This window comes from Anarrhichthys ocellatus, unplaced genomic scaffold (assembly GCF_004355925.1).
Source record: "Anarrhichthys ocellatus isolate YVR2014 unplaced genomic scaffold, GSC_Weel_1.0 scaffold53, whole genome shotgun sequence".
NCBI lineage: Eukaryota > Metazoa > Chordata > Actinopteri > Perciformes > Anarhichadidae > Anarrhichthys > Anarrhichthys ocellatus.
In genome coordinates this window covers 434,471-496,144 of record NW_022280083.1, presented here as the reverse complement: position 1 = coordinate 496,144, position 61,674 = coordinate 434,471, and the positions used below count along the sequence as shown (strand labels likewise).

General features: G+C 40.4%; 1 protein-coding gene across 1 annotated transcript; it reads right to left on the bottom strand.

The window, feature by feature from the left end:
- Positions 1-1,066: 1,066 nt before the first annotated feature.
- smarca2 (SWI/SNF related BAF chromatin remodeling complex subunit ATPase 2) lies at positions 1,067-41,313 on the bottom strand. The gene is made up of 34 exons (XM_031870514.1): positions 41,212-41,313; positions 39,078-39,335; positions 38,193-38,322; positions 37,382-37,744; positions 35,787-35,888; positions 34,280-34,532; positions 31,996-32,122; positions 31,044-31,217; positions 30,723-30,896; positions 29,984-30,154; positions 29,066-29,116; positions 27,616-27,746; positions 26,604-26,661; positions 26,306-26,403; positions 25,722-25,869; positions 22,177-22,340; positions 20,946-21,012; positions 20,723-20,833; positions 18,640-18,882; positions 16,677-16,790; positions 15,617-15,721; positions 15,246-15,332; positions 15,067-15,113; positions 12,968-13,134; positions 11,497-11,660; positions 11,141-11,368; positions 10,698-10,775; positions 9,773-9,991; positions 8,991-9,217; positions 7,033-7,138; positions 6,583-6,684; positions 5,071-5,197; positions 4,413-4,546; positions 1,067-1,706 (listed from the first exon to the last, which is right to left on the bottom strand). Exons 2-34 carry the CDS (start codon positions 39,303-39,305, stop codon positions 1,677-1,679), a joined length of 4,728 nt encoding a protein of 1,575 aa, XP_031726374.1. The 5' UTR covers positions 39,306-39,335; positions 41,212-41,313; the 3' UTR covers positions 1,067-1,676.
- Between the last annotated feature and the right edge of the window lie 20,361 nt (positions 41,314-61,674).

Genomic DNA, 61,674 nt, shown 5'->3' with positions numbered 1-61,674 from the left:
GAGAGAGAGAGAGAGAGAGAGAGAGAGAGAGAGAGAGAGAGAGAGAGACTTAAGAAAACGTTTACACTCTCAAAAATCTCAGAATTTAATGTTCGCTAAGCCCCGCCCCTCGTAGTTACTTTTGCTACGCCTGTCAAGCTTCCTACTCTCGTAGTTTTTAATGAAAATGGTGGCAGGTTACTGTCCAAATTACATCATGGGTATTCTTTATTTCAGACTAAAGCAGGCTTCTCATCTCTAGCTTGCAACCGTCAATTTAGCTGCAATCACTCCTGAAGCAGCTAGCTAATTGAGCTAACGTTAGCTTCATGAGGTGGCGGAAAAATGTGTTTCCAGCAGACTCCTTTTAAATCGAGAGTTTTAAATAAGACGACTAGATTACGTAATGTTGACATCGTCACCAGTGATGACGATCCATTTAGAAAACATGGAAATAATAGATTAATGACAGATATATGATGTTTAAATTACAATGAAAACGATTCAAACTGTTTATTCTGTTCTAATCTAACCCTGTTTGGCTGCTTAGTTTACATACTAAACGATAAGTTTTCACATTCAACGTAACAAGAGAAAAGGTGTCGAGAATGAGGACTCATCAATGAGTTTGACAAATGTAACACAATATTCAGTATCTTGAGGTTGGCTGTTAGTCACTTCCCTAAATCCAATAGAGAGCCGCCAACGTTGACCTGAATTCTGATATCATCAAAGCAGCTTCCACTGACTGGAGGGAATGTTTCAGTCCTGAACTGAGCTTTTTATTCATGTATCCGATAATCCCCCCAAAAATAATGTGACCCAGTCAGTTAATGATGTGGTTTGGGGGTCAGGATTTACTGCAGTAAACTTGTCAGCCGGACGTGCTAATGACTGCAGCTTTAGCTTGATTACAGTAAGTAAGTGAAGCTCTTCTTGGCCTTGAAAGTAACTTTCAAATACTACAGTATGTGTTGTTATTGATAAAAATAATAGTGTATTTGTGTGGGACTGTTTAAGCTGGACAAACAAACATTTGCTGTTAACATTAGAGCAGATAAACACGCTGTTCACTTAATGTTTGCTCTTTTATTTTTGGTTTTGTAAAGACACCAAACTCTAGGCTACGATTGGACAATCGCTGGTTGGGGGGCGGGGTTTAGCAAACGATCAATTTCTCTAACATTTGGCACTGCAACAAAGTGAAACGGTGAATCCACAAATTTAAAACTTTATTGATTGCTTTTTATTCTTTTTGATCACCAGTGGTTCTCCAAATTATAGATATCAGTTTGTTTTTATTACACTTTTTATTTTTATTTTTGATATTAATATTTCATGTTCTAAAAGTGCAAGCAAGTACAAATCAAGCAAAAGCGCGGATAGCATGACCAAATCTTTTTTGCCTTCCATTTTTTTTTTCATACACAATTTAAATCAGCTTTTAAAGCACAGAGTTAAAAAATATACTAAAAAAATTGTCTTAAAAACGGGAATATAAGCAGATTGGTATTGCTGTAGCTTATCGATTATTAGTAATACATTTCTAAACTGGGAGGAGAAGGTGCGACAAAACACACTACAGATAAACGAAGAGGACAAAATGAACAAAAATACGGAATATGGACCTGAACAAACGGTGATGGACGATACTGTCCTTTCTGTTTATGAGTGCTATAAACGATGTCCTCTCGTCCTCAGTCATCGTCGCTCTTGTCAGACTGATCCTGCGGAAAGAAAGAGATGAAAGGCATTAAGAGGCCGACAAAGAGGAGACAGGAGGACGCCGCGTGATTAAAGGTGTATTATCTGTCGAGAGGCGGCAGGGGGAAAAACAACTGAATATATCAGCACCCTGAAAGGAGAAAGAAAAGATCTCCAGGAGAAAAGAAGGTGAAGCTCCTTCTTTACATCCTCTCTTCCTCACTCTCTGTCTCTGGGCTGAGGAAGAGGAGCTGTGGAAAAATCTGTTTTTAAATCTTTCAGTCGCCGAGGAGACTTTTGCGAAGGTCTTAATTTTGTCTGAGCTGTTTACGTTAACCTCAAACACCCCGCAGTTTAGTATCACCGGTGGCATTAATACACAAACAAATTCTAATTGGAGGGGAGACAATGTCTGATCCCAGTAGATTTAATATCAAGATAGAATATCAAAATGTGTTTATCATGTTCTGTAACTGGATTTATACTTCTGTGTGAGCGAGGATTCAGACTGAAAACATTACTGTCACCTGCCTACCACCGGATGATATTTCATATTATAATCCTATATTTTACAGCTGTTCCACTGATGTTTCTTTATATGTATAAGTCTTGCGGTTCCTGTTGCTATTTAACGTGATAACTACGTCAGAGATGACCACGCTTGGCCGTTTTGCTGCCTTGTCGCTCGTGGTGTGAACACAGCGTGAGAATCAAGACTTTCACTGTCAACGGCTGCTTCACTGTCATTGCTGTGCACATGACATTAAAGAACAGGGGAAAAAAACTATGAATACAAGGTGGTTTTGTTCAAACATCTACCAATGCAACACTTGGTAAGATATCTTGAAATAAGATGTAATATTCAGACCTTTCAAGATAAAAAGAGAAGTTGAATGTAGCTGGCTACCAGAGCTTCTCCCATCACTGAATCTACAGGTCGCACCAACAAACTTAAATAGAAAGTGCCGAGTGAATGAAGGAAAGCGTAATAATATGATGGTTTGCTTTAATCAGATGAACCTGTGTGATGTGTGGGGAGAGGCTGAAGAGGCTCTATTAGGTGTTAATTATATCATAATGAGGACTAAGTGGTGGTAGCCATGGCTTTAATCATTACCGGTTTCATTGTGCTGGCAGCAAATTAGACGGATGTCGGTCGGTTTGAAGAGCAGAGTAATCACAAAGGAAGGTGCGTAGTACAGTTAAATAGAGTCGTGACTGAGAGACGTCTTCATTATAGAATATTTAATCACGTGCGACACAAAAGCTCTATTCATTTAACTGTATCGTAGATTCCCTGGATGGATTTGCATGTCGTATGTTCTTTTCCAATTCATGAAAAGGTGTTTTTGTAAAGATTAGTGCTGGGCAAGTTAACGCGTTAATTTCGCGTTAACGCATTCATTAATTAACGCCGAATATTATTTTATCGCGCATTAACGCATTTTTTTAATTTATTATTATAATATATATATTTTTTTTTTTATTGAAAGACAAGAGACAATACATGGACATAACAACAAGAGGATGACAAGAACAGTGGGATAAAAGCCAGCAAACATCCCATCATCAGACACTTACATTTTAGTGCACCTATATGCTGAAATTCACGGTAAACGCATTTAAACGGCACAGATCGGGAGCGAGCGAAGGACTTTGAAAGTTAGCGGAAACATTAACGTAAAACAACATCCGGTTTCTTCAGACGAACATCCGGTTTTCAGAATAAGATGCCAACAAAGTATGAATTATATTCACTTTAAGTATAAAACATGCTACCTGCATCTCGTGAACCAAATGTTGTTGCCCTTTTGTTCATATAGCAGTACTTTTACAATAAAAGTGCGCAATACACTACTTTTGAATTCATTATGGAGCTTTGCCATAACAATGCGACTAGTAAAGATAAATGAATAGTGGGCAAAGGGGCCAAGAGATGAAACTACGCTCATCTGGTGTGATGAAATCCTCGACACAGCGTCGACTAACATAACAGCTACAGGAGCTCAGAGAGCAGAGATACGGCACGGGGCATTATTCAATGACGTACATTCGTCCGAAACTGTAAACTCTATCAAATGAGAAGAAGAAGAAGATTAGGACCGATATAAAACAGCAGATGGAGCCGTTTTCCACCACGAAATACCGATTTTTATAAATTTGGTAAGAAATGTCAATATCAACACCACTATTGATGTGTTTAAAAATGAGTTGTACATGGATCTCAACTCACATGCTTTAAACCTAAATTCATCACTCACTGCTCACTGATGTTTGTTTCTCTCCACGAACTATCTGAATGATCAACATCTGCTCTTGTAAAGAGAGTCTTTGGTAGGAAGCCCAATTCCTGTGTTTCTTTAAATGACCCAAAGTACTTCTGCTTTCTGATTTTTCTTCTGCAGACAGTTTACCTGCAATCAACTGGTTGCTCCCGGCTTCCCAGGTGTGAGACAGCTACTGATTAGACAGCTTGAAGGAAATCAGCACGACTTTGGATGAAACATTGTTAAACAGCCCTCAGCGTGCTATTTCTATTTCTCATGTTTCTCAATAAGGGTTTTCACAGCTGTGGTGGCTAAAATCATCAAACTTACTTGATGATTGTAATTTTATTTGAATGTTTTTCTCTCATTTGCACATTCAGAACGCTGCTGAGTTTGAAATCATCCGTTTTGCTGAGTAAAAGTTCCCTGAGGTTTCTTTCTGTACTAAGTCGGACGACGTACGTTGTCATCCAGGTCGTCGTCGCTGTCGTCGTCGCTGACCACCGGCTTGGCCTTCCCTCGGCTTTGCCTCTTCTTGCCTTTGTCGTGGCTGCGGGCCTCCTTACTCAGCTTGATCTTCACCCGCACGGCCTTGGCTGAATGAATGGAGCAGAAGAAGAAAGCAGCAGTCATTTAAAGTCCTCCACACAACTGGTTTCTATCGTTGCTCGCTCTGTCGGAAAACACAAATGTATCTTAAGCTTCTCCCGACATCTCGGGCATTCAGACGAGGTGACGTTCTACATCGTTTTAAAGTCAATACTATTCTGAATAGGACTTGACCTCGAGCTCTGGGGAATCGTGATCTTTAGGTTGTAAAGTGAAGTCAATGAGCCGCTGTCTTCCCGCTGGACATGTGCTTGTTTATTCAAAGTGTATTCATATAGAACTGTGATATATATACGAAGGACATACGCACATACAGACAAAGACTCCTTTCTTCAGATATTAGTATTATATTCTTCTCCTGTGCTGCAGCTTTAAGTCAACAGCAGTCCACGCTGCTCCCAGTGGAAGTTCATCTCAAACCAGAACAGCGTTCTCCGGGTTCATGGTGTTGAATTTAAATGATTGCATGCGTGTGTATTCATATTCACTTCCTAGAAGCGGTGTGTCCTACCCTCGGCCTCTGATTCATCCTCGTCATCGTCGTCCTCATCGCTGTCGTCTTCGCTCTCTTCATCCTTGGCAATCTTCTGCCTGGCACTTTTGAACACAGACTGAAGGACGATGGAGTCCTCGTATATCTGTGGGGGAGACAAAGAAAAAGAAATCAGAGACGGGATAACAGAAACAGCTCCTCGAAACAGCGTGAACGACATGTTTTACTGGGAATGTGGACAAAGACGGACGTGGAATGGTTTAATAAAAGAGACGAGATTACACATTAATGGAGAGATAAGTGGTGGGGGGGGGTGATACCAGTCATTGTTAATTGATACCTACAATACTCTTGCAGGTATCAAGAAAACCTTAACCCGAACCCTTTGTCTACAGGGAGATGCAATTCAAAATGTATGAATAAAATTTCGACCATTTCCTTAAAAAACAACTAATAAAACTGTTCCCCATCCAGAGAAACATGGCTCTTTTATCCGCTAGTGAATTAAAGACAAAGCCAAGCCGCCCCCCAAAATAACAAAAGAATAGAACAGAGTTTGTGGAGGACAAACCCTGAGCAACGGAGCTTTGATTTTGGGACTTAAATCACTTGAAAGGAGGACTTCAACAAACATGTTTTCAATAAACTAGTTCATTGTTTCGTCTACAAAATGGAAAAGAAAAATAGTGAGCATCAAAAAGGGCCAATTATCACCATCATAAGTTCCCAGAATCCTCAGTCCTTCATCTGTCTTAATGTTGCAGTCCGTCCTCGATGAATAACGATTACTCGATCATCAAAATGATTGAAAATGAATTATCTGTCAATTGACCTAGAAAATAATTGCTCCATTTCAGAGGTATTCAATTAAAGTTTAACAAGGCCCAGTAGGTCCAGAGCATCACAATAATGTCCAACGTGTTCTGTGATTTAGTCCCGTGTGTATCGAAGTAGCCAACCGCTGTATGAACATCTGTATGTAGTCAACAGCTGACCGTCAAATGAAATAAAGAATTCAATTGAATAATATCTCAACAATATTTATTGTCAGATTTCAAATTGAACTGGATGAATTATAAATAATGTAATAATAAAGAAACGTTTTTCTCTTATTTCAACTAAAGTGAGGCATGGATTTAAGAATACATTAGACGACAGAAAGCTTTTGAAAAATCAAGTCTTAATTTTAGAAAATTGAACTGAACTGAAAACTGTCTTTGCCCTGCAGCTTTAAATTCAGTTCATTCAGCTGTGAAGTGGTCAATCAAAAAGGCCACGATGTCTGTCATATTATCATCTTCTTCTAAAAGGAGAAATGTGTGTGCACGAGACGCAAGATATTAACTGTGAAGCACTGCAGCCGACGGCCATCCGGGACTCATTGAACCGCAGCACCACTTGAAAACCAGTCGGCTTCTGGTTCTCCGTTACACAAACACAGGGTCCAACACGTGGTCTAACTGTTACCCCACACGGTACAAAGAGAGAAATCAATCAGAGAAACTCCAGTTCCACCCGGGGGACACTGACCTGTGATCCCTCCAGGTTGAAGGTCTGAGCGTTGTGACAGAGCAGCATCACGTCCCTCTCCAGGTCTCCGACTCCTCTGTACTTATGGTTCCTCACACGATCCTGTTGACAAGAAGAAGAAACACTCCGGCTTGATTCAAACTCGTCTCTCTCGGCTCTGTGAGCTCTCAACTGTTGTGATATTCTTACGTTTAAAAGACTGTTATGCATTTATTATGTAAATTGTCATGAAGTTAATTTGGGATGCAAATACTTATTACTTATCTGTTGTTCATTTAAAATGTATATTTTTCAAAGTTGATATGAATATTTCTTGTTTGTTTACTAGTTCAAAATCAAAAACGTTTGTCTTAGTTTCATAGAAAACAAAGAAGAGAAGCACCGATGTTCAGCTGCTGCTCTTTGAGCCCACGACTCATCGTATTAACAGCTGGGTGAAGGTGAACACACCTTGATCTTTTTAAAGTCCACAGGTTTTCTGATCAGCTCGTAATATTCCGGGAGCTCCTTCCTGGACGGTAACTGGACGAAGACCTCGCTTAGTTGTCTTGCTGACCTGAGAACACAAAAATCATTTCACATCGTTACTGAACCTCGTTCACAAGCAGATCTCGACTCAAGAAGTTTCCCTTTAACCCTCCAGAGAGATCTGTGTCCAGTTTACTTCAATAGTAACAATTTAAATATTCACATTGAAGGCTTATACATGTAAAAAATATAATGTGACACAAATGCACATGCTGTTTCAAGCACGGGGTGAATATCACAGAGACACACATACTTAGGATTTTTGCAGATGGGCAAAAAAAATGCAGACTCAACAGGACAGACCACACAAACACACTCACGCTCTAAGTGACTGAAATAATGTGAGGATGTTTATCAAATTGTGACTTCACGTCTGCTCACTTTCATCCTGCAGACCAGAGAGACACAATCTCAACTTTCCATTAGGAAATAAAAGCCTGGCCTGTTTTCTACACAAGACGGAGGCACTATTCTGTAGAGATGTACCACAACAAGAACTACAGAGTGTCTATCTCACGTTTCTACAGCATAAATATGTTAAATAACACAAACCGAAGCCTCTAAAGTTAGTTCATATGCTGATTCAGGTGCACATGAGACGCAGTCTAGCCCCATTAAAACAACAGGCAGCAACAGGTGGCGATAGCGCCTCCTCCTGGCTGGTCTCTACACTGTCTCCTGCTGTCTGGAGATGAATCCGGTTGAACTGAACGTATTCACACTGACAGAGAAGGCAGATATGTTGGGGTTAATCACGGTCGACAGTCGCCCACTCAGACAGATGACGGTAGTCTGGAAAAACAAGTTTCTGGGATTGATCATAACTTTGTGAAGAAGTAACGTCACACTGACAGACGCGGTGCAGTAGACATGAAAGTGCCGTGTGGGTTAGCTAATGAAATCCAACAGAAATGACTTGTTAGATTATGATTTAAATTATGAAACTCGATTTGTTGCAACGTTATCTGAGGAAATACATAATTTAATACAAATGTGGAACACGTGATACCGAAGGTGGAATTTCAGACAGTAAACATACGTAGTACGAAGCCGCTCACACGGTAAACATGACGTTTTAATGGAGATTTATGGAAGTGCTTCAAAGGCTTTTGGCTTTTACTTTCATGTTTTTATTCCAAAAGTGTCTGATAACAGCGAAACAAAGAGCCGTCTGTTAAGACTACACTTAAGTTTTATAGTTTCTTTTCTTTTTTTTAACATTTAAGGAATTTTACAGGTTGTCGTCATAAGATTTCTCAGCAAAAGTGCTTTAAAAAAAAGTATATTTCAGTGCTGTATGCAGGATTACGTGTGAGGTGCAACTAGTCTTCGTCTCCAAACACCTTCCTCCGGCCTGCAGCGGTTGTGCCTCCTCATCTTCACTGGCCATGTTAAAGCACAGCAGCACTATTGTTAGTCCTCCATCAGTGTCTACACAGGATGCGTGTTGAGCCACAGTACTGCAGCGCTCTCAGAAACACGTCGGACACCATCGCAGCCTGATGCACAGTCAGCGTAATTAGTCAGCGAGGACGTAGATCTGACACCTAACAGGACGTGGAGGGTGCAGATATTTGTCTCGAGCATCAGATGTTTACGCCGCTGGTTTAGGCGGACGCAGTGATTGAGATTTAAATGTTTGTGTTCAGTCAGAGTGTGTCAAATACTCCGCCGTGGACACATTTCAGTGCATTCAATGTAGCAGGAGATCCGGTGTCTGTAGTTTGTGGTGTTGTTGAACTACGTTGAGTTCTACCTGGAGGTGTTTCTAGTTTCTACACTGCTGTACTTGATATATATATATCGAGTGGACATATTGTTTGTACCTCTGAATCACAGCAAACACATCCGTTATTTTGTGTGTAAATGGATGTGCCTACCCGTCTCTGTAGTTGATGACTGTATCGATGATGCTGTTCATTTGCTTGGTGAGTTTGGAGGGGTTGGGCGAGTGTTTCTCAGCCGGTGGACGCCCACGTTTCTTCTTGGCCTTGGAGGAGCTTCCGTCCTCTCTGCTCGAAGAGTCCTTGTCCTGGCGTCTCTTGCGTTTGCGCTTTTTCAGCCGGATCTCCTCCTCCATCTCTTCCAGGTTTCCATCCTCAACTGCCTGGGAGACGAAAAAGAGCGAAGACAGAGTTAATGCCGAGTCACTTCAAGCTTTTGTAGATGTGCTTCATAGCATTTTATTCAGCAGAAGCCTCCAGGTCTCTACACATTTCTCTTCTTTTAAAATAGAGCCTCTCTGAACTACAGCGAAAGCTTCCAACACACTGTTGCCTCCGTCTCAGAGTTGTTTGTTCTGTTCTGAGCCACAGTCAATGAAATGGATCTGCCTGAGAAGTCTCTGTGGGGGAGAGTGTCACTGTGTATTTGGTGTGAGTGACTGTGAGCCGTTAGCTTCAGGCTAAACTCAACCTTTGCATTAAATCCAGTTACGGTTGAGGTAACGTCCCATTGCTAAAAACTACAGTGGTCAGCTGTTCACTAAGTTATTGAACCTTTTAAAAGAAATGTGAAACTATGTATTTGTGACTTATTTTTGTAAACATTCACCTCTTCTCTAGGAACAAATGGGATTGAGGCTGAGAGCCACAGAAAAGGTCGGTTGGATAAAAACATTAAATGCCATAGATCGATATTATATAAGACACTCAGTCTTTACCCGCAGCCACTGTTTTTCAGTCAGCGCGTCACTGTAGTCGACGTCCCGGCGACAGCGCGATCCTCGGCCGAACATCTTCTCCGACTCCTCTTCATATGTGAGCCGCTCGACCTCGGCTTCGTCTCTGATGATCCAAGAAGGCAACTCCTCGTCCTCCATGAGACGAGGCTTACGCTTTGGGTTCCTGGCTTCCTCGCGGCGGCGGTCCATGTCCATGCGCTACAGAAGAGGAAAGGACACATTCGGTCAAAACGGCAGATGGTGACACGAGTCCTCGCTCATTGTTTTGTTGGACCACAGAAATGGAGCTCATGAGATGGATTTGCACTGAATTCAATCGGTTCACTTCAGTCTTTCAGGTTTTGAGTTACAAATAAACATCAGATTTCCCCCGACATCTCCACCACATCACTACATGGATGTACCGGCCATGTTGTGATATAAATATATTCCCCACTGTCCTGTGTTTAAATTCATTAATTTACCAGAGGCTCATGAATATACTGTATATGTAACTATGGAGCTAGCCAATACGTGCAAATACGACACCACCAGGAACAAGCTTTTGTCAAGAAATGTAGTTTTCTGATTTTTAAATCAGCTGGTGTTCAGCAAACTAGTCGTCGCTCCGAAAGGCAGAACTGCCGGGTTTAGTGTCGTGTAGACCTGTGTGTGCTGACATTGTGACTGTGAAACCCTGTTTTAATGGAAATTAAGTCAATTACTATGCAAGAAGAAGCGTCTGGGGGACAGTTGCTGCCAGATCTGAAGGTGCTTTGAACAAATGACGACATTTAAACTGACTAATGGTCTCGACGTGACTTATTTTGGGGGGTAGACGGAGGAGAACAAGATTCTCCTCTGAATTACAAAGTTTCACTCTGCAATTTAAAATGTCGATTAGAAAAATATGTGCTTTTCTTACCATGAAGAGCTCAAATTCATCTTCATTGCGGGCTATCATCTGGTTGAGGGTTTCGTCGTCGGGTATCTCGTCTTCTTCCTGGAGTAACATTTGGAAAAACATCAAAAAGCAGAGTTTTTAACCGTTTCAGCAAAACAGTTCAAAAGTAATTGCTCACGAACGGCTTACAGATTTCATCAAATACTAATGAAAAAGATGAGATTGCATTACAAAAACATGCAATATTAAAAGTGAAGGTTGGCTGATCATATCTAAAGAGCCGTCTCTGCAATAACTCAATCAAAATCTGCATGCATAATTTAACTCGAGGGAGAAAAATCCATTTAGGGCTTCATACATTTTTTATATAAACATATCTGTTCAAGCACAAATACCTCGACTTTCTCCTAAAATGAATAATAAATCTTAATAAACTAAACACAAGTGACGGACTCACACCGCACCTCATTCTGCTCCTCAGTCTCCAGAATGGCCTGCAGGAAGGCGTGGCGCTCGTGGCCCGAGGACTTCTGGTCGAACATGCCCGCCTGGATGACCTTCTGATCCACGTTGAGTTTGTATTTGGCGGCTGCCAAGATCTTCTCCTCCACGCTGTTGACGGTGCAGAGACGGAGCACACGCACCTCGTTCTGCTGACCGATGCGGTGAGCCCGGTCCTGAGCCTGGAGGTCCTGGAGTCAGCAAAAAGGAAAGAGAGAGAGAGATCATTTCAGTTGCCTTAAAGTAAAAGAGGAAACACAAAACAACAAGACTGACACACTTTCCAGGTTATAATAATAAAATCTACTGGCGGACGTACCTGGTGTGGGTTCCAGTCACTGTCAAAGATGACGACCGTGTCGGCAGCCTGCAGGTTGAGGCCGAGGCCGCCGGCTCTGGTGCTGAGCAGGAAGATGAAGTACTGAGATCCCTCGTCATTAAACTTCTTCAGGAGCATTGCTCGGTCGTCAGACTTGGTGGATCCTGAAATACCAAAGCGCGAATCATTTTGAATATGAAGTTACCTTTGAAAAGAGTTGCTTGAAATTCTTCTTTTGATGTAAGGCTATTTGAAAAGTGGAAATTTCTCCGGTATACTGTGCCTCGTCTCTGATCGATGTAACTGTTTCAGAGGTTCTCTGAAAAGGCCATGTAGTAACTCTAATTAAGCAGGTTTCAAAATGTGTTGAACGCATCCAACAACCAGTTTACCATTCGGATGAAGGTCCCAGTGAAACGGAAGTTGGAGCAGCTTCAGCCTCTGTACTGTGACACATTTCACAGTGAAACGGAATATTTGAGCGTAGCTAAAGGGATTTAAATCAAATTCTTCGTATTTGACTGGACCCCTAAAAAGTAGGCGAGCTTATGGTGTGTCATGAATTGGCTGATTATCCACCTCTTCATTTGGCATCGTCTGAAGACAGAAGTTCAGCTGCATGTACCGTCTGTGCTGCAGTGACCAGGTGGAAACCTCCGGTTATGAAGCCAATGAGCGTCTTAAAACCTGCATTCTCTCTGCTGTCCACCAGGGGGCGACTACTCTGGTTGTATAGAAGTCTATGAGAAAATGACTACTTCTGTCTTGATTTATTACCTCAGTAAACATTGTAAACATGAGTTTATGGTCTCAATTTCTAGTTTCAAGTCTTCTTCAATACAGCATGATGTTCATTTAGTAAGTTATGGTCCATTTAGAGTCAAACAGACCATAAAGCAGGGTATGCTCTAGGGGCGGGGCTACCTTGTGATTGACAGGTCGCTACCAAAGCCGTATACAGCGTCTCTACGTCACTCCTCCGCAGTCCAAATATGGTCAACCTCTGTTCACTGGTTGCAAAATTCCAAGATGGTGACGTCCGACATGCCAAACGTAGAGAGCACCGCGTGCCGTTTACTTTTTAAACCCGGACCAACTCATGATGTTTTATGATTATCAACACATGAGACGTATTTCTGTAAGTAGTAGTCACGTAAAATAGATTTTCTAAATGTTTCCTCGCCTGAATGTTAACGTTGTTTTTTCGGCCATTTTACATTTACGAATTTACTAGTAGGAGAAAAAAAACTGGCTTAAACTAACATTAAAGACAGGTGTGTCATTTGAATTGTGTGTTTTCATGCAAATAACCACGACAGATGACGACAACAAAGTGAGGACAACATTGAGAGTCGACACTGACTTCAGAGCGGTTGAAATGATTATTTTTTTTCCCGCTTTATTAAGATGTAACCACCTGTAGGTTTGATGATGATAGAATGCTTAAACATAACAAGAGGTGCGAGCTTACCGTCGAGACGTAGGTATTGAAAGTTGCGGTAGCCGAAGTAGTCCTCCATGATTGTCATGAGAGTGGTCATCTGGCAGAACAGCAGGACTCTGTGGTTGGTGGCCTGCAGCTTCGGCAGGATGCGATCCAGGAGCTCAAACTTCCCCGAGGCTCGATACAGGTCCAGTCTGGGTGGAGGTAATGCGGCAAAAGATGTTAACGTAGATCACCATTATCTCTATATTGATTATTAAAGTCTCCAGTCAGGCTAGCAGCTCTGTGAGGCTTCACTATGGCACAACAGTGCTTTACATCAGCATGCTAGCGAGTACTTTAAGTATATTTTGATGTTTAAGTAACACTTGAATGCGGGGCTTTAACTTGTAACAGAGTACTTCTACACCGTGGTATTTCTTCTTCTATTTAAGGAAAAGATCTGAGTGCTGCTGCCTTTAATTAAAGGCCTTTAATTAAGGCAGAGTGCTGCTGCCTTTAAGTAAATCAAATAGTGATCCATATCTTACACTGCACTTTAGTTTTACTCTTGTTTTTTGTACCGGTCGTATCCTGTTTCAGGTTGTTTTAATTTGCTATTCTTTTGGCTCTTTAATGACTGAATTTAATCATAGTTGAACGTCCTTTTGTGGTGCGTTTCTTTTGCACTTTGTTTCGATGATTTTGGCCGTGTTGCTGAAATGTGCAACATAAAAGAAACATAACCTTAACTTCTTCCAGCACGTATTCTAAATGGTTTCTCTTGTGAAGCATGTTCTTTACAAATCAACAAAAATCCAGACAAACGAAATACAGTTTTAGGTTTGACACAAGAGCTTGACACAGAAGTGTATAACGCAGCATTACGTCGCTCCTGTGTAGTGTGTGTGCTCTCACATATAAACCCACACACACACACACACACACACACACACACACACACACACACACACGAGCGACGTAATGCTGCATTACACACTTCTGTGAGTCCTGTAACGAGCGTGTAGGAACAAAGAAATCTTCCCGCCTGCAACAGCAAAACATGGGAGAGTTCAAATGCAAAAAAAAAAAACCTTCCAACTATTTTTCTCTCATTCATCATAAAATGCTTTGAGGTGACGCAAGATATGGTATTGATTCGAATTAATGCGAACGGTTCTGTGCTGAGATGTCTTGTACTTGTCACCACATGTGCTAAATATATATAGATATATATACTATATATATCTATATATATGCCCTATGTGGTAGGGCGTAAAGAGAAAATAAAATAATTACAGTAAAGCCGTAAACGAAGCAGCTGCCATAAATAATTCTCGTATTTTGCCGAATACCGGTAAGAATTAAAGCGATTTATTAATTATCCGACACACCGACTTTTCACAATTGAACTTCAATGTGTTCTCGTATTGAGTGTTACTGAACCTATTCAACAAGCTTCACACATCAGAGTCAGGGGGGAAAAACCTTGACAAAGACGCTGCAACACAACGTCAATCCGTCTGTTCGTGACTGTGTTCAAAACCACATGAAAAGATGTGAAGAGCACGGCTGGCTTTCTACAGACGATCTCATCTCGACGACGTGCAGAACAATGTACAAAAGTGAAAACATAAATGGAAGCCTCAACATTTTCTGTCAAAAGTTGCCTCTTATCGATAACACAATCATAAGGTACTATAAGGCCGTGATTACCTGATCTGACCACTTCTATTGAGCAGTATTTAAACATGTAATACTTACACACTATATAACACAGTATGATGAAGTTGTAAGCAGATATTTATGTTGATTAATGTATTTATCCGCAACTAGATCCTTCTGTGGGCACCTGTCAGTAAAGGCTGTTTACAAACACACAACATACTAAAACATTGTAATAATATGAAATATTTCTTTAAGTAATTGTTGAAAATGACTGTACAATAATAAACACTTAAAATGTACTTTGCCAGTGTTTTATAAACTAATTCTTAGACGTTATAAGGTGCTCATGAATGCTAAATAGTAAATACACATAATAGTGCATAATACTTCTTCAAAGGCAGGATTCTGTCACTTCCAACGGGATAGAAATACACTAAAATGAGGTGTGTGATGGGGGTGTTTATTTTTGTCAGACTTACCCGCTGATGACGCCGTTTGGAAAGCCCAAGTGCTCAGCAAAAGATTCCTACGACAGAAAACATTCACTGGTTTAACACAGACATGCACAAGAGGAGAGCAGCGTCATATTTTCCCGTGTTCAGTATCCAGAAGCTTTTCATGAGCCGGTGTCGGTGCTCTCGGTGTGGGCAGCGCTCACCTCAATGTGCTGGAACATGTACGGATGGTTGCAGATCTTCTTCAGCTGCATGATGGTGTTCATCAGGGTCTTTGATCCTCCTTTGCCCTGCAGACGTTGAATGGCAGATTAGAACAACCATACTTGTCTTTATGTGACACAAACGCCTCTTAAAAATGTTGAAAACATCACACATAGGTTATTGCGTTGTGTTACCGGCCGGTATTTCTTTGCCAGATTACAGCGAATGTGCGTCGGCATGAACACAACTGAGGAAACTGTACATATCAGTTCTCTGTTATCTCTACAGCTCGGTGAGTCACATCACGTCACTCACTGATCACACAAAGCAGAGACGTACAGTGAAGCCACGAGGGTCTCGTTGCGTTTACCTTCTTGTCTTTCTCCGAGCCGTCGGTGAGGAGGATGCCTCTCTGCATGTGGCGGTACAAAACCTTCTGTATGGCAGACATGTCGCACTTTACCACATACTCCACCTGTGAGAATGACGATAAAGAAGACGCGTAAGTGAAAGAGCCTCTGCAGGGGCGAGGCTGTTAGAGCTGACTACACTTCGGCTCGTTTTAAAAGCAGTTTCTGAAAACAGGCTGTGTGCATCTCTACATGGATTGAGGGTTTTGATTTAAAAATTGCACCTAGACTCACTTTAGAATGAAAAAAAGACGTGTACATCTCACTTTCCACAATGTGGGACCTATAAAACATGTCGATTTTGGTTCCCGGAGCTTCTCAAGATGCTCCCAGCCTCCTACGAGAGGATGGGAGTCTCTCATTAATCTATCATCCTCTTCTGTTTACATGCTTTCAGGAAACTCGATCATCTTATCCTTAAGATGCTTCTGGGAATCAGCGACAGCCACATCGTTCTCATCCACTCAGTTCAGATGATGATCTTCTCTGCATCACTGTGATGGGACCACCCACTTACCATAAATGCTTTTATTGCAGTTAATTCGCTGCTTCGTTAAATAAATGTACACCAGGGCCACAGAGAATATTGGATCCTTAAGAGGAAAGATGCACATTATTTGTCAGGCTTCAAGTTGCTCGCTCCAGCAGTTACGAGGCTGCGGCCTCTAATAACTGATGGAAGTAGTAAATTACGGATAATTTCAAGGGTGTCTGTGCAACCAAGGTTTCATTTAAAAGAATGAACAGCCTCTAAATAAGAATGAAAAAGGTTGTACTTGACCATGAGATAAGAGCCCTGTTTCTATAAAAAAAAAAACACACTCTGCAGAACTTATTAACTATACCACAGGAATTATTTTTAACTTAAAGAAACGTGCTCTGTTTTAATAATATTTGCCAATATTTACTTGGAATATACTAATTTAATGAAAACAGATGAGTCAAACAGGGTGGTGCCGTAGTGTAGTGAGACGCAGCAAATACAACCGTGCGTCATCAAAATCAAGGTAGACGTCTCACCTTCTCTGGCAGCTGAGACTCCACCTCCTTCTTCAGTCTGCGCAGCAGGAAGGGGCGGAGCACTTTATGTAAACGCCGGATAATCAGGATGGTCTCCTCCTCATTTAGGTCGACCTAAACAAGCCATAGAGCATGTGTGAGATAACACGTCACCAAGTGTCGTGTTATGCATACTGGTCAGCAGGATGAAGCACCGCAGCAGCTCTCTGTGACCGGATGATGCGTCCTTAAAACTGCAGCACAAGCTGATACAACAACACACACATAGACCGGATACGTTACACATGAACAGTTCAGGTGACTGAGTCCGAATCCTCCTGCTTGCCAGAGAGTGGATTTTTTTGGAGGGGTATGGAGCTTTTGTTGTCAAATTAAAAAAGGTACCCTGTGGAAAACGTGTCCACTGGTAGCGATACAGAAAAGAGGGAATGTTTTTTTCCCGCATTAGCATTCAAGACTGCTGCACTAGTAACCATCCACTTCTCCCAAAAAGTAGCCGATAAGTTGATTGATTGCAGGAGACATATCCTATTTTTTTCACCCAATAAAAATGAATTCTCGTCACAAAAGGTCTCAAATACAACCGATAAAAAGTTTAACGACTGTGAGCTGGACCCATCTCGGCTCTGCAGAAACTTTTATAGCTTTAATAAAACCACGATTAGTCTACGACGATGCCCAGTATCGGTGGTTTTACGAGTCGTTTTTAAAAGTCAGCTTTGGAAATGTTTCCCAAGGATGAAATGCATTGAACATGTTTGTAAAAGTGTGTTGATATTATAAGTGGATTAACAGGTTTTGCATGTGCCGCCTCCCCATTGTTGTGTAAGTAGTGTGTTGCCACTGCTCTGCATGGATGTCCGTGGTGCGGCGAGCTGCGTGGAGGTGGTCAACAACTTAAATGAGATGAAATTTAGCCCAAGCTGTGCTGACCTTTGTGGGGGCAGCTAATCGCTGGGGACCTCTGCTTGTACACAAAGATGGACGTAAAACGAAAAGAATGCAGAGAAACTTCTAACTATCATTAAGTTTTATGAACTTCGTTTCAACACGATTGGTGCTCAGCTGCCTTACAAAGTTCAAACACTTAAAAACAAGTGGTAAATAAATATTTGCTTTTTGTTTGTACTTTCTTTGCAGAGTAAGCTGCCAGTTAGAGGCAACCCTGAAACCAGCAGGTTTAAAGTTTAGAGCTGATAGAAAACTAAAGCATTTCTGTTTTACAGCAAATTGGGTTGCTAGGTTTCCCCAGCCTCGGGCCGGATGACATTTGTAGGTGGACGGAGCAAAGAGGACAGAACAAAAGACAAAGTTTCACATTGAAGCATCTCTTAATCGCTCGGAAGGACCTTTGCTGTGGGAAATTATAATTGTATTTATGCAGAACGTTTCCTGAGTGTATAAAATAAACCTTTCTTATGCCTTTAAACCCTTGAACTTTATACTAAACTTCACATCACGCTCGCTTCCTTTTCAGGAAAGATGTCTACTGCGGAGGAGAGAAAAGTCGCCGGGGGGGGGGGGGGGGCGGATCTGAAGAAAGCTTTTATCCGTTTTCATAAGATATACACGATAGTTTAGATTTAGTTTAGCATCTCAAAAACATTCACAAAGTTATATGTAGACTTTATGCTCTCTCTCTCTCTCTGGGAGGTTCTAGGGGGCCAGAAGACATTTTTTAACAACTGCAGGCTTCTTATGGGATGAAAATTTTTAGATTTTTAACTGAGACACACACAATAGATTTGGTCTTCTCCGCTAATAAATCAAATGAAACAACCTTAGGAGATAAAGTCATTGGTTAAAGCCTCGGATGCTGTGATTCTGCTCCTGAAGGTAAACGGCACACATACAGAATAGAATGAAGAGCATTTGATGTCCTGTGTGAGCCACGTCCAACCCTAAACTTTTGTATTATTTCACCAAACTTCAAGGCAGACTTGAGAATCCTCCTCGTACGTACCCTCTCTCCCGTCATGGCGAAGGGGGCGTTGAACCACTGCTCGAAGGTGTTGCAGCTCTTGAAGATGGTGGGCAGCAGGAAGTTGAGCAGCGCCCACAGCTCGGGCAGCTTGTTCTGCAGCGGCGTGCCGGTGAGGAGGAGGCGGCGCGGAGCCACGTAGTGGGTGTTCAACACCTGGGTCAGCTTACAGTGGTGGTTCTTCATGCGGTGGCCCTCGTCCACGATCATGTACTTCCAACGGATCTGTATGTGGAGGGAGACTTATTGGACCCATCGTTTCCACACGAGCAACAACACAAACATGCCTTCATTTGCATTCAGAATATTTTTGATCGCAAAGTAGCTGAAGAGCGACTGCAGAGAAGAAAAGTTTGACTTCCTACTCTGACTCCAGGGCACACAACACTGCAGTATACAGATGAGAAGTGTATTCCTCTCTTATTTCATACGCTCATACTCATTGTTTGAGCGGAAAGTGCTTTGTAATGGGAACAAAAATTAACACGTCCACCTTCTTCTTAATATCTAAATAAAAGAAAAAACATTCTGCTCATCAAAACACTAGAGACCATCTTGCGATGGGATCACATCAGCCGCGATGCCAAATCTTAAGGCACAAAAGGGGCTTAAAGTGTTGGTTGCGATGCTATTGTGAGACAAAATCTGTCCATACAGAGAGACAGAAATATAACGTATAGCACCTCTGTGGTAGCTCCCGCTACCTTAAGTGTCTCCAGGGCCACATTTAACAAGGTGTCATGTCTGGTAGATGAAATCTCTGAGAAATATAGTTATGTATAGGGCCACACATCCGTGGGCTACAAAAAAAGTGTTGAAATGAATGAATGAAAAGGTCCCACCGGTGGAGTCTGACAAACTGCTAAATGTCTAAGTGTGAGTTAAATTCAGCTCCTTGAAGCGTTTCCCATCTGAAGCAAAAATATATTTGAGTGGTCTCTTTTCACTACACTTTCCAGCCTGCATCAGAATTAGTGTGCGTGTACCGGCACACAAACACACACTACACTGAGACCAAGATAAATTATTTCCCCGATCTGGTGCGGATGTTAAAAGTAGTCCGACTGTGTGTGTACAAATACACACTTTGTGCAGTCAGCAATAAAGCCTTGAAACTATGGCATATACACTATTATTAAGTTCAATGTCTGTATTAGACATTAAACGGATAGTTGCAGACCTCTTAACATTTTGTTACAACAGCAACGGAGACGCTACGTTAATCACAAATTAAATATGACACTGACGTGCGGATGATCAAAGACCTCCTTTGACTAAATAAGAAAAGAAAAAAATGAGGCTCTAGTTTTTTGCTACCGGCGCATCACGCCCCCGTGTTGTAGCCGATTTAACTTTCCAGTCACATACGAGGAACCAAGCGAACGCGGCATTGTAAAAGAGCACAACAAACAGCAGACTTCTTTCTATTCTTCAAGATGCTCTGAAGCTGGTTGAGTTCCTTTATTACGAGCAGGATCGACTGCAGCGCACCGGGCTCAGGTCTCCTCCAAACGTTGATAAATCAATGGGAGCAAAGAAGAGAGCTCTGGTGTTAAGTCAATGAGGGTCTAATGATTCGTCTAGTCGTCTACAATACTATTAATCAACTTCAGCTGATTATAACGTCATAATGCTGCTGTACGGTGCTCACACAAAGATTTATGATGAAGCTTCTCCTGCAGTTTTAGCCCCAAATAAATTCTATATATATATATATATATATATATATATATATATACATACACACACACACACACACACACACATACACACACATACATACATACATACATATATGGGTATTTGATTGTTAAAGTACTGGTAGTCTGTATCAGGAAGGAACAAATGGTATCGGAATATTTCTATATTTAACTACTGATTAGTAAAGTTTTAGTGGAAACTTTCTAAATAAAAAAGGAAGTTTTCTGTAAAATATATGGGACACTGTGTGTGTGTGTGTGTGTGTGTGTGTGTGTGTGTGTATATGAAGTGTACAAAACGGCAGTTGAGTGCATGCCCGAGCAGTGGATTCTGCAAAGACGACAAAGCTTTTGATCTCCTTCACCTTGGCCAGGATGTGCTTGTCCTTGATGATGTACTCGTAGGTGGTCAGCAAGACGTTGAACTTCCCGCTGCGGAGTTGAGGCACGAGCCCACGGCGCAACATGGGGGTGCCCTTCCATGGGGGAGACACGAAGAAAAGAAGAAAACTTTCTGTCGTAAGTCGGTCAACAGCAAACAAGGGGGGGAAAAAGTGACAGAAAAGATACATAAAACAAGATTCTTACTTTGTAAGAAATTTTGACCACAGAGGGCGACCACTTGTCAAGTTCATAGACCCAGTTAGACAAAGTCCTGGAAGAAAAAACATACAAGGTAAGAAAGTGGTCTCAATTTAGAACAATTCTAGACCAACTCCTCGCTGAGCTGAGCCAGAACTTCTGAAAGAAGTTATATAAAGCCAGAAGTTGAACCTGAACCCCGGTTTGCTGTATTCCGCTGCATTTTGCCGTCAATCTCGCTCTGGAGCTCAACAGACTCTGCCTCTCTGCGACTCATTAAGTTCAATTTCCCAACCCACAACTGTGCGTTTAAAGCTTTCCTCCACATGAGCTCACTCTGCATGTTCAAGAGAACATTTGACATTGAAAGTCGAGCCTCTGCTGTGCTCAGTTTGACTACAAAAGGAAGAACACTCCCGTTGTTAACTCTAATCCTTTAACGTCTGCAGTGATAAACACCGCGAAAAAAAATGAAATACTAATTAGGTGAAATGTGAAATTGGGTTGTTCACCTGCACAAGAAGAGTGGAGAGGGTTGTGTTTGAAGAGTTTGAAGGGATTAAAAGTCGGAAAACAGCGAGGAGAAACCACGCATTATGACATATAAATGAATGATTAAAAAGCTTCCAATATGTTCATCTCACCGCTTTAAAACAACCAAAAGAAGATGGAGAATAGTGATATGGAAGCATTGCTGTTGAGACCGTTTTGATCTGATTTAATGTGGGCTTATTTTTTTTGCTGGAAGGTTTTGCTCCTTCCATACTGGCCCGAATAGAAGAAGAGATTTTAATAAAGTGTATTCACAGCATCAGATATTCTATTATATGAGTTATAATGTAACAAAGTCTCCTACACAATGTTGCATTGTGGGTTGTTTGTAGCCCTAATGTTGCTCGGCTAGCACGTTGCTTCAGGTACATTTAATCCTGTGTCTTTTGGACTCAACCGGCGCTAAAAGGGTGAAGGAAGCAACGTTCAATCTGCTGTTTTATAGAGAGAGAGTAACTCTGACTCATCACTCCCCGCAGGCAGACGAGTGTTGAGCAAACACTCCCGACTCCCCTCTTCTCCATTACAGCCCTATCTTGTGATTTAGACTGATAGTGTCGGTGTATTTCAATCTCAAAGAGAACAATTTCTAAAACAGTGTATATATACATATATGTGTGTATTTCAGGGTTTCATAACGCCGCAGGATAAGAGCCGTGATGGATGCAAGCTGAGGAGTACTGACGAGAGAGGGACAATGATGAGGAAGGGCCCGTTGATCCTCTTGTTCTCCATCAGGTAGGTGATGAGGGCGATGGTTTGGATGGTTTTGCCGAGGCCCATTTCATCAGCCAGGATGCCATTTAGGTTGTTGTTGTACAAAGACACCATCCACTCCAGCCCCTGGACCTAAATAACACAAGAGAGACGAAGGCATGCCGACAAAAGATGTCACTTTGCTTCTCCTCCAGCACATAAGAGACAAGAACACTATAGAGATCAAAAACAGGGAGCGCTTTGGGAAGTGTTTGAGGAAATGATGACGGGAAGTGACCGCATGTCTAATTGTCAAAGAGGCTAAATGTTGTGTAACAAAACTATAGCTTGTTTAAAATGGCAGGCATGACAATCTGAATACTAAAGGGAAAATAAGCTAATAAGCACAATTAGTAACCGGAACATACATGTTGCATGTCATGTCCTGCTCTCTCTTTCTAAATGTCTTCTGACACTTTTAACTGTGACTAAAGGGACTAAACTGCTAGAAAGTAGGGCCGCAACTGACGATTGTTTGTATTATGGATTACGATTACTTTCTGGATTCATCGTCAGAAAATAGTGAAAAATGTTCGACTGCCATTTTCCAAAGCCAAAGGAGACGTTTTCAACTAGTCTGTTTATGTGATATTTACCGTCCAATCCCCACAGCTAAAGAAGCTAAACCCGGAGAGTATCTGGCCTCTCTCTTTGAAAAATCACATTATAAATGATCAAAATATGAAAATATTGGTCGGTCAACTAATTGATTGATTGAGTAATCGTTTCAGCTTTCATAGAAAATTATCAAAAAGTGGATTTTTAAATGTTTTTCTTCCGCCTGTCTACATGCAGTTGGAGAAACTGATGATGAAATCATAATTATGTTATTTTAATCACATAAACATAGCAATGATAACCTAATAATGCTGTTTGGCTTAACTTCAGACTAAATCAAATACATAAAAAAAGTCTGTCCTGAGTTATTTATTAGTTTAGGACTTTAAAATCCCCAAAACTACTCTGAGCTATCTCTCCAACCAAATCACACACATTTGGGCGATTCTCCCGGATCTTCTTTTGATAACTAATGTAATATGTTTTCACTTCCACCCACTGAGGTTCCACCGTGTCTGTAGCTGCTCTCGGTGTATCTAAAGGAGCTGATTTAATGCCCTTCATAGTGAGTTTTTCAAATGTACTTTGATGTCATTGCAACTTTGGCATTTTATATCCCAAGTGATTCAAGCGTGGTGGCAATAATATATCAACTGTGTTACCGACTGCGTAGCTCGCCTGTGGAAAAAAACAATCAGCAAAACAGTGTGGACAAAAGGGAGAAGGGCTCGAGAGGCAGAAAAGGAGAACCAACCCATCACCAACTGCATGTTAGTTAACGAAATGCCTGACAACAGAGTTAATTGCACAGAAATAAGGCCGGTAGAGAGTATAATTGACAGGAAATAAGTGAAAATTGTCCGACATAAATGTGAAGCTTCTGTAAATTAATTCAGGTTTGTTAGAGTTCGCTGTTGGCAAAGCAAACAATTGATCCAATTATTGTACAGCTCCAGTTTGCCCCCAAGGAGCTGCCACAATATCTCATTTACAGCCCAGCACACCATAAATCAGAGGAGTGCTAGGACTGCAACCTGACTGCGAGAAAAGAAATGTCAGCAGCATCCAATTACCAGTTCCTGTATCTCCTGTAACACACCATCCTTCACTCCCCCTCGCTACAGTAGAGACGAGATTAAAGTAGGGAAAGAAAATCTTCTCTCGCGATCGGGTCATTTAAAATCTCCGAGATCTATCACGGCGGAGCATCCGATAAATGAACACTGTATGAAATAACCACATGGTTCTGTGAGTGAAAGTACTGAGGATGCTCTCATTAGATTAAGAACTTTTGTGCAAAAAATAATCAGATTTTCTGAGAAGGTTCAGTTAGTGCGTGCTTGTTATTATCATTTAGGTGCATCGCGATATCTCACTGTATGATTTCACGATTAATAATTCATCCTATTGACAGACGATCAAAGCGTCACTCTGTAAAACAATGTGGTGCCGTTGTTACAACAGAAGCTCGTGTTTAAATGAGACAAAGGATCTGGAACTAGTTTGATGAGAACAATTCACCGCCTCAAGCTTCTAAAAGACTACAAGACATTTAAATGTGTCACCAGTGGCTCTGATAGACAATCGAGAAAGATTAAGATTAACATCTTAAATGTATCGTCTTAAAACAATAAAGACAGATGACACATGTCAAGAGTTAACCGGTCGCTGTAACTGTTCCTCCTGTCTGTGCTGAACGTGTTCAAATCCCATTTTAATGTCGTTCCAATGTAACAGATGGACAAAATCCACAGTCCTGGTTCAAAGTGAAAACTAATTAGAAAGCGGGCATTTATAAATGCCAGACAGGAACTCATGAATAAAACTCACGTTATCCGTCTTAACTCATTTCACTGAATAAACTTTAAAAACACAGAACTCAGATTTCGTCTCCCATCATGTAAGTTTTGACTCTCTTAATGTATTCATGTGCATGTGAGTTAATGTTAACTTGTGATTTAATGCATAACTAAATTAGCAGTTAGCTGCAGCCCTGTGAGGGAGTACTAGATGTCTTCACACACAGAAGGGTTTGTGTTCTGCTGCCACTTGAAGCCCAAGAAGTAAGAGATTCTCACTTGAATTCATATTCATATATCTTGACTTAGGGCTGAACGTTATGGCCTAAAATGTACATCACGGTATAATTTAAAGGACGGACAGTAACGCTGTATATCACGGCGTATTAATTCTTCCTAAAATGTGAATATAAATGTTTCTGAAGGGGTTGAGCCCTGGTTTGGCAACTGCATGGCTTAATTTGAACCATCCTGAAGTCAACGTAAACCCTCAAGAATTCTAACTACTATCTTTGTACTTTGTTATTATCGTCAAAACAGGAAATACATGATTGTATTCTCATTTAATTACTTGCATGGTTGAAAGAATATCTTAGTGGTTTTAATGATGTATTATAGGTTGGTTGTAGCTAGTATTAGGAAGTTAAACAGGTCTTAACTGTCTCTCTGATGTCTGTTTTATATAACTGTAAAAACATCTCCTCCACACAACTGTGTATTAAAGTTTCTCCCCCAAAAAAGTTCATTTTTTTTTTACATTTGAATTCATCATGATAGTGTCATAATTGACCTTCGCCCCATAGTCATTTTTACAGAGTAGAGCTTCAACGCACCATGAAATGCAACCTCCGCTAAACTTTGGCTGTTTTATTTTATATGTTTATATTTTCTTTGAGTGTGTAGCGTGAAGAGGTTCCAACTTACATTTCATTGTTCAAAACGACAAATAAAATCAACCTTGAAGATTTGAGACAACAAGGCTCCAACGTTGTTGTTTTCATATAGAGTGAAATAATAAGCTAAAATAAAAGTGCTTTGGTAATTAACTAATCTGTGTTAATTTAATCTATAAAGTGAGAGGGAATGTGTGTGTGTGTGTGTGTGTGTGTGTGTGTACCTGGTAATGTTTGAGAGAGCCGTTGATCAGCAGAGACGACTGCTTCTCCACTCTCTCAATGACCGCGTGGGCCACGCCGTAGTATGACTGGATGCTGGTCTGTCCAGTGGGAACAATGTACTCGTCATCCACATCCTGCTTGGTCGAACTGAATGTGTGTGAGACGTAAAAGAAGAAGAGACGTTTTAAAAAACACTCTCACTCCGACTGAACTGTGCTCGTTAAGAGTTGATTGATCGCTTCAAGGCGTAGTACTGTAGTACGGTCTGACGCCGGGGGCTCAGCTGCAGTTCAGCCACAGCTCCTCGCTAAGGAGTACGAAGCCTAACAGAGCTTTATTTATTCATGATTTATTCTATTCTTTCTTTAATCTGTGTTGAGTGGGTCACTCGGACGAAAGGCTCCCGCTTGGAAAATCCGAAGGAGATTCTTTTATTTTGTTTCAAGGTTAAAAAAAACATCTTTTTAACTTTGGATGTTTAAACAATACCACAAAAACTAATCCAACAAAGAACACTAAACTTCCAGTAAGCTAAGACTTGGACCTTAAACTAGCAGGAGGTAAATACATATAAATACATTACTCGATAATGTGCTTGGCAGCCGTCACGAACACTTCCACTCCGTTGGGATCGATTATCTTCTCTTCCTCCGGTTCTGCCTTGGTCCCCTCCTCTTCCTCCTTCAAGGGCCACAGTTGATAACACATGAATGAGATAAAAACAGCAGCACAGACAGACCAGAGAAGTGGCTCTGCATTACCATTGTGCATACAGCTACAGCCCCCTGCTGGAGTGTGTTTACTGTCTGTGTTCGGTCTTTAGTGAGGCTGATCTAAAAATCCTCCCTCAGAGGGAGTTCATTAAGGACAACGTCACTGACCTCCTCCTCAAACTCGGAGCTGCTCTCCTCGCTGTCCGACCGCGGGGCGACTTCGTACCTGGTTTGTAAAGGAGGGAAACGGGAAGTACAGTTACTACAACTCTTCTCCGTCAGTCACACATACAAATAATGAACACCTTCAGAAGAATAAAAAAACAGCGGCTCCCAAAATTACTTTATTTAGTCCTCAATCCACCTTAAGAGGCTGGACCTCCTTTAAAAGCACAAAGCCTTGTGATTCTGACCTTTTTAAAGATCACAGTACGCCCGCAAACACAACTGACCCTTCAATAAGACCCGTCCCCAGCTGCCACTCCGTCAAGCTGTCAGAGCTGCTTTACCATGAAGATCGCGCTGTCACTAACTGCACTCTCTGAATAAATAGCATCTAATATCTGGAACACAACAACAAAAAGACTTCAGAGAGAAGCGTGCAGAAGGGTCTACGATATGTTTTTAAAAGGTCACATCTAAGATGTCAAACTGGAAGAAGGTTAAAAAGATAAAGATAGAAGCTAAAGTCTACAGATCACAGTGTGAAAGTGAACCAACACGTCACCTGGCGATCGAGACGGAAGACAATGAGATTAAGGAAACACACACAAGTGCGAATGTTAGTTAATATAACGAGTATCACAGTTACACAACGTTTAACCACGACTAGCTCCACATCCACTAAACCAGCCTGACAATGAGGAAAATCTAGAACGAATAGCTGTCGGACGCTGGTCAGAGCTGTTCGATTGCTACACTATGATTGGCCAGTCTGTGTTCAAGGGGCGGGACTTAGCCACGGGTCAATTAGTTATTCAAAAAAAGATGTCGCTGTTATGTGCGAACAGCACAAGTGAAACAACAGTGAAAGAAAGTGCACCACCTGCAGAAACTCACGATATGAACTTATAAATACTTTCCAAAATACACAAACAACTTCACTTTATTTTGTTAAGAGGTTGACTATGTTTTGATGTTCCTAAGCAGTAATGTGCCTCCTCCTCCTCCTCCTCCTCACCCGGGGTTCATCTCCAGCCAGGCCTCCAGCTGGCTGGATTTGGGAGCGTCCGTCCCCTGCAAGACTTTCCCCGTCTCCGTCTGAATCACTTTGACGGGCAGCTCACTCATTTGGCTGCTCTCATCAATGGGCTGCACGACAAACAAACAAAAAGGAGAAAACGTGTAGGTAGATCTATCTATTTATCTTGACATGAGAACAATGAGCAACAGTATCTGAATTCATTCTTACATCCGTAGCTCCTCATGTTGCTGTTGTTAATGCTGCGTATAATAATAATAAAACGGCCTGTCGACATTATTAGCAATCAGATCGACCATCTATAACTGAGTAAACGTTTGCTGATTGTTGTTTTGACGATAATAAGAATCTAAATTGTTTTAGAAAGTGATGATCATCTTTTCTCAATCTGAGTCACTTGTAATATTGCCCGACCCTAGTGGATATAAAGCCCACTTCGCCTGACTATGGCATCAACATGACACTAAAACTAAACTATCTGGACAACTGTTTGTATTTCTGTCTGTGTTCCAATTCAGATCAACATGACTTGAAGTTCTGTTCTTGCTTCACTGATTCATTGCTTTAAAATGGTACTCGTAGGGATATCAAACCCATCATCTTCATTAAAATCCAGCATTTGAGACTTCAACAGCCCCCTTCAGAGGTAAACAACTTTAATGGATGTCTCTTCCAAAATTGGCCATTAAGGCCTTAGTGTATCCATTTCTGAGGCAAAGGAGGGAGAACACAATTAAGAGCTGAGGGAAGCTGTGAGCATTCACACATCAGAATTCAAATTCTCTGTTTGTTGCATTATTTATTATCTAAGAGGTGCTGTGGTTGCAGTATCATCGAGGGTAGAATCTGCCTCTGGGTGGATATTCACTGTGTGATCTGACTGTCTGCCAGAGCAGCTGAGGTGAAGTGCGGGTTTGGTTTCATAACACAGCAGAGCATGAATATCATAACAAGATTTGAATGACAGTTAAATATCCTCGAATAAACAAAGGACAATATTAAAGCCTGAGATCCTATCTGTAAAACAGATAGGATCTCACCTTTTAAGTTGATATGGTGAACTTATTAGCATACAGAAGCTTATTTACACAACCAGCAGTAACAGCATGATCATCCACTAGGAGTCGTTTTTGTGTCCACCTGTTCAATGCAAGTACAATATTCTCTCTCTTTTAGCTCTGTGTGTTTGGTCTCCACCAACTCCTGACGGAAACATCCGTCTCTTTAGCTGCTAAACGCTCCACTATGTTCACCAGCTAGTCTCTAAATGTGTCCGTCTGCTAGTGAACAGTGGGGTTGTACAGCTTTTTCACTGAAAACACCAAAAACAAAACACCTATAAAAGCTGTGAGAAAACAGTAATGTCTGGACAGCTAAACAACACAACAACAAAAAGGAATAAAAACCAACAGGAAGCTCTGAGACTCACCTCTCCATCGGGTCCAATGCCGCTGGTGCCTTCACCATCTCCATCCACCTTCTACACATCAAACACATGAACACATTCAGCTGACGTATCGTCACAAATGTTATTCTATAACAGCAGGGTGTGTTTAAAGTACAGGTAACAGCAGCATTATGTCATTCCTCAATAATGGCGGCTCTATAATGGCATAGTTTCCTCCACTAAAGAGCAAGGAGGAGCTCTCCATCAGGACTATCACGGGTCATGTGGGGTACTTTGTTGTGTTTTTAGGGGATCATCACCACACATACAGTTTATTGGTGTCACACAGGATGTGGCTAAACAAACAGCCTCTTCAAACGGCTAACGTCAGTGTCAGGGATCTCAGAGCGGGTGTCGTGCACGTGTTCGTTCCAGTCAAAGACGACACCGGTGGAGTTCTCCGATTCGTTCCGCCTCTCCGACAGACGGTGTGAAATTACGTGTCGAGTAGCGCATGCTCTCAGCCCGCTGTGTCTCCGAGCTCGAGACCATTTTCAATGCTTGAAAAAAACGCAGAGGAGGTAATGTGATCCTTCACAATAAGGTTTGAAATAAACTAAATAACGAACCATGAGATTAGGAGGATTAGAGGTGATAATTCATCTCACAGTTAAATCGCGGGCGGTGCTCAGAGGGGGAAGATTGGATTTGCTTTATGTAACGACAGACACTCGGCAAAACTGAAAAAGAACAAGAGCAGCACCGAGCTGTTTTCACCTGAAAGACGTTTACTGCTTCGGTCAAGCTCCTGGGAAATTGAAACTATTTTAAAAGTTTTATGTTGAGTGCCACACACGACGGTTTTGCTCCTTTCATGTTCATGTTTTTTGACAATAGATAGTAAAAACCTTGGAGCTACATCCTGTGAATAATCACCACCTGAACCACTTCTCCTCCTACCTTCTTTTTCTTCTTCTTCTTCTTCTTATCCTTGGCAGCTTGTGCAGCTTTGTGTTCGTACACCAGGGTGGTGAGGTTGGCCACGTATTCGTCCGTCTGCTGCAGCAAGTAGGCCAGACGCTTGTCTTTCTTCTGGTCGATGAGTTTTCGGTAGCCTTCCTCGTCCTCTGCCTGAGAGAGGGGAAGTTCATGGTGGGATGGGAATCGATGGAGCCTTATTAAATGCATCAGTTATCAGCAAGACACTTGGTAACATTAAATACTGTTTCCGAGTCACTGTCATGAACGAACGGTCTCTACTTACTACCACGCTGGCAGCTGCCTCGGCTCATTAGCTCTGACTGTGAGTCCTGAACGCCGTCTATCACTCTCACTCGTTGTATTTATCAGGTCAAATTCATAGGAAAACGGGTATAAAACTGCAACAATTAAGCGATTTTTCGCCAACAATATTATCGATTTAAAAGGTTAAGTAAGAATAAAATTTAATCTCTGATTCTAGATTCTTAAATGTGAATATTTTCTGGTTTTCCTTCTCTTTTGGAATGGATTGACAAAATAACGAACAAGGACAGCTCATGTGGCTTATATGAGATGGACCAGTCCGTTTGTTGGGACTGATGAAGATGCTTTTGTACCGTACTGTGGAACTGTAATATATTCATATAGTATTTATCAGAGTATGCTCTCTGTGTGTGTGAGATATTTACTCCTGAGAGGAGTGATGCAGTTAGATTACCATGAGCCTCCTCATCCTCTCCTTCTCGATTCTCTCCGTCTCCTTCTTCTGTTCCCGCTCCGTGTTGGTGTGCCAGGTGGCGATAGCTCGGGTGAGCTTCTGCATTTTACCGGACATCGAGCGGTGGTACTCTTTGAAGTCTTTAGCGTGCTGGAGGATGCTGTTGAGATATTCCTAAAAACAAAAACAAGTCACAGAACTTGTTGAAGCCTAAATGTCTATTTTGACAACATGGTAGAATTACCGCCTCGCTGTCTTGTTTTAATGTTCTTCTCTTCCTCATCTGGACTTTTTGCCGACCCAGCTCTTCTCTGAACTCACCTGGTGTTTCTGTCTGCGCTTCTTCTCCTGCTCCAACTTCTGCTGCTTCTCCAACTTCTCGGTCATGCGAGCCTCCCTCAGCGTCTGCCGCTTGCTGCGTCTGTACGCCTTCGAGTTGAGCGCCGTCTCCAGGGTCGTGTCTCGCCTCATGCACGCCACCACGTCCTGTCTCAGCTGCAGAAATGCACGGATTAGTTAAATCTGTACCGTCGAAAACCGTGCACATTAAAAGGACATTTAAATAATACATCAAACTGCAGCTTATGAGACACCATTACATTCTGTGAAGTCCAATTAACTCGGAAGTTATTTTATTAAAAACTTTGTGGCATTGTGGGGTTTTTGGTGAATTTCATAAGAAGATATTACAAATCTGAAGGTGCCGTGAGGCAGAAACAAAATTAGATTAAACTGTAATTAAATTACGAGTTTTTTTTTATTAAGTTATTTTGTAATATTTATTACACACAGCTGAAGTTGGAGAGACTAACGGCAAGACTGCCACAAATGTTACTTAGTTGTGTCTTTTTACTTCAAACATTTTTAAGAGTCCTTTTAACTTCGAACCATTTCATTGCTTGTCTAAATTGCTTAATTGTCTATTGTGATGTATGTTTTTAAATATTTCCTTTTCTTTGACTTTCTGGAACAGGGCCTCTTAAATAAAATGTGTCATGATTATTAATATTTTAAACAACTAATCTGTAGATATCGCTAGAATGCAAATCTGAGTAAACTGCGTTTTTATACACAAATCACTCTTTTGGCTGCTGATGAATTTAAATAGTTCTTAAAGATTAAACTCCAGGTTAGTAAAACTAACGCCTGTCGTGTGGATTCAATGTCAGGGGTCAATGAGGAAACCAGCAGTGTTTCTAGCAGTGAGGTATTCTGGGTAAATCAACACTCTGTGCTGTAACACTGAAGATGAAACGAAGCCCCCGCTGCGTACCTGCCGCTGGAAGTTGAGCAGACGCAGTGCCTTGAGCTCCACCGTGGCTTTACTCCTCAGGTCAGGGGGCAGCGAGCCCGGCAAACTCTCCAGCTCCTGGATTCGATGTGCAATCCGAGCCTGCAGCCTGAGGAGCATCAATGACGGCGGTAAATCAAACTGTAACAAATGCTCCGGAAAGACCGAGCGATAAAAAGCAAACTTTTCGGACGGCAGCATCTCAACCTCCGCTGGACGGACGGCAGACCTGCTTCATCGCTCCGAGACGCAGCAGGAAGGTTAACACACGTGTGCAAAGCCGTAAAAAACACAACAGCCTTTATTAAAAGAGATTAATAAAAGTGTTCTGTACGGAGTTAAGTGAGCCGGACTTTGCGACTACAAAGTGGAGAGACACATTTTGATTGAGAGAGGTTTGGAACACTGGAAAGAAGAAACTAAAAGGCAAAGTAGATTTAATGTTATCTGGCCCTAGAAAGAGATAGAAAGCAGAGACAGATCCTCACCAAGTACAGGCTCAGTGACCACAAACTGGAAATCAGAGAGACAGGGAGAGAGAGAGAGAGACAGAGACAGGGAGATAGAGGGAGAGACAGGGAGACAGAGAGACAGAGAGAGAGAGAGAGAGAGAGAGGCAGAGAAAGACACAGAGACAGGGAGACAGAGAGAGAGAGAGGCAGAGACAGAGACAGAGAGAGGCAGAGACAGAGACAGAGACAGAGAGAGGGAGAGAGAGACAGAGAGAGGGAGAGGGAGACAGAGAGAGGGAGAGAGAGAGGATACGCATCAAACCAGGAGATGTTGTAGTTATTTGGTGTGCACCTCAACTCTTCACTACTAAATGAAGTTATTGATCAATTGTTTAGCTGAAATAACACATATATACATATATATATATACACACACATATACATATATATATACACACACATATACATATATATATACACACACATATACATATATATACATACATATATACATACACATATATATACATACACATATATATACATACATACATATATACATACACATATATATACATATATATATATATACACACACATATATATATACACACACATATATATACATATATATATATATACACACACATATATATATACACACACATATATATATATACACATATATATATATATGTATATACATATATATATACATATATACACACACATATACATATATATACACATACATATACATATATATACACATACATATACATATATATACACACATATATACATATATATACACACATATATATATATATATATACACACATATATATATATATACATACACATATATATATACATACACATATACACACATATACATATATGCCGATAAGTAAGGAGGTATTGCGGTACAGAAAAGCCAAACTGGGCTTGAGGTAAAGTGTCTATAGATTGACTTGATTTTTCAACTGTAAAATGTCCCACTCAGTATATTAAATTAAAAAATTAAGTTTGTTTGTGTTAAAATTGTGCCAATACATCGTTGCCACACTTTTTAAATAACTGATTTATATATTATAAATAAATCTGCGAGATCCTGTTGATATGTGAGCCACACTAAACCTTATTGAGATGATTAAAAGTTCAGCAAAGCAGTATTGTCCTCCTATAGAGGAAGCACTGTTATATTGTACGATACGTAACCGGTTCATACTGGCTCTTTATAGTTCACGTAGGACTTTAACTCTTCGGAGGGTTGACCATGAGAGGTAGAGGAGATATCTGTACGACTAGAACAGAGCCTTGGCCTGTCCTTGTGTCTCTGTGTGTGGGAATCCACAGCAGGTACGCTGTGAGTTTGTTTCCCTCATTACAATTCAATCCAACACCCGCTCATATGTCTTGTCATCGAAAGCGGCTCAGGAAAGCACAGAATCCATACAGAGGTACTAAGGAGTGCATATTCTGTAGTACTCTCATGTAGCTTCACCTCATACACGAATGATATTGCTAATATTACAGAGATATCAGTGAGTCGTGTTGTTTATGCACACGAGCTTTACCAACGAACACGAGGGGCTCCAACACATTATTAAAGTTCTAAGGTGAGACAAGGTGAGACCCTTTCAGACATGATCCGGTCTCTGGATCTGACTGGATAGATGTAACATTTCAAGTCTGAATTAACACAATTTAAAGGACAGGATACAGAATTTAAATGGAACTTAAAGTTCATTGTACATGCAGTCCTGTGTGACGACAGTAGAGTTAAATGACTATATGATGAACATAAATACCTGTACTCTCTCTCCTGCAGGATCCCCACCGGGTCCAGGCCCTGGGGCTTCTGGATTGGCGTGACGCGGTTCTGTTTCTGCAGCTGGAGCATGGGGGACACCTGCTGCCCGGGAGGCTGGGGGGTCACCGAGCCGCCCGGCATGGGGGGCCCGGCCGGCAGAGCCGAGGCCTGAGGAGGAGCGGGGGAGGGGCGTCCGCTGGGTACCGGGGTGAGGTGCTTCTGAGCGATGGCTTGAGTTTCACCAACCGGACCTGGAGACCAAAGACTTAGTCCGTTAGCGGGTCCCGTCACAGTTGGGCAGGTTTATACTTTATGACAATCACTAAATAATCATAAGTAGTTACTTTGACACCAATGTTTAATGGATTCATCGCCTGTTTTAGTGACGTTTTTCTTTAATAGTAACTACTTTAACCAGCCGGGTTCTCCTCAGTTCAGTTAAACAACAACGTTTCTCTGTCAGACACCTACATGCAACATTACCGGCCTTGCCCACGTTCGTTAAAGTTCCCATGAAACAGTGAGCCGTGTTAATTGATTTTGTCTATTTACGGGTTTCCTGTTAACACAGTTATCTAGAGAGAGACTTGTTCTGGATATGAATTGCCGTTAACAGAAGCTTTGAGCGGGTGTATGTGTATAGGTACCACTTGTGTGTGAGATGCAGAGACCTGGAAAAGCCTGTTCTTCTGCCAGTGTGTGTGTGTGTGTGTGTGTGTGTGTGTGTGTGTGTGTGTGTGTGTGTGTGTGTGAACACTGTGGTGGTTTATTCAGAGAGCTACAGACAACTGGGACGGTTCTCAATGAATACAATATTTAAGAGGTGGATCAATGCTTCAATTTGAATGACAGCTATGATCTTTCCACCTGAGAACCCTCGGCCTGAAGTCTAATTAACAGAAATATTTATAAAAAGAAAGAAAGAAAAACGTACTTCAAAAGCTTGGAAGTCAAAGAAAACAAACTTTAGAAAGCTGCATCAATGACAAAGAACTGGAGAATGTTTTGACTTTTTATAATTCACTCTACTGGTGATTAACTTCACCACATCATTTAGTCATCCCAACATTTTGCCCAACTTTAAATAGAATTAACGGTATTAATTGCTCTCTAGAGCCCAGGTAGGCTTTGAGTCATGTTCATCAACAGCACCGCTCACTCTTTGCTGGCTTTGAGAGAAAACCAGAAATAAACATATTCAAATAGTTTCCCTCTTTGCAGCAGAAACAAAAGCGTTGCGCTGTCACGCTGTACTTTCAATCAACCTCGGATTGTCTCATCTCTCCACACACCATCCCCGACGGCTTCACAAGGATTCACTTTCACCTCCTTTCAAAGAGAATCTGATGTAAGACTACACATCAAACAGAGCCTCGAACCTTTCACTCAGACATCAGATTGTAAATGTGTGGAGTGAACAGCCGGATTATAAATCAAAAGGTAAAGCAGCTCGGCGTGGCTTCGGCCGACACACTTTACTCTTCACTTATTCAGGACGTACTTACCGTCAGACCAAGGCTTGGGTCCTGCGCTCTGATTGTGTCCTTGCATGGTTGGGGTGGGGCAGGGACTTGACTGGGGACCACCCAAAGGTGCCATTGGCATACCTTCCAACACAATAACAATTCATATTTTAAGAACTTCACACATAATGTGAGCCGGTGACGGGACGGTAGCTACAGTTTGACAAAAGTGATTTGGTTTTCTTGTTTCTTGTAGAAAATGCTTCACATTAACAGGTTCATGCTTCTCGTGTTGTTTTCCCTCTGTTGAGGTTTTGGACTGTTGGTCGGACAAAACCAGATATTTAAATATGTAAACTTGGACTTTAAGAAATGATGATGGGCCTTTTATCAATTTTCTGACTATTTAAAGACTTAGCATTTATTCAATTAAGTGTTATAATACCAGCAGATTAACCTATGATGAAAATAGCTTATATGTGTTGCTGCTGCGAGCTCGTTTTACTGCATAGAGATGCCTTTCATAATGGTCAGAATGTTTCATTTCATCATAAATGTCTTATATATATATATATATATATATATATATTTCTTTCAGATGGAAAAAGGTAAGGTGAGATATGGGTGCTCAGTTGTAGAAAAAAATAATAGAAAAATCCACAATTAAAAGCTGTTAATCTATACATTCATTATTTCAGAATAAAAGCCTTGTCTTAACAAATGAAGGGATTCTGTCTAAAGAAAGACACTCGAGGGCTTTTATCTTTAAATAGTGACAGGATGTCTTTAGTTAATTATAGTTAAACTATGGACCATTTTTAATGTCTTTGATATGTTCCACAGAACTGAAGTAATGTTGCTGGTATGATGTCAATAAACTTTGAAAAGATCACTTCGACTGTCTATCTTTGCAGTGAATCAGCGGAGCCACGCTGCTCACTCAGGCCGTGTGTCCCGGCCGTAAATAGTCTTTAATTGATGCTCTGTATACACAACAATCTGAATATCCAGTACCTTTGCATATGACCCCCCCCTCCCCCTGCCAAAAAAACCCAAATATTTTGTGATTACCTGACTCTGACACCTTTAAGATCATTTCCCACAAAAAGCCTCCAAATTTATGGAGTTTTGATGCGTCAGACAACCACTGCATTAACAAGCACTTATATAACGTTATATATATGTAATCATACTATACGACTACATACTTTCCATCATACCAGTGGTTTACTGCATTTATTGGCTGATAAGGTTTCTTAATATTGCCGAGAACAGACAATCATAGAAATGAGTTAGAAATCCCAACTATGTTGACACCAAAATTGTGATTCTTACCATGAAAAGCATCTCTGACACCAGAAAATCACTTGGATTTGATAAACTTGAATTTATCAACATCTCAGTGTGCGAGCTGACACACTGTTCATGCTGGGCAGCGTCAACTGCCGGCTTACATTGCACATGTGGAAGCTCTCAGGTCAAACTCTCGGCCCACTGAGATATGAACCATCCACGTTTTTGCCTCACATTTCATGGGGGACACTGAGCTTATATTAAAGTGTCGTGTGTGTTCAGATTTAGTTGCATTAGATCACAATGTCATGCAGCAAAACCAGTTTTTATCTGTGTCTTCTTACCTGGAGGCCTGTTGTAAGGGCTACCACTAGGTGCCTGCTGCTGCTGCTGCTGCTGTTGCATTGTGGGTAGACTCCTCTTGCCCTGAACAGCCAGCTGGAGGTTATCAGGCAGCGGTTGCCCACGGCCAAGGATCTTGTAGGCCAGGATCTGAGCTCTGAGCTGCTGCAGCTGGACCGGACTGAAGGCAGAAGGTCCCCGCCCCTGCTGGCTCATGTTGGGCCCGGCTGACTGGGGATCCATGGGCATCATGGGGCCCGACTGGGAGGGAGGCATGTGGGGCGGTGTGGGCACCCCACCTCCTGACATGGGACTAGAAGCATGCTCATGGACACCCATGGGGGATGGATGGGGGGATATGTATCCTACAGTGGAGGCGAGGAGAGATTTTTTTTTAATGATTTTAACAGAACCAAAATTCACATTAGTGCCCTTAAAGCGGTAGTTCCCAACCCGGTAAATAAATCTACGGTGTTGACAGATTATTAACAAGACAGAAAAACAACAAATTAATTTTTCTCTGACACAAAATTAGTTGAAAAACGTTTTTTTCTTGTTAACGCCTCGGTTATTTTTACTCTTTGAACCTATTAAATATTTAACAGTATGAGGAATAATCACAATTTGGTTGTTATAATCTGGAGGTATAGGATTGTTTAAGGTGGACACAGGTCAAAGAGGAACCACTGCCTTAAAGTACTGATCAAGTTTATGATGCTCCTGAGAAAAAGAAAGCTGCCTCAACACAAACTTCAATTAATAAAACAATCATAATTCATTTTGCCTGCTTAGAAAGCTTAAGTAATAGGGTACCTTGGCTGTGCTGGTCCATCGGACTCTGAGGAGGCCCCATACCACTATGCAGAGACCTCATCCCCACACCTTTCATGTGGCCAAAGTGCATCGCATCCGCCATGGTCTTCTCGTTCATCCCCTCCATCGTCTGAAAGTAGAAGAAGATTAAGATTCAGTCATTGTATACGACGCATTTTCACCCCGGACTGTAATCACTAAAGCAACCTTGAAATCAAAATCGAAGACTGATGATTATAATCAAACCACAAATTAAATCGTATTGTTTCTATTTAAGCCAAACGATGTGGCGGTTCAAGGACAGAGGATGTCGTTCAGATCGTAAAGCCCTCGAAGTCAAATGTGTGGGATGTGATATCAAGCCATTCAAATAGAATTGAATAGAAAATTGAATTGAAATGACTCATACTACCGCTTGCAAAGAGAAAAACCACATGTTTCTTTCTATTCATTATAGGTCACATCTTTGACAAAAGTCGATCAGAAGGCCAAAGAGGTTTATTAACAACTGGCCAAGTAGATATATTTCTAAAGTGCAACATGTCAAGAAACTCAAAAGAAGAGGAGAAAACACACGAGCAGAGACACACTGATGCTTGTAGCTTTCCACTTTGGATTTTTCTGTTTTCATTGTCTTTCTTTTGTTTAGGTGACGATCACAAGTATAGTCCAACCAATCATTAAAACTAAACAGTAAGAACTAAGCCTGTTGAAGACGTCACAGAGTTATAAAATAACTGTAACATTGTCCTTGAGCAAGAGCACGGTTGGAAATTAGCAGCAGTCAAATGCTGTAAAATATGCAAGTGGCAGCTGGATTTGCATGTTGATTGTTCATTTAAAACAATGAGCAGACATCAAGAGACACTTAACAGCACACTGTACCTTGTGCATAGGATACATGCCATCCTGAGAGTATTCACTCTGTCCCTGCATGCCATGAGGTGCGTTGGGTGTTCCAGGTCCAGGACTGGGTCCCATCATACTGTGAACGGAGCCCGGTGAGGGGTCCGGTCCAGGGCTAGGGCCCAAGATGGGCCCTGGGGATAGACCTGCCCCTGGAGAAGGGCCAGGATGTGACATTCCGCCAGATGTGTCTGAAGGGGTGGACATCTACTGGACTGCTGGGCGCATACCAGACAGCTTCAGAGGGGGGGGGAGAAGATTTCAAAACCATGAAAACAATAAAAGGTCAATTCTTATGTCTTAAACTGTTGTATGAACTGTTTGCTCTTTAACTTTTTGAGTTACATTTCATGTATGAAATATATTAAATAAAGTTTATTCTTATTAAAAAAAGGAACTCTGTATCACACAGCTACGCGTCACTGGACAGGATCACACTGTATAGCTCCTCCTATTTCTGTAGCATGTATATGTACACATATATTTGAAGCACTATCGGGGGCGTAGACTAGTTAAGACGGGCCTAGTGCACATGCGTTAATAGTTATGAAGTGCGCGCGCACACACACATATATACATTTTACCAACAATGTGTTTAATATTACAGTCGATTGAGTTACTGCGGCTGTTATATTGGGAAAGATGAGAAGCTGCCGTATATGTATTGTCTCATCACATGATCAAACAGAGACTATTTATAGCTTGTATAGTTCATGTAGAATAGACATTATTTTGTTATAGATTGTTACTGACTTAACAAAAAAAAAGAAAACCATGATGGAGATGAGTTTGCCTTTTCTAAAGAATATAAAGCAATTGGCAACTTTAATCTAAACAATAGAGTTCTGCTTTAAGCACAGGCATAAATCAGAATTAATAACGAGAACCTGTTTACTCTGTTTTTTTAATATGTATAATAATATGTATTGTTGGTCTACCTTGCAGAGACAGAGTCCCTTCATTATCTGAATTAATAAACAATCTATGATAAATAACAAATCAATGCATTTTTAATCATTCTTGCATTTCTCTTCCTTCTCTACTGCCAATTAAGGCCCAAATCCCCAAAGAATATGTAAATCATAGCCAATGCAATATTTCGGCAGAGTGTGACTTGACACAATTGCAAAACAAAAAACACTTCCGAGCCCCATTATCATACGGGTAGAGGGCCCTGAGTAACAACAGCAGCATGAGCCATTCCATTAAACATACTGCGTGCATTGGAGACAAAGAGAGCTGCATTGAGTATGTGAACTGCAAGCCTGGTAGTGTAAACAAACACCTGTCTCACTGCACATCTGTCCATCCACTGTCTCTTTTTCACACTACAACCTGTCTGTCGAGGACTTCCTGCTGTCAGACCTCAGATCCATCGCTAACTTCAGAGATAATGTGATCACCTGCAGATTATATTTGTTTAATCATAAGCATAACACAATGACTCGTGTGCTATCGTACAGTGAGGTAGTCGGTACCGTAATTACGAGTAACAATCAATGCTTTCACCTCATTTTCCAGCAAAAAAATGCATTATTTACAGCGTTAAAACAGATAAATAAACAGGTAAATAAATATGATCAGCATTAAGGTTAACAGTAAAATACAAAATAAATAGCAAGGTACAGGTGGTATAAATAGGTTAACGTTCATCGTTGCTTTCTGACAATTCCCGTACAGTTACAGTAACGTTAGCTTGGTGTATTTATATTAACTCTGATTGTATCATGGCTTCCTCAAAAAAACTGGTGGCCATCACGGATATACAAGGCAAAAAAATCATAATGTTTCGATGAAAGTCAAGCTCCTGACACGACCGTGGCGATATTTTTAAGAGACCAAAATCGACTTTAATATTACATTTAAAAGCACACGAGGACGCCTAAGGTCGTCTGCGTCAGGGAACGTAGCTAACTAACGTTAGCAGGCGTTAGCTAGCATAGCAGGTTAGCTGCTATGCTAACCTGCTATGCTAGCTAGCTAGCTAGCTTCGAGTACCGAATCTCCATCTAGCGAACTGTCCTCGTTTCACAAAGTTTGGACAGTTAGCTGAATGCTACAGTAGCTACGTATCAGTTATGTATCACAGCTGAAGCTCCGTTGGTCACTTTACCTTTCGGCTGAACTGTAACTGCACACAATTAGATGAAATTGTGTTTTGTTTCCTTCAAAATATGACTGCTGTCCCAAAAAGTTCACTCCCCCCTCGGTGTTGTTTTGCTGACATGTCAAGTTTTTGCTTCCGTCGCCATTGCTGATTTGTCAATTTCACCGGAAGTCCCATCCTACAGTCCACAGTGATTGGCTGGATTTCACGTCAATGATCTGATTTTTGCTTCCTGGGCGTGTCTCTGCCCTATAACCGTCACTGTAACTTTCTGGTTGAGTGGCCATGACTGCAAACAAGGTGATGCACAGTTTATTACAAACTTGGAGATCTTGTTAAGCATGAAGCAAATAATATAGTAATGTAATAAATTGTGTCTTATACTGTTATAAACACCAGTGCAAATGGGAAAGGTTTTGATCTGCTGTTAGTGCTCTTTAAAATCTTATTTATTTTGGTAGATATTGGCTTGCATTGGTGGAATACAATAAAGTACCATTCATTTTGAGGTATTTGAACTTGAGTATTTCTACCCCACGAAAATAAAGAGAGACATTGGCTACTTTAGCTTACATTTTGCACCACTACAGTTTTTTCTACACCTGTAGTTACCAGGTACTTTGCAGATTGCAATCTCACACATAAAACCTACAAAATATCATACATTTTTTACAGATTAAACAATTCAACTGTATATAAAGTAGCAACAAAAATAGTCCAATATGATACTGAGGGGTGAGGGTGCATTTAGTACATGTTGCTAATAATACTTCTGTACTTTTACTGAAGCAAAACTTATGATCTTCACTTGTATTTTTACATTGTAGTATTGCTACTGTACTTTTTCCACCCTGGTTTGTTAGACATAGAACCATTATGCAATATCTTAACTCAAATTACAGGAAACTATCCCTTTTTTTTAGATTTTAGCAGCTCTTTAACAAAAGGAGGAATACTGCACCTTAATTAGTGTCAAAGGTAGAATTAATTTAATCATTTAATCATTAATTAAATGATCAAATCAAATATATCTGACTGACAGTGGCCAATAACCCAGGGCCTGTTTTCATATGTTTCAAGTGTTTGGACTTTTCTAATTTAAAGGCTCCTTGGGGAACTATGTAAAGGCTAAATGTTCTAAAACGCTCCTCTGAGCGGTCCTTAAAGGGAACACAAGATGGCAGCAGTGACCAGCAGTTGCCTCAATAAACTGGCCTCAGCAGCTCTGTGCTGTAACATCTGGCAGGTAATGAATTCCCACAGACTTCAGAGCTTTAAACAAACATGCAAAGTCCAGAGTGATGGACTGCTGGCCCTCATTTCCGTACACTAACTTAGTAAGTCAGATGACAGCAAAGTGGAGTTTCAAAGGCAAGCCATGCAAATGACACACAGGTTTTAGTCAAGCTCCATTTGCATCCTTCTGATATCAGAAACTTTGTTTTCATTATGAAAAAATAAAGCTGTTTTTTGCATTTGTTTGCTTATGCTCGACTGAGCGATTCTTTTTTCCGTCTTGTTTTTTTCTTCTTCATTGTACAGTTCATAATTTGTCTGAATTTACATCAAGTGTATCTTATCCAAATAGATTAGAATAAATATAACTAGAACCTTCTTAAAATCACACATGGAAATAAATATATAATAATGATAATATTTCTTTTTATAGCACATTTCATGCAGACTATGTAGCTCAAAGTGCTAAACATTTAAAATTAAATAAAAATAGACAATCTTCCTTTTACAGAAAGCATGCATTTTGCATTTACATTTCAAGTGTAATTTTAAAAAAATCAACAGATTAATAAATACTGAAGAATATTTTACACTTAAAATGACAAAACTAAAAAAATCCAAATTAAAATGCATGGACGTAAAAGATAATTTGAAAGACAGATGTGGGACTCTGTGGAGCGCATACAGTACTGTTTGAAAAGAAAGACTTGGTAAAATACACGTTTTTAAATGATGCTTGAAAATGTCAACAGAGGCGGCCTCTAATGTTTTTGGGAAGGTTGTTCCACAGTTTGGGAGCACAAGTGAAAAGAGTTGCATCTCCAATTAGATGTCTCAAAAGATATCTTTTTGGCTCTATCGTCACCAAACTGCGTGCTGTGTGGAACAAGTACTGGCTTCAGCTTCAGTGAAGAGACAATATATGTATGTTCTTGAGAAAATAATGTCTGTGCCGTCATAGAAAAGAATGAGGCGTCTATCTATACAGGCGATGAACTTGTAATACATTCAAAGCACTGCGGCCTGACAGCCCATCATTTGAATACCTCACATACAAATAAACAAAGCCTCACATTTAAACTTTGATCTTGACTTCCCCTCCTCAACAATTCTGCCCTTTCTTATACGTCTATATGAAGGATGTGCACAGGGTTCCTGAATGTAAATTTTACCCAAATAAACTATACCTAATTAGCGGTTAAAGCCACCGCCCCCTTCAAATTCACCGAGCCAGGAAAGAGCTCAGCCGCAGTCATTTGGCAGTGAAAGGACTTGTGGTTGTGGATTCCATTCACCTTGAAACCATCCGTAAAAGGCTCCGGTGAACCACTGGCGTGACATTTTATTCAAAGCCTACAGGTTTTTTAAATGGATGGGCCGAACAATGGATCACTCATTTACAGGTGCAAAGATGGCTCCTTGAATTCACTCTTCTTCATCCTAAATCCCCCTCTTCATTTGTCTCTGGAAAGGTAAAATTAAATAATAATAAATCTTTCCAAATTTAATGTACCAAGAAATAAAATAAAAAATATGCATCTTTCTTTGTTGTTATTTTACTTTTTAAATAACTCATCTTGTAGAGAAACAATAATTAGTCACAATATTCATTATTTTAGCAATAGAAGGTAATCTGATAGCTTTAAAGGTTACACATACCAACTTTGAACTCTTCTTTTTTATCTTGCATGTTATTTATTCTCAGGTCACTCTTGCAGAGGAGATCTTCATTTCAATATCTATTGTTTATTTATTTAATCTAAAAGTACAGCTAAAAGCATAAATGTCACCATTTCATGCACCAGCTTTCAACTAATTAGCATTTGTAATTGAATTAAACTTTACTGACTTTCTAACCATTTTTTTGGCATTTAGACAGTTTTGTTCATTCACAGCATAATTATTTTGATTATTACTATTGGAAAGATTAAATTGCTTTCCAACATTATAAAATGCATAATTTGTTTTTGGGGAAGGCAGCTTTAAATGTGCAATTTACAATATTTTTGACACTTTATAGACTGAATAATTGCAGTCTTGCTTTCATATGTGATATAAATATATAAATAGTACTGAAAATGAGAACACTTGAGCATAAAAGTCAAATTTTTAATCTCTGGTCCTTGTTAAAAAGGCTCCGTGAAAATACACTAAAACGAAATGTGTTCTTATTCTTATCCCCGTATGAGTAAAGTACCACTAAAGTAAATTTGTTATTTATTATTTCTCTAAGATGAAGACAATCCTACACAAGTTCAAGCATCATTTATTTAACAGCGACGTAGTATTATAAAGAGTCTTTCAGCTATGACATATTGGAACAAAACTGTGTATTATTAATCATCATGTATAATATGTGTATTGAGTGATGGAGCTTTGCAAAGATGACCGTCTGTTTTTTGTTTAAGTTTTACTGTCAAGCATCTGACATATAGACAACAGTCAGACTATACACACACACACACACACACACACACACACACACACATTGAAACACACACAATTGCGATCCACAGGTGTGTGCAAACAAAAGGAGTGTTATAATTAGTTTTACATGAGCCACATTTGGCAGTGAGCTGTTTGCTTTCTGCCTGTGTCATCTGAGAGTACCATTTGAATAACCAATGCTTACATTGTGGTGCACTTATTTTTATTTCTGAGTCAGATGATGGAGTGAATGTTTAAACAGGGAAGACAGCCTGCATTGAAATAATAAAGAGGCCATATTTATTATGGTACTGGCGAATGCGCTTATGTTTAACCCTTTTAACCTTAGCGTTTAGCACATTAGATCTGTCGCTACTTGTGTAGGAATTTTATTTTCCCAGTAAGCATTGCATACAAAATAGTATTAATATTAGCAGCTGAAAGAACACGTTCCTCTTCATCCTGTTTCTCTTTTCTGCCTTCTGCACTTTTTTGTTCTTTCTCTTTATCGTCTCCATTTTCGTAGTTCAACTTCTACATATTACTTTCTTTTTTTCTGCAAATTCTTCTTCAGCTATTTGCTCTAACTCTCTTACTTAGAGATCTAGTCATATCAGAGAGTGGCACAGCAAAATTAAATCACGCATTTTCACGAAATATGTGTCTGGCCAGCCAGTAAGCTAACTGCTAGCACCCTAGCAAGCCCGGCTAGCTCTAGCCAGTTACAAAAGCTCTCCGAGCTTCTTTTTATTTTGTCTTTGTCTTTGCGTTTGCTTCCCCTGGCATTTTGTTCACATCCTTCTTCATCATTTAATTCAATAAAGAGATACCAAAGAACAAAAAAAAAGTTCTCATAACTGGCTAACTGATTGTTAGCAACTGACAACCAGTTACTAAATCTACAGTCAGTTGCTAACTCTCAGTTAGCAAGCTAGTTAGCTTCATCACAGACAGGACAATCGTCGCCTCATAACTGTCTGCAAGGATTTCCCTTTTGTGGAGCAGCTGTTGAATAAAAGTTGATGGTGCAACACGGCTAATAAGCTAGCTTCCTCCATTATGGACTCTCCATCCATTCCCTCCAAGGACACGACTGTTAAGACGGCTTGCTATAGGCCTTTTTCGCTGCATTTGGGTTTGTCATATTAGGTAAAGCACAGGTGTTGTAAATAGTTACAAAATAAATACAATTTAGTGATCAATAATATTATTATTTAGCCTACACATCTTCGTTTCCTGCTGTGACATGTCAAAATGTCTTCTGTAAAAAGTGTCAACGGAGCAACATCTGGTGTGCCTATAGCCTGGGCACACCAGATGTTGCTGGTGTGCCCAGCAACATCACTACCAGGAGTAGTGATACTAACAGTAGTAGCTTATTTTAAGTAGCTCATAAGATCATATTTCTTTCCATTGTTCCTTGACATTCTCATGTTATTGATCTGTTACTCATCCTCAAAAGTTATTGGGTAACATGACCAGAGCAATCCACATTCAGACAGAATGTTAAGAAAAAAACAGACGTTTAGCGTCTGCATGGTTGACTTTTGGATCCCAGAGGTGTCCAGTTTGGCCCCGGCTGTTGTGTCGTCTCAGTAAAGGATTTCCGAAACATTGTTCTTGCCTAACTGCTCTCACTCTCCTGCCTGCTTTATGCCCTGGCCCTCTGACCGGTATTTGTTATTTCTCTCTTCAAGTGCTTCTCGTGAAAGGAAAACTTCTGCAAGATTTACGGGCAGGTGCGCCGTGCCCCTTCGTGCCCCCCCCCCCCCCCATCCTCCATCACTCCACCCTCAATTTCTGCCTGCCGATGTTCAATTTGTGAGAGCTGCTTTTGAGCTCTCTCTCGGGGGACCGGCGTCTGGTCCAGAGCAACGATCGCTGAGATCTTTTTCCAAGATGGTGCCGGGGTCATGCAGGAGGCTGAGAGGAGAGGAAATGCTGTCAGAGGAAGTCTCTTTGTAGTTGCTTTTGTTGCAGGTGTTCTGCCATTCATTGTTAAAGCACGCTGTTTAATATTACAACCTGCCCGACATCTGGTGGCCAAGCGGACCAAAGCAGCAGCTCATGATGATCAGGGATAACCCTGCCTGATAATATCTTCTGACAGATTACACATAAGCACAGATGTTGATCATCAGCAGATGATATGTAAGCACTCTGCACATATAGCCTACTGTTCAGTATTCTGACAGAAAATGTGAAACAGTTTTGATTCAACTTTGCTTTGTTGAAAGTATTATTGTAAAAATCATAACTTTTCATAAGCTGTACCGTTGTACGAGGATACGTTGTTTAGGTACAAAAATGAATGGTTGAGTTGAAAGACAGGTTACTTTGTTATGGTTAGGGGACCTATGTCGTCATGGTTAAAGTAATATTTGGTTGTTTAGTTAGGGAACAATCATGGACATGGTTTTTAAAGAAACCTGACTGGCCGTAGGAAACAGGAAGCAAACCTCCTCCCTCCAAGGCTCTATAACAACATCACACTACTTCCTAATTTGCTCCCAGTGGACAAGAGTCGTAGACTCGAGCACTCTGTCACTTTAACGTTTGTCGAACATTTGCTTATAAGACTTGGGAGCTCTCCACAGAGACAGCAAATCATTCTGCATTAGCTGTTGGAGGTATATTTTACGGCAGCAACAGTGGTGTGTTTGAAAAGTTTTTGCACAGTTTCCATCAGCAGCCTGGTTGGCTGAACCGTGAATGTATTAAAAGCGATAGATACGGCGTCACAATACAGTCTTGTTGTCAGTTTGTCCCCCTGTGGCCAAAAATACTTTTTTCCCCAGACCAGCTTTATAAAACTGTTGACAGGACCTGGGACTGCAGACAAGGTCAATTCTTACTCTTTATGTTATGAATGTTTCATCTGCGACAGCTTTATATTTGTAAAACCTTCCCCGAGTCTGAAGAACAGTACTGAAGTCACGTTTGTATTAGCTTTAATGCATTAACATTTACTTAAGAACTGTACTTAATTACAGTTTTGAGGTACGTGTACTTTACTTGAGTATTTTCAATTCATGCTACTTTAAACTTTTACTCCACTAAAGGCAAATATTCTACTTTTTACTCCTCTACATTTATTTAATAATGCAGATTCAGTCTGATCATACAACAAATAAACAACTTAACAATGATGTATTATTAGAGGTTAAGATGCATTTGCAAGCTACAGCACTATTTATTAATATATTAAGAAATTTAGATTTTCTCCACCTTTAACAGCTGCAACATTAAAGTGATGCACACATTAACCCATCAATAAATACAACCCAGTAACATAATAAACTTTATTCTTAAATGGGCCATTCAGCATAATGAATACTTTTACTTTTGGTAATTTAAGTATATTTTGATGCCAACACTTTAGTAGTTTTACAAGTGTTTACTGCACTTGTAATAAAGCATTTCTGCACTGTGGTACTGCTACTTTTACTTAAGTAAACGATCTGAGTACTTCTTCCAACAACAGCTTTTAAGTCGTCAATAAAGTATAATGTTCATTTAGTAAATTATGGTCCACAGTGAGATTAAAATAGACGATATAGGCTAACTTGTGATTGACAGGTCACTACCACGGGGTTGTCCGGAGTGGAAGTTGTCCGTGTTTTTGTGTGTTTTCAGTTCATGAAAACAAATTGTAACATTTTGGTCTCCTAAAAATGTGTCATTCAGCGTTCGGTTGTACTTAGCGCCACCCTCTCATGTCTCCTCTGGTTGCAAAAAAACAAGATGGCGACGACCAAAATGCCTAACTCAAGGCTTCAAAACGACACAAACCAGTGGCTGACGTCATGGTGACTACGTCCACTTCTTATATACGGTCTATACAGTCTATGTACACTATATATTAAAGGAGGGATTAGTTTCTCGTGGCTGCTCTGATTTTTTGAGGCCTCAATCACAAAGACATGAGTCAACTCCGCCAACATTTGTTCTTAATGGTCAATGCCACAGACCCAAACACCTCATCAACAAAGACATCACAGTTACGCTCAATCATCTTGATTTATACTTTTACATTAACATAGCACCAGATGCAGGAGAAGGACTCGTTGCAGGAGTCTGTCTGTATATATTTTTGATCGACGAACGAAGCGCGGAGACAAACCTTTGAAGAATACGTTGAACTGCAACAAAGTAACTGCTTTTGAAACACCTCTATTGCCTCATCTTTCACCGCCCGTTGGAATCGGATGAAACAGACGAAACAGGGCCGAATGGTTAGTTTGGCTCTATTTTCACCCCAAATGTGTTTCCAGCCCTTTCAACTTGTAGCTGAAAGTGCAACGCCAGCATGTGTTTTGAACTTGTCACAGTGAATCGCTGCAGCTCAGAGGGCGAGGTGGTGGGGGGGGGGGGGGGGGGGTGGAGTCAACCCACAAATACCTGCCCACCATCAGTGCAGGGCGAGCATCTGTGAGCTGTTAAGACCACTTCATCTTCAACCCTTCCACAGGAGTGGGGTTAGTGGTGTTAAGATGTAAAGACGGGTGCAATGTGTCTGTCTGTGTTTGTAAAAGAAATGTGAGCATCCAGTGTTAAAGGAGAAAATGTATTAATGTGTGCTTTGAATGAAGATACAAGAAGCTTTAGGGGTGATTTGTTACGGTCTGTGTGGCATGCTGGCACTAATTGCTTGTTTCCACTCACAAAATTTAGTGTTTAATGATTTGACGATTGGACACATTTCGATCCCTGAATCAAGAAAAAAAATGTCATTATAGAAGGAATTCATGCTGGAAACGTCGTCACGGTTCTTCTACAATTCAAATAAGCATCTGCTTCTGTTTGGTCAAAATGTGACCTTCAGCTGTTTGGATGTGAGGTGTCAAAAGCCAAAGATCAACATGTCTAGAGGATCTCTGAGGAAAATAAATGCTTTTCCGTCTTTAGACTCGTCTTCATCACTAGTTCTTCTACCTCCCACAAAATGTCTACATTATTGAAACAGATCATCCTAAAATGAAATGGATTTGTTCTGAAGTCCTGCAGACAGATCTACATCTCGGTTTGTCATCAGACTCCTAAATTGGACTTGTTCTGCTTGGAGACATCTCAAGCCACGTTTCAATGCAAATTTAATGCAAGTTTTAACTGAACTTCCAGAAAATCAGGAACGGGAATTCATAAAGGTAATGCTTTATTATTATTTATTATAATAGTATCAAGTTTTTGCATATTTCGAGTTTTTAATTTGTAACCTTATTCACTCAGGAATATAAAAATGAGCATAAAAACAAGTGGATGCAACTTCACTCTCAGTCTTTGATAAAACATATGAATCAGTGATCTTTAGGGTTGCTGGAGGGTGAATTTTGTTATCTTTGAGCAGAACCAGGCTCGCCACCTGTTCCCGTCTTTGTGCTAATTATTCATCTCACTAAGGTAAGAGTGACATCGATCTTCTCATCTGACTCTTGGCAAGAAATGAATATTTCTATTCCTTTTAGAATTTGAAGTCTGCATTTTTCAGTAACCATGTAAAAAAAAATCATAAACTACCTCCTGAAATATATATATAATGGCATTTCTTGGCCTGAGCTTGTTTCAGAAAGCAAACTTAAATATTTGCCAAACGCTACACCAAGAGAGTGGAAAGTGTTTGAAAGTGAACAAGCAGCAGACAGAAAGTACATCAGCCTGGACATTTCAGTGAAGATCTGTCATCTTCTGTTTGACCGTCTTTACAGAGACGATACATGGTTTTATTTTCACATGGATTGTGACCTTTGTGTAAACTCTGCTCCCTTTGTCTGTCTGTGTACTGAACATGTTTCTGTTGTCTGTCTGTCCACCTTCAGGTTTGTTTGTCTCTTTCTCTAGTGGTTTTTATCATTTCTTTACTTTTCCTTAATTTGCTTTTTCCTAATGACGTACCTCCAAATTTGATGGATTGTTTTTTTTTTTTGCATTTATTGGAGATATTCAACATTTATATGATTTCTGATTGCATCACCTTTTTATTTGTATCAGTGCTTTCTTTGTGGTGTTCATTTTCCACCTAGATTAAAGAAGTGAACAGAAAAGAACAAAAACACTCACACTGTCTTGTGTATTAGCATTAGGTATTCATACAGGTTATCACTTGCTGTAATGCACACCATTCTTATCGGAGTTAACAGTGTGTAAGAAGATGATGCATGTTTTGTCAACCCTGCACTATTTGACAGGTTTCGAGGCTTAAAGCCATTACCGAGGTATCGACAGACGAACGGGATCAGATACATCAGCCTTCATCTTTTCTCTCCGAACTCAGCACTCACTTTCCGAGAACAATACCGGAGATAAGTATTTAGTTGTTGAATCCAAGCCTGTGGTATTTCACCTGGCACTGCAAACTCAAAGCCCATTGACAGTGAAGGCAGCCGCCCTGCGCTGCAATTAATATGTGATTCCTCTGCTCACAAAGGAGCTTGTCAAAGTGCCCCACCTCTCTCCTCTCAGGCCTTTCACAATACAAATCCCCCTCCGCCATTCTCCTGGCTAGAGAGTTTCAAAAGGCATTTTCCCCTCCTCTCTCTCTCTCTCTTACTCTCGGGGCAGATGTGTGTGTAACTTTTTCACCCTGGACAGGAATCTTGTGATGACTTGTTGTCTCTCACAAACAGATTGAGCTGTCATATTTGTCAGACTGGGGTTTTGTTACGGCATTAAGGAGAGAGAACATTTCGCAGGAGTCAGTGATTGGTTCACATCCAGAGTTCTTCTTCTTCTTCTCTGTAAGCTGTCCAAGTGTGAGCTGATACATTTAGCTTCGACTGTCTCTGTTAGTATCTGTGTTACTGTTGACACCCTTTTTATTTTCATCTGAGGCAGCGGAGCAGGGGCGGGGTCTTGGCATGAGAACTTGTGAGTGAACCAGATTGTAAACTTTGAAGTAGTACATTCATTTTGAATATTGTGCCATTTGCTATATTTGCCCTCAAAAAGGCAAACTTATCCCCATCATGTTTTGTTTTTTCTTTATTTTTGGTTAATTAGTCAGTTGCAATCTATGACAAAGTGATTTGCTTATTTTACATAAACTACAAAAACTATATACATAAAGTAGTAAGTGAAGTAAAAGTGAAGTAGAAGTAGCAATACTACACTGTAAAATACTACAAAAAAAGTCTTGCATTGTTGTGTAAAAGTGCAAAAGTACCAAAAGTAAAATACTAATCATGCAGAACGTCCCAACAATATCATTTTAAGTGTATAATGTTTATGATTTATTTCGACACTGTAAACCTTTGATGTAAATTTACAGTGAAATGCAACCTTCTGAATTATGCTTATACTGCATATTGCTGTGGAAGCAATGCATTCTGGGAGTCATGACGCTTGCGCCTGTGATCCCAACAGTCAAGTGCTTCTTTTCACCAGGAATTTACCACTTAACCACGGACAAATGTAACATTTTGATTACAGTAAGTTACCGTATTTCTCCGATACAGAGTAGAGATACTTATCTGGTGAAACTGCTGCCAGTAAAATAATGTAACTTTTTTTAATGATTACAGTTGCTGTGTTTGTTTTATAGAGAAACTGCAGATTGTACACAAGCTTAATGATGAAATTGCTGCCAGTAATTTACTGTAATTATACAGTAAAACATTTTGCATCCTGTAATGCCATCAGACATGTTTTTTTTGGACCGCTTTATAACTATATATCCAGAGAGCCTCGACATCAACCTCTCAGAAAACCTTCAAAAGCAGAGCCGTCTGTTCCGTCTTATGGAAAAGTTATTTATGACGGTGTCATTTGTAATACATTCAAAGCCTGTATTACGCTGCCATTCATCCCCTGACAGGTTTCCGCTGAACTCAGCGTTACCTGTCTGCAGAGAAACAGCTCACACTCACACGAGCTGAATGCCATCTCCGAGAGGTGTGCTGACATAAGTCGGTTGGCGTCTATTTTTATTCTGACTCAAATAACACAAGTTACAGGAAGGCACATCTCTGAAAATCCATTTGAAAAGCCAAACATGCCTCAAATTGTCACAGTGATGCGTTTTCCAGAGGTTTTTTCGCCGCACAGCTGGGATAAGTTTGTTCAGGCAAATTGCTGTGCGAGTCCATCAGTGAAATGTAGACAGGGCTGGCCGGGAGCCAGAGCATAGCAGGCCCACTGCAGTCATCAAGAGGACTTCACTTCTACAGGCAGAGCAGCGAGGAGGGAATAATTATGTGACCAGTAGAAACCTGTCGGTGAAAAGAGAGGGGAGTGTGTGAACACTGGGAGTAAAACACAGAGTGACAGAATAACACTTTGAATTCAGTTTTATTCATTCGTGTCAAAACAAGGTGTCACCTCAACTGTTTTTTCCCCCGTCTCATTTGTCTTTATCCTCGAGGTGCTGACGCGTCAGGCAGAAGTGTTCAGAAGTGAAACTCTCACATCGCAAGTTTCATGAGGCAAATATTGATACAAAACAATAGCTTGTATTCTTTGGCATTCTTCCTTTTTTGGGGGGAATTTAATGTATTGTAGTGCCTGTGTGTATTCTCTCAACGTACTCTCATACTGGCTTCGCATGATGGAAAGGTACTCCTTATTTTTCTTGCATTTTTCTAGAAACGTTTGTGACTCTGAGAGACATTTAGTATTTGGGAGAAGCATTGTATCTTGAATCAAAAATGTGTTTCTGATATTGAGGTTGATTAAAATGCTATGTTTTATCTAAATATTTTTGATAAAGTGTCAGCTACATTAATGATAACGTCTGACTGGTGTCGCCTCATTGTGTCCAGATGTCAAGTTTAGTTTAATCTTAACGGGAATGTGTTCCCTCCAACATAAACACGTGAGAATTCTTTGGCATCATGCAACAAAAATGACATTCAAGTGAATTTAATGATTCAAAACTAAAACATGATTCTAGTTCCTGTTACTCTATCCAAGCATGACTGATTCGCTTCCATATTTCCCCTGCTGTGTTCAAACCAAAGAAGAAATAATCACCCGAGTGTCAGATGATTCCTGTTGGTTATTAGCTGCTTTTGGAAGAAGACAAACTACATATTTTATTTAACAATTAAAAACAAGAGTTGTGATTGTGCCGTGAAACATCCGAAAAAGCTGACACAGGCTGCACTGCAGGGAAGTGCTCACCAGATGCTCAATACATCTCTAAGTGAGCGTGAAATGCACTGTTTTTAGTTTTCATATTTCCTCCTTTTCAGCCGCGTTGAAAGGTTTTCACCTCGCTGCAAAAAAAAACATCGTGCACTGAAACTTCAATTCAGAAACACAGTTCAGGAGATGCTGTCTTTTATCATCACATCTCAAAACAATCGAAGAGCAACAAATGTGGCGACACTTGCAAATACAAAACATATCTTTTCAATTGTGTTGGTGGATTTGGTGTTAAAGAGCATTCATGACGTGTAAAGGAGGAGAAGCGTGTTGTTTTTCATCTCTTTTTATTGAAACCTTTAACCCAAAACGATGGTAGCAGACTCGCTGACAGCACTGATTTTGCGTTTCTTCACGTCGGTTTTACAATATTCAGAGTTAGCAGCAACACGGTGTGGCTTAACAGGGAACAGGTGGACCTCCTTAAGCTGTAAGAGAATAGCAAAAGCATAACAAGGCCCCTGTGGCTTCCTAAGTGTGCCCTCATTTACCATATACGCCCGCATATATATCAGGGTTATAATCATTAACAAGCAGTTCAGCAGGAGTTCAGTGTGCACCGTGAAGCCTGTGGAAGCCTGTTCTGAATGGGATATTTTGGTTTCCCCCCCTGAAACCACACCAGAGAGAGACTGACTAAATGTTATGGTTTACTTGTTCCACAGAGCTCAATGGGAACTATTTCCTTTCACTGCAGACAGAAATCAAACGGGATTGAGTTGCAAATAATGGCTTATTTCTCAGCGGCTACTCTTGTGGGTTTCAAGTCCGCTGCTAAAAAATGTCCCCCTCAATTGCAAACGATTTAACATGCATGACACATATTTGAAAACGGCGCTCCCGCAGGCGCCATTGTCCCGCCTTGCCCCAAAATAACGATTAAGGCTTCTATCAAATATCAGCGGGGATCTTAAGTGGCTCTGCGGCGTCGTATTGTCTTCTGCACGCCTCACCTCGGTGCAGAAACGTGATCGCGCCACGCTAAGCGCTGCTGGGAGGGGAAAAAAAGAATGCAGCAATGCAACCATTGAATGCATTTGGAAGGTAACCATTAGACCTTTTCAAGCAGTCACCTTTCCACGTGGTGCTTCTCTGATAGGCTATCACTCTCTGGTGCTCTCAAAACAATCGGACGTTTTTTGTCTCTTTAATTTGTCTTTTTTAGTCATTTTGTCTGCTTTGGGTTTTTTTTATGTGTCTTTATGGTAATTTTGTGTTTTATTTTGCTGGTTTTGTGTGGTTTTCTTAGGTTGTTTTGTGTGTCTCTGGTAATTTTGTGTCTTTTTTGGTCATTTTGTACCTCTTTGTGGTCATTTTATCTGTCTTTGTGGTAATTGTCTGTCTTTTATGGTAGTTTTTGTGTCTTTTTGTTGTCATTTTGTTGTCATTTTGTGTCTGTTTGTTTCCTATCTAGTCAATGTCTGTATTATTTATGTCTTTTTCGGTTATTTTGTGTCTCTTTAAGGAAATTGTGTTTGTCCTGGGGTCGCTTTGTGTCTTTGTGATCATTTTTGTAGGCGTCTCTTCGAGTGGCATTTTGCAGTTGAAAACCAAGGGGGCCCCTTTACACTTGGGGCCCTTGGGCTTTTGCCCGGTAGTCCCGTTCAGTAATCTATCCATGACCTCAAAGGGCCACAAACTCATGACTCATGAATTTTACAGCCTGGCCGATCCTAAAGAATGACACCACTTTTTAAAGAAATCATACCTAAACAAACACTCTTAAAAAGTTGAGTGCACTCGGCTTCAGAGAGCCTTAAGGCCCCCCTTCTGTGCAACAATTACCCTTTTAGGATCGGCTAATCCTGAAATATGGGCCTGTGACTAATGGTGGAATTTAGCAAGAAATCAGCTCCAGTTTCACCGGGCTTTATTGACTCTAATGCATGATGCAGATACCTTCAGCTATGATGAATGAGCGTGGGGATACTGTCAGCTTCTCCCTCCTCCTCCTCCTCCTCTGTTGCTTTTGTGCAGGTGATAATGAAAAGTGTCAGAGAAGCATGTAGCAGGCCCTTTTCACTCGCACTTGCCAAAAGAATAAGCTGTCATGTCAACATTGATGTTGAAGAGAACACTTGAGCTGTTTTATTTCTTGTTGTTTCATAGGGCGAGGCGCCTCACAGGAGTTTTTTCCTCTTTATTGTATCTCCGTCTTTAATATACTGCTATATTGTATCTTACTTTTGAACGTGTGCCAGCCTGTTCTGACATTTTGCTACAGGGGGATTGAGCATAAAGCCACAAGAGAGAGGTTTTAGTGTACTTTACTGCACAAACGAGGAATCAATCAGGCTCTGGATGTTTATCCCAACTATGTTATGGATACGTGAAACGCTTTTATTTGACACTGACAGATATTGTACCGATGAATTAGTGCAGATTGCTCGATAAATCGCCCTCAAATGTTTCAGACTCTCCGTACTCATGGGGTTTTACTTTGAAGGGACACAAGTCAATATTTGCACGGTTGCACCTGCAGAGTAAAGAAAAAGAAACGTTTGGATAAATACAACGTCATGTCACTGAATCTTAAGGGAGTTCAGTTTGTGATTTCTGGCTTGAAATGTCATCAAATACCTCGAGGTTTGAGATAAGATCAGAATTTATTGGTTTCACTGAACCACGAAAGCAAAATAAACAATCTGAAGTAGCAACAAGTGTTGAATGAAAATGAATTTGAGGTTCAATTAATCTTGAGTTTCTATTGGCAATCAAACAAAATAGTTCATAGTATCAGTATGAGAGGAAATATGTGGAAACCAGAAGTGAAGATTAATAAGTATTATCTCAAGAACTGCACTATCATTTTGAATCAGGGCGACTTTACTTGAGTATCTATATCAATAATCATTAAATATATTACCTTTTTTATTCGCAGATTATTTGGATAATTTACAAAACAGGCTCATAAAACATGCGTTTTTTTCTTGGAAAACTTTCAATTGCTGAAAGAAGTTACTACGTAGTGATTTGTGTTTTTACTGAATGTTTATTCCGAGGTCATGAGTGAACGTACAATATCACAGAAGCTACTGTTTGTATGTTTAGAAACAGCCTTGTTATCATTTGTCTATTATTATACTTCTGTATAATCCCTCAACAGATCTAGAAGATATCCAAAAACTGGAAATATGAGGTCAGTAAAAAGCCGTTTAACTTCCAGCTTTGGTTCATTTGTCTCCTGTAATTTTGCATTTCCAATATTCTGAGATATTTTGGGGGTATAAACACATTTTGGTACATTTTGCAGCTAATTTTTCTCCATTGTTGCTTCTGACACAAACATTTTTTTGTTTACTTTTTTATGTTTTTATCTGTTATTTGACTCACTTTGTATTATTTGTTTATTTATATGTAATGTGCGTCTGTATTAAGTTTATCCTTTTATCAAGAATGTTGATTTACTGGAGGTGGGAGGGTTTTTGTAAAAGTTGTCGAAGTGTTTTGTTTAATTCAGTCTTTAAAGAGTAAAACATAGAACAAGATCCAAATTTATAATTTAAGTTCTGTTCTAATTAATTCCTTATTTTTTCTTTTTTATTGTGTCAAAACATATCATTGATATCGTTCTTTTCTTTATTTAAACAAAAAACAAAAACACTGAAAAAACAAAAACACAATATACTCTAAAACATCCCAAAAGCTCACAAAAAGAGGAATTATACCTTTTTTGGATCCTGGCAAATGAACAATTAACAAGAAGTTGGAAAACATTGGAACCTCCCAAAGTAAACAGTAGAGGACATATGTATATAAAAATAATCTGTAAAATCAAACAGAATGAAGAGTTGTTGGAGAAAAGATGGGCCTTTTTAAATGAAAGAAACACATCTTATAAAGATGTCCTTTTATCCTGCAGTAAATCCTGCAGCCCATCACACATATTCCTGAAAAAATTGAATACATATTTGCATATTACACAAGCAGCATTCGACCGTGACAGGCACCTCTGCCACTTGTTTGATGTCAAATAGGAATTTCTGATGAAAGCAACGGTAGCCTTTATAAAAACGCTGTTGCATAAATACAAGTGAAAACCTGCTCTCTTAGGATTTTATTGTATGAATAAATAAGTGTATATATTATTCAAACAAGAAAAAGAAGAATACAAAGTACAGGGAATGTTGAGGCAACAAAGAACCAGGAAACACTTGGCAAGAATTTGAAATAGTTGACTGCAGAGAGGCCTTGTTTTTATTATGAAATATACTTTATGCTGGGGTTTGATGCAGGAGTTATTACACCAGACACCAGTGGAATTATGCTGAGTTTAAGCAGCCCTGCCAAACAGAGAGGAAGAGAGAGAAATAAAGAGAGACAAAGGGAGAAAGAGAGAGATTGTATCTTGGCAGTTGCAAAACCAAACTGTCTGATGTGACATATAACAACATCCAAAGACAACACCAATAAGTCACGCTCATGAACCCAGAAGGCAAATATGATCAGGTGTTGTTCGAACAGCGATGCAAATCAAGTTAAAGTGATACATATCAAAAGTCTGGAACTTTTTGGAAGCGGAAATGTTTCTTTGATCAGCAGAGCAGAACCCCCCCCCCCCCCCCCCTCCTCCTGCATGCCTTCACATGTTAACTCTTCTACAAACTGTAAAGTAAACTAAAGTCTAAAATCTGGATTTTTGCATGTAGAGTGTGTGTCAGCCCAAAATCCGAGTCCGTCAGCAGCCTCCTCTGCTCAGAAGCAGTTAGGAATGGTCGGTGGCGTTTAATGACACTGAATCCCTCTTTATTGCTGATGTTAAGCACCGATATGATGTCAGGAGCTCCGTAATGACCCCCTGGGGACGGAGGCGCTTTGGTGAACGGGGCCACATCATAAACTCCCGAGTATTAAAGTGCTCTAGCAGCTGCAACGCTCTCTTGACAAATGCTCCTCTGGGCAGCCGTCCGTCACTGTAACTTTTAAAATTACAATTAGAAAGTTATAATATGCATATATGCAGCAAGAGTAAAACTTATGCCAAAATCACTTCTTTTTTTTGCACAAGTCCTCCATTGTCATCGCTCCCTTCATTATAAAACTTTGTTACAAATCATGTAAAGTAGAGCAGTTTCTTTTTGACATTTTGGGATGTATTTTTGCTTATTTACATTTTTACCATGATGAATAATATGATACCACTTTTATGTATCTGTAGTAAATAAGAAGTATTAGTGTGAGATCTCCGCTGGTCAATCAGTGAGCTTGAGACGCTCTGGGTGGAAATTGTTGCCTTTGGATGGAGCCATGCTGTTTCCCCCTGTTTCCAGTCTTTATGCTAAGCTAAGCTAACCGGCTGCTGGGTGTGGCTTCATATTTACTGCACAGACATGAGAGTGGTATCACTCTAACTCTGTAAGACAATTGTATTTTACAAAATGTTGAACTATTCCTTTAAGTCATGGTAGTTATTTTACTTTGAATTAGGGCTCGGCAATATGAAGAAAATCTAAGACCATAATATTTTAGACCAGACAGCTCAATATCACATACCTCAAGACCAGACATTCAAATATGATGACATTTGGTCAGGTGTTTTGCAGAAGTATTACGTCATGTTTAAAATATAGTAACGGCATTATACTCTACATAAAATACAGAAAGTACGTAAAACGGACCAGACCTAAATGTAGATAATACAAATACAATCCATTGAATTATATTTCACACATCATTTGACAAAAGCCTCGTTTCTATTCTGTCCCAACTGTAATCAAAGACAGCTCAATGTTTTACAGTCTGTCCGCTCACATGTTGCTGATGTTGTTTCGTTATTCTTGGAGAAGAATCTACAAGATTCATGTTAAAAACCTGCGGTACTTATCTATATCTATATATACAGTATGATCATTAGCTTGATGCTGCAAAGACACAATGTTTAAATGTTGTACGATATGATGAGTGATTTAGAAAGAAACATGCGATTCATGAATGAATAAATGTATTTATGTTTTTTATTATCTATCTGTCTGTCTGTCTATCTAACATTACTCTCAGTTTTTGGAGTTTCAGAGACTTATGATGACCGTGACATATTATCAGTTCAACACATCTCATTCACACATTCACTTCTCCTCCTTTCTTTTCCCACAGGTTAGTTGCTCATTTGTTTTGCATGCAGACCTTACAGGCAGCCCATCAGTGCTGGTGTTGATAGACAACCAATGGAGCGTAGCCAAACAACATGGACGCAGGTGTTGGTGCTGCACATCTGAGATCTGAGGAGCCATCTTTTTGCTGAGGTCGTGATCAAAGCGAAGTCCCTGACTGAGTGGGGGGGGGGGGGGTTTCCAATCTGCAAATCAACGAGCCAGTTTATCGTTCATGCTAAAATTGATAGCATGATGGCATTTGGATAGTTTGCAAGTCAGATAAAGATCGTGGCCGTCCATCAAAACGTTAAAACACTTCTACTCACGTAAGTGTGTAGAATAAAGCGTTGTATCAACAAAACAAAAAATGGCTGCACCTCCGCTATCGCCTCGATCAGAGCCGGGCATTTTGTTTTGGGGCCGTTATCAGCGGTGGTCACAGTCAACCATTCTTCTTGTCACCTCAATCATATCTACCTCGGTGGTGGTTTATGACTATCGTAGATCATTTGTAATCCAAATACCTGCATGCCCGCAGAGGAGAGCACAGTAGCACAAAGATGATTAAAGCTTCTGTCGTTAGTCCAGCAGGTTCACGGAGAAAAAGATTAGCGGTGGATGAAACTTTTCAGGCATGAAAACCCAAAACAAAGATGTCATCTAGAAACAATCCCTGGAGAAATAGAAGAAGAAGGCAAGACTATTTGTCAGCTTCGTTTCTATAAACACTTTGCATCGTTTTTAAAGCAGTGTGTAGGATTTAGTGGCATCTAGTGGTGAAGTTGCAGATCGCAGCCAACTGAATACTCCTCCGCTTACTCCGTCCTTTCCAAGCGTGTTGGAGAACTACGGTGGCCTTCAGGTAACGTAAAAACGTGAAAGTCTCTCTCTAGAGACAATGTTTGGTTTGTCCCTTCTGGGCCTCTGTAGAAACATGGCGGTGCAACATGGTGGACTCTGTGATTAAAGAAAACTCGAAACTAGAGATTGAGACCAAAAATGTATGTTTACAATGTTTACTGAGGTAATAAATCATGTGAGAAGAAGGTTCATTTTCTCATAAACTTCTTTACAATATGACTTCTTTTTTTTACCAGAGGAGTCGCCCCCTGCTGGCCAGTAGAGAGAATGCAAGTTGAAGACACTTCCGCATTGGCTTCACTCAGCAGAACCGGAGGTTGCCTCCTGGTTATAGCACGTGTTTATAAAGCAGGATGCTACCTCGGTAACAATAAAGGCTGGTGTCTACTATCATGGGCTGATTATGAGACAATGAGCCTCTGGGCACAGACATGCAAAAGGCCCCTCCACTTCTCCTACATGGGAAAAAGACACACAGACTTTATTGTTGTTTTGCATCTTTTTGTTGTTGTTTAATTTCTGTTTGTGGTACTCTGTAGTTGTTTTGTGTCTTTTTGTGAGTTGCTTTGTGTCTCTCTGCAGCTGCTCTGCATCTCTTTGTGGTTGCATTGATTGTAATTGTTTTGGTATTTTTAAAGTTGTCTTTTTTGTCTGTAGTTATTTCGCTCCTTTTTGTGACTCTTTGTAGTCACGTTGGGTCTCTTTGTGATTGTCT

Bases quoted from the DNA above. Each gene is read 5' to 3' on its own strand.
- smarca2 (XM_031870514.1), bottom strand. From the start codon at position 39,305: ATGTCCACCCCTTCAGACACATCTGGCGGAATGTCACATCCTGGCCCT. The intron at 7,139-8,990 runs GTAGGCACATCC...TTGTGTTCTCAG, and splicing joins GTCATCAACTACAGAGACGG to GTCAGCAAGACAACTAAGCG. The intron at 5,198-6,582 runs GTCAGTGTCCCC...TCTCCCCCACAG, and splicing joins TCAACCTGGAGGGATCACAG to ATATACGAGGACTCCATCGT.